The 72,089-nt window shown below is 46.8% G+C and overlaps 1 protein-coding gene and 1 long non-coding RNA gene across 2 annotated transcripts; both read left to right on the plus strand.

Moving 5' to 3' along the window:
• The first annotated feature begins 21,250 nt into the window (after positions 1–21,250).
• Positions 21,251–21,628, plus strand: LOC133320593 (DNA-binding protein HEXBP-like). Its single transcript, XM_061529243.1, has one exon. It carries the CDS (start codon positions 21,251–21,253, stop codon positions 21,626–21,628), a length of 378 nt encoding a protein of 125 aa, XP_061385227.1.
• A 28,805-nt stretch (positions 21,629–50,433) lies between these two features.
• LOC133320609 (uncharacterized) lies at positions 50,434–53,898 on the plus strand. The gene is made up of 3 exons (XR_009753856.1): positions 50,434–50,519; positions 50,604–53,056; positions 53,215–53,898. It is a non-coding gene; the product is annotated as an uncharacterized LOC133320609 (long non-coding RNA).
• Positions 53,899–72,089: the final 18,191 nt, after the last annotated feature.

Below are 72,089 nucleotides of genomic sequence, written 5' to 3' on the forward strand. Positions count from 1 at the left end.
GTGACTTGAAACTACGTTTCACGTTTTGTTTTTAAATTTTAACTTGTTTTAAAAGGAACGTGCATCATCGAGCAAAAAGTAAGTATATGTAATAATGTCGGTTAGGTTAGGTTAGGTTGGGGTCGGCGTCGGGACGTGACGACCCCATCGCCCACCGGCTTTTCCGGTGCAGTCAGTCACGGGGAGGGGGACCTTGACCTCGTTTTGAGGTCCCGGTCCGGGCTGGGGGAACAGCCCATAGAATGAAAGGCTTGTGAATGTGTGATGGATGAATGGTGATGGATGGGCTTATACGGCCCCTAATCTTTGGTTCTGGTGCCCGGCCTTGGGATGCATGGCGAGCAGGCGGCTCGTCCCAAGGGCACCAGGTCTGGCCCTACCTCAAAGGGTCAAAAAACAAAATGGAGAGTCGCAATTTGCAAAAAAGTCCCCGGGTGGGTCCCGGCATTGATGCCGGGGAATCCCACACTCCCACTTCGGTGGGAGGTCGGCCTACGTATACGGGGTGGCCACAAGTTGTGAGAGGAGAGACGAAGAAAACCAACGACCCTGGCAATGTTGTGAAGGACACCGATCTGCAAAGCGATTCGGATTTGGCGAGAGGGACGGGCTCGGTGCACCTTACCGCATCGAGACCGGACCTACAACTAGGCGAGGACTCCGCTCCTAATCAGGTCGAGCGCGAGTTGAGGCTCGCGGCCGCGTCACGCATTCCGCGCGTACTGCTCACGCGGCTTCCGACGGGACTGGACGGAAGAGACAGTGACGATGACCTCTCCGACTCCTCGGCCTACAGCGCTATGTCGCTAGAGTCCGGGGGTCAATAACCGGAATTGACAAACCTCGAAAGAGGAAACCCGACGATGACGGGGTGCCCGCCCTAAGCAAGAGGGCCGCACCCACTCCCAAAAATGGACGCAGCCGACTGCCAATACCCGGCCAGTACATTGGCTTAGCAAAGGCCCAGGCCGACTACAAGAAGGCGAAAGAGGAGGCCTTACGACTCCAGACCGAGAAGGACGTGGCCGAGATCGTGAGGCGGGCTCAGGAGAGGTGTCAATCAAAGAGCGCAAGCCCCGTCCCTGCTCCTATAAGAAAAGAGGACGCGTCAGACCAGACCTCCGCTGCTCTGACAGATGGTGTCGAGGCCTCTTTGGAGGCCATAGTCTTGGTCGCCACGAGGTCGAGAAACCTCAAAGGGACCTTCACGCGATGCCTAAAAGAGGCGGTAGCCAACATAAGGGTGGCCGTCTCGGAGATGAGAGGGCGCAACATGTCCGATGAGATGGAGAGGCTGGAGGCACAAAATGCGCGACTCCTCGCACAGGTGGCGGAACTGCGCCGAGACATGGAGGAGTTGCGCCGACAGGCCTATCGTCCTGGCGAGAAGGACATGCCCCAGCTCATAAAGGTGGTGTCGCGGAGGAGTCTGGAGGATTTCGGCACAACGCTGAATGCCAGACTGGCGGGGATCGAGGACCGCCTTCTGCCAGAGCCTCGACAACGCCCACCAATTGCGGCGGAGAGAATCGGTGCATCCGTTGCCGAGGCACCGAAGAAGAAGGGCTTGAAGCCCGCCCTCCCAGAGGCAACAGCTCGCCCGACATACGCGGATGTGGTGGCGGACACACCGAGCTCCGCTACCGCCACAACGAGACCGGAGACGAAAATCGAAGCGGCCATCAATGGCTGCTCAAGTGGCGGCGCAGCAGAAAGAAGGGGCCACAAGAAGTGCCTCTCCCGCTGGGGCCCCCACACTGTAGCCGGGCCACGAAAGGCGGATAAGAAGAAGAAGAAAGGGGTGGCCACTCCAGCCAAAGCCACCCCGAAACAGAAGAAGAAGAGGAAAAAGGTGAAGCTCCGCTCACCTACCACCGCGGCGATCACGCTCACTTTGGCAACGGACGCCGCGAAGAGAGGTGTGACATATGTCGGCCTCTTGACGCAAGTTAAGGCGGCGATCGACCTGGGGGAACTCGGCATCCCCAGGCTCGGTTTCCGCCTAGCTGAAACCGGAGCGCGCGTCCTCACCATCGACGGTGAGGGAGCGCAAGAAAAGGCAGATACCTTCGCCGAAAGGCTCAGGACTGTCCTGCCTGCGGAGGTAGTAAAAGTCGCCCGCCCGGTTCGGAGTGCGGAGATCCGCATTGCCGGGCTGGACGAATCCGTAGCGACCGCCGACGTCATCCAAGCGGTCGCAAAGGAAGGAGGGTGCTCGGTCGGGAACATTCGAGCGGGTAAACTGGTGGTCGGGCCACGGGGCGACGCGTCCGTATGGATGCGCGTCCCGGTTGCAGCTGCCAAGAAGCTCACCAGCTCCGGGCGGCTGATGGTCGGCTGGGTGTCGGCGAGGGTGGTGCTGCTGGCCGCGAGGCCTAAGCGGTGCTTCCGTTGCCTTGACACCGGCCACGTGGCGGCGAAGTGCCAGCACCCGGAGGACCGTAGTCGGACATGTTTCCGGTGCGGGACTTCGGGTCACAAGGCAGCCGAGTGTGAGGCAGCGCTAAACTGCTTCCTGTGCGAGGCTGCCGGCAAATCGGAGAGGGCACACTTGATGGGGGCAAGCGGCTGCGTCGCAAGGCCGTCTCTTCCCGGCACGACAGCAGCAACGACGCGAAGGGCGCCAAGGAAGGCCCGGCCTAAAAAGCCCAAGGCCAATGGCGGAGGAAGAGCGGTTCCCGCCCCGCCTGCCATGGAATTGGATGCCTAGCCCGTGGGCGGCGATCGGGGGATCGCCGCTCACATCAAGAGGGCCCGAGAAGCAAGCTCCCCAATGTCCGGGGAGCTCTCGGAGAGGCAAGCGGCGGCATGTCACCAAGCCGCCGCACTGGGCAGAGCCAAGCCCGGACGAAGCCGGGAGAGGCAAGCGCTGCGGGGTCGTGGTAGTTAAACAGTTCCCACGTCCCCTGCGATAGCGCAGATAGAGGACATCGGGGGGTTTTAGTGGGTAAGAATCCCATATGCCCCGGTCGCGTCCCCCACGCGGCCGGAAGTCTTACGAAGATTTCCCCCCGTCAACAAAAAAAAAAAAAGGTTAGGTTGGGGGCTCTCACCTCTGGAGGAACTCGAGGAGTCTCTGTGGCCGCTCAAAGCCAAGAAAACCGCCCCTGGGCCGGACGGCGTCCCCGGACGTGTCCTGGCCCTGGCCCTGGGCGAGGTGGCCGAGTGGTTCGTGGAGATCCTCAACGAGTGTTTGAGATCGGGTCGCTTTCCATCGTGTTGGAAAGAAGGGCGGCTCGTTCTCCTCCAGAAAGAAGGTGGCCCTGCAGACTCGCCGTCTGCATACCGTCCCATAGTGCTGCTAGACGACGCGGGGAAGCTCTTCGAGCGTATCCTAGCTACCCGTGTCGTCGCACACTTAAGCAGCAACGGACCCGACCTGGCCGAGTTCCAGTATGGTTTTCGGGGTGGCCGGTCTACGATCGATGCCATCTCGAAGCTGAGGGAACTCGCCGATGATGCCGTTTCGGGGGGTGGGGTGATGTTGGCGGTGTCCCTGGACATCTCCAACGCATTCAACACCCTTCCGTTCGGTGTCATTGAAGAGGCCCTCAGTTACCATGGTCTACCACTTTACATCCGGCAGACCATCGGGTCCTATCTCCGCGAACGAGAGATCTCGTTCGTGGGGAGAGACGGTAGGGTCCATCGCCATGAGGTGTGCTGCGGGGTTCCGCAGGGGTCGGTCCTCGGGCCGCTCCTGTGGAACTTGGGGTACGACTTCGTACTTCGCGGCGCCCTCCAGACCGGGCTGAGCGTCGTCTGCTATGCGGACGACACGCTCGTCGGGGCCCAAGGCGTGGACCTGGCAGAGGCGACGTTGTGAGCTGAAGCGGGAGCCGCCTCGATAGTACGGCGCATCGAGATGCTCGGGCTGAGGGTGGGTCTCGACAAAACCGAGGCCCTCCTGTTCCACGGCCCTCGAGCACGACCACCGCCGGGCGCCAGCATCAACATCTGCGGCGTCCGCGTCGAGCTCAGTCCCCGGATGAAATATCTGGGGCTGACTCTGGACGGTAGGTGGATCTTCCGGGAGCACTTTCGCGGTCTCGTCCCGAAATTACTCGGGACGGCGAACGCTCTCGGAAGACTTCTGCCTAATCTCGGTGGTCCGAGCGCGACATGCCGGCGCTTGTACACCGGCGTGTTGCGTTCGATTGCGCTGTACGGAGCACCAGTGTGGGCCGGTGCCCTCACGAGGCCGAACGTGGCTGCGTTGCACAGAGTGCAGCGCGTCATGGCTGTGAGGGTGGTGCGTGGATACCGCACTGTCTCCCACGAGGCGGCTTGCGTGCTCGCTGGGACGCCTCCCTGGGACTTGGTCGCCCAAGTTCTGGCGGAGGTGCACCAGTGGCGCGCACGAGCTCGATCCCAGGGTGTGAATCCGCCCTGGGATCCGGTGGATGGTTGGCGACGCTCCGCACACGAGGAGCTACTCCGTCGATGGAGGCGGCGACTCTCCGAGCCAGTGGCCGGGTTGCGCACCGTGGAGGCGATTCGACCGCTCCTTAAGGAGTGGGTGGATCGCCGACACGGTTCCTTGACCTTCCGACTGGTGCAGATCCTCTCGGGGCACGGTAGCTTCGGGCGGTATCTGTGCCACATAGTCGGAAGAGAGCCGACGGCGGCGTGTCACCATTGCAGTTGCGTGGATGATACGCCCGACCATACATTAGCGGAGTGCCCTTCGTGGGAAGCGGAGCGTCGCCAACTAATCACCGAAGTTGGCGCGAACCTTTCGCTGCCGGCCGTAGTCAAGGCTATGGTCGGTAGTGAGAGGGCCTGGGCGGCGGTGGTCTCTTTCTGTGAGGTTGTCATCTCGCGGAAGGAGACTGCCGAAAGGGGAGGGAAGATGATCCCTCCTCGGCGCCGATGCGCCGACGTAGGCTGGGTCGTAGGCAGCGGGCTTATGCCCGCCGAATGCCTTCCCAGTGAGAGGAGCCTGCGGGTGTCGGAGGGGTAATCCGATGCCCGATGATTCAGGCAAATGGAGAGCTGCAGGCCTTACGTTCTGGCAGGCAGTTCTTGGAGAAGGAAGGGGGGTGTGGGTGGGGCCCACCTCTCCTACCGAATGCGGAGTCCCCTTTTTAGGGGCTCGTGCGTAGTGAACGGATGAATGGCAGGCCGTCCCCGTTACACTAGCTTACGCACTGCGCCGAGAACGTCGAGGTGGTTTTAGTGGGTAAAAATCCCACATACCCCGACCGGGTTTCCCCTCGGTCGGAAGTCTTTTAGAAGATTTCCCCTCGTGACCAAAAAAAAAAAGGTTGGGAGCTCTCACAGACTTTGAGAACTTCCTCGGGGTCCTCGCCATGGTGGCCGCCAGAGCGGCGCAACGCCGGGTATTGGTGGTGGGTGACTTCAACGCCAAATCAGTGGCTTGGGGTAGCCCATCCACGGATGTGCGGAGCCGCGAGGTGGAGTCGTGGTCGGTGGCGTCAGGTCTGTCCCTCCTGCATAGAGGGACCACCGATATGTGCGGTTCGATGTCTCCGCCCAGGGCTCCCAGAGGAACCGTGCGGGGGGCCAGTCACCCTTCCCGCGGTGGGCGCTCACCCGCCTGGATCAAGGAGCCGCCAAGGAGGCGGCCTTCGTCCAGGACTGGCTCACGCCACGAGTCAACGTCCAGGATGTGGACGCCGCAGCAGCCCAACTAAGGGTCTCCTTGACCGAGGTGTGCAATTCCAGCATGCCTCGGTCCCAGCGTCCGCCTCCTCGCCGCGCCGTATATTGGTGGTCGGAGGAGTTGGCAGCTCTCCGGACCGCCTGTGTGGCGGCCAGGCGAGAGTACACAAGGAGCCGGCGGCGGCGTCCTCGTGATCTCGCCAACGAGGATCGTCTCTACGCATCATACGTAGAGGCGAAGACCGTCTTCAAGGCTAGTCTCGCCGCCGCTCCAGACCGCGCGAGGTCGAAAATGTTGGAGGATCTCGACAACGATCCTTTTGGTAGACCGTACAAGGCGGCACGGAACAAGCTGTGCCCGTACGGTCCCCCAGTTGCCGAGATCCTCGAGCCGACGCTGCTGGCTGGGGTGGTGCAGTCCCTGTTTCCCCGAGGGGACAACTTCACCCCTCCGGCAATGAGTCCTCCGCAGGGTGCGGCTCCGACTCAGAAGTTAAAAGAGGCAGTCGCCTGCCTCCGTAGTAAGAAGACGGCCCCAGGGCCGGATGGCATCCCCGCGAAGGTGGTGGCCATCGTCGCTTCGGGACCACGGTTTCGGGACCTTTTCGGAGCGTGTTTGGCGTCCGAGAGATTCCCGAAGCCATGGAAGGAGGGCCAATTGTGCTTTCTGCGGAAGGAAGGGCGGCCGGTGGACTCCCCCTCAGCATACCGACCCATCGTATTACTCGATGAGGTCGGTAAAATGTTCGAGAGGATACTCGCCGCCCGGCTCAAGACGCACCTGCGCACAACTCCGTCCCCCACTCCACCATCCTAGAGGCGCTCCGCTACCACGGAGTGCCTCCATATTTGAGGGGCCTCTTAGCGGACTATTTACAGGACCGTTCGGTCCTCGTCGCAGATAGGACGGGCCGACTGCGACGGTACGACGTCAAGTCCGGTGTCCCACAGGGTTCTGTCCTAGGACCGCTCCTGTGGAACATCGGATTTGACTGGCTCCTGCGGGGAAACCTTCCCCGAGGCACGTCTGTCATCTGCTTTGCAGATGACACTCTCCTGACTGCTCGGGGAAGAAATTTCGAAATGGCGGCAAGCCTGGCTTCCGCGGGAGGATCCTTGGTCGCTGACAGGATCTCCCGCTTGGGGCTGACGGTGGCGTTACCCAAAACCGAGGCCGTCTTCTTCCACGGGCCTCGGCAACGCCAGCCGCCGGACGCTCACATTTATGTGGCGGGTGTCCGCATCGGGGTGCAGGCCCAGATGAAATATCTGGGCCTGATACTCGACAGCAGGTGGCGCTTCGGCCCTTATTTTAGCGGGCTGTCGAAGCGCCTGCTGAAGACCGCGGGAGCCCTTTCCTGGCTCCTCCCAAACATCGGGGGACCCGGGAATCGCATCATCAATCGCATCGGGCATCTTGAAGAGTATGGCCCTTTACGGTGCCCCAATTTGGGCAGACTCCCTCCATAGGAGGGAGAACGCAGCCGCCCTCCGAAGGTCCCAAAGGGCCATTGCGCAGCGGGTCGCGATGGCTTACCGCACGGTTAGCCTCGCGGCGGCGTGCGCTCTGGCGGGCACTCCTCCTTGGGAGCTCGAAGCGTGGGTGCTTGCCAAAGTCTACGAATGGACGGCGGAACAACGGGCGCTAGGCCAGCGCCCCGGCGGGTCAGAGCGGGAGGCCGTTCGTGAGGAGGCGAGGGACGCGGTCGACCAACATTGGACGGAGGATCTCGCCACCGCAACATTCGGCCGAAGGACGCTGGACGCGATCGGGCCCGTCCTTAAGAATTGGCTCGAACGGTCACACGGCTCCCTCTCCTTCCGTCTGGTCTAGGTGCTGTCCGGGCATGGCTGCTTCGGATCGTACTTGCACCGGATCGGGAGGGAGGAGTCCCCGTCGTGCCACCAGTGCGGGGCTGCGGTGGACACGGCAGAGCACACCCTAGAGGTGTGTCCGTCGTGGGCCGAGCCCCGCCTGTCTGGTGGCAGCTGTCGGTAACGACCTCTCGCTCCCTGGTGTGATCATCGCCATGCTGGGGAGCGAGGAGGCGTGGGCTGCGGTAGCCTCCTTCTGCGAGGACGTAATGTCACAGAAGGAGGCGGCGGAACGAGAGCGTGAGGACGATCCCCTCGCGCCAGCGCTCCGCAGAAGAAGGGGCGGAAGGCGGCGCACACAGCGTCCACCTTCACCCGCCTCTGGGGGTGTGCTGCGGGCAGCTAGCGTGGGGGCGCTACTGCCTGCATCACAGCGCACACCTCTAGCGATGGCCAGATACGGCCGTGCGCTCCGGCCACAACAAAGCCCTCCCCCACCCGGGGGGCGTGAGGGGTCTGCCGCAAGGCGGGCAATCGCCGGCGAGGGGCTGGATGCAAACCGGATTCCCAGCTCCCCGTCAGTCAGGCGAGGTCGGAGCGCCACTGGGTTATTTTAGTGGGTATACCGGGAACCATTTCCCGGGGAGTCCCACATACCCCTCTCCGTCCCCCGATGGAAGGGGATGCGTAAGGCATTTTTTCCCAGTGCGCCAACAACAAAAAAAAGAAGGTTAGGTTAGGTTGGGGGGGGGGAGTTACCGGTTCCTCCACGTTGGTTCCCCTGGGCAACGTCTGGGTGCGCCGCCCCGCCCTTTACACGTGGAGAGGCACTCAGACGACTGAACACCGGTCTTTCTCTGTCCTTCCTTCTTTAAATAGTTTACTCTTCTCTTGTTTTATTTATTATATACTAGCTATGCCCGCGACTTCGTCCGCGTGAAATAGTTATTTTCGGCATAATATTTATTTTTGCAAAAAACCTACTCGGTTTTATAAATAATTTTCTGTTATTATTTTAGACAATTTAGTTTATTTATTTATTTTAAGTTTTTAAATAACATAATTATTTAAAGTACTTCTGTGTAAATAATATTTTTAGTTTTATTTTCTTGTGGCAGAAGAACATATTGGTTTTCTCCGCAACCTGATCTTGACAACGCGACATATAGTTGGCCGTGTGAAAAGCAGTCTTGGCGTAAATCAATTCCTACGTGTTTAAATGTTTGCCCCTGTGATTTATTAATTGTAACGGCGAAAGATAGCTTTACGGGAAATTGAATTCTTTTAAAATTAAAAGGTAAATCATTTGGTATCATTGGGATGCGAGGTATAAGCACTGTTTGACCAACTGCTGGACCAGTCAAAACTATAGCAACGATCACGTTATTGCGAAGAAATTTGATTTGAAGTCGGGTCCCGTTACATAAATTTGGTGGTTTAAGATTTCTGAGTAAAATTATTGGGGCACCTATTTTTAACTTGAGGGAATATGGGGAAGACCACTGGGGTTCAAAGAATTAAGAAACTCCTGTGGGTAATGGACCGCATCTTCCTGATCCATTACATTATCAATAGATGTGTAGGTAACTATGTCTCCTGGAAGTTTACTTAAAATTAAATCATTAATTTCGTCTACGCTACTGTTTCTCGCCGCCAATATTGCCCTTTGACACATCCATTGATGATCTTTATTTTCTATTTCGCTGATGTCGGGGTAAACTTTCGAAATTAAGTCCTCAATGTTACTCACTCTTTCTCCTAAATCACGATCAATTTCAATTCTATTTTCAAAATGAGGTACTTTCCCGTCTCCTATTAAAAGTAACTTTGAAGGAAAAATTATATTACCTCCACCCAAATGTGCTCTCATATTTGTAGTTAATTTTAGGATGTTTACAAACTTCCATAATGGGGAACTTTTAAGGCAAGACTTTACAATGTCTGCTCTAGTTCCTCTTACTATTACTGGTAAAGTTTGTCGAAAGTCCCCAGCAAACATGACAGTAATCCCACCCATGATTTTATCACAGCTTCTAATATCTCTAAGAGTCCTATCTAGAGCCTCTACATGAGCTCTATGGATCATGGTACATTCGTCCCAGATCATTAAACTGACATCTTGTAAAACTTTTCCCAAAGGGCCATTTTTACGTATAGAGCACACGCTATCTTTTTGTAAAGAAACAGTTAGGGGCAGTTTAAAAGTGGAATGAGCTGTGCGTCCACCTGCTAATAAAGTTGCAGCGATACCTGACGAAGCTACTGCCAAAGCTAGCATTCCCTGAGACCTTACTTTTGCTAATATAAGATTAGTAATAAAGGTCTTGCCGGTTCCACCGGGAGCATCCAAAAAAATACTTTTCCTTCACTAAGACGAACACTTTGCATAACACAATAATACGCGGTCACCTGGTCATTAACTAATTTTGGTTCATTTTGAGTAATATAATCATTCAATTCATTTAGATCATATGGTTTTCGCAATGCTACTTCTAACGGATCCAGATGATTAAGTGAATTAATCCTTTTTGATACAGGAAGCCCAAAATCAGTTAGTGATTTATCGCAAATCTCATGAATTTTATCTTCAATCATGATTAGTCCATCATTGTATATATCATCATTATATGCTAATGTCATATCTTGATTCTCATTACGCATTCTGTTTAGTATATCTTCACATAAAGCATTACGAAATTTATTCCATAATGCTAAAGGGTCAGATGGTTGGCAAAATATAAGGATGATGGTAAATAATTCTCTTAATTTTGTGGCTGGCTCGGACATTACAGCATCTGACATTGTATTCTGCCAATGTTCATCTCCCTCCAGTAAACCTAATTCCTTGCAAGCGCCTTGATAAGTTTGGCAAATAACACCATTCACGGTCCTTAGATGTTCAAATGACATTGGACCGCGAACATGTTGCAGTAACATTCTTAAATAAAAACATTCAGTTTGAGTCGGATGAATGTTGTAGACACGGCCTAAAGTTGTGTCTTTTTTTACACCGGGATATCCTTCAACATCTTGCCCACGTTTTCTTCTAGAAAATGAATTTCTTTCCCATACGTAATACTGGGGTACTTCGTGATGAAAAGGGTTTTTGCAAAATCGTCCCTCTTGCAAAGGTCAAAGAACGCTGTAAGTGTCGTTGATGAAGGATTATTAACACGATCTTGAAGGTTTGCATTATTATCAAAATAAACTCTTTGTCCATTTTCCAAATGAACTGCTAAATGAACTACTGCCGGAAAACGTTCATGAATAGGAAATTGGAAAATTCTCCAGATCGCTTCCGAAGAACTTATATAGCGACCATTTAGATATGTTTCTACTTCATTGTTATTACTTTGAAGCGAAAATGTGGCTTGGTCAGAGCCTTTATGAATATACTTACAGATGTACTTAATAGCTTTGACCGATTGACAAAACTCTACGTTAATGTGTGCATTGAAAATTCGTGATAGAACTGGATTATAGGGAACAACCCACCTATTATCCACGCTCATTTCTGTACCCTTGACACGAATTATTGCTGTGTTTCCACCATTATCTGGAGACCTGCGCCTGTAGGTTGGGTAACCATCATCCCCGGTTTGTGTTTCAGAAATAAAATTCCTAGGGTACTTTTTAGAACAAATGTTTTCTTTCATACATGGTGACGCAGGGTTATGAAATCCGCAAGGACCATGTATCATATTTTTTATGACAATATTATGAAGAATTGGATCTTGTCGTTTGTCAGGTATTTCAGCCGATATTATTGCATCTATAGAATCTGGTTGTACTTTGATAGCCAGCCACAATAAAATGTGGGCGTGTGGTAAACCTCTTTTTTGCCATTCTACGCTGTAAACAAAGGCTCTTGAAGGCCCAAAAATATTTTTCTTCGTCAGAAGGAGTATCATATTTTTGAGTTTTAAATGAAATACTCTAGAAACCAAATCATGTCTGTCGTAAGAATGCTGATCGGGTAATAACTCAATTTTTATTTCCGGCCATTCGGAGTAACATGTAAATGTAATGAAGAGATCTGGTTTTCCAAATTTCCTGACAAATGTCATGGCATCTTGACTTTTTTCGTTCATGTATCTGGGGGATCCTGTAAATGACGACGGCAGTATAACATGCTGGCCAACATTAGAAGCGTCTATATTCGCATCATTAACCACGGCATCTCTTAAATTAATGTACTCTTCTGCTCTCAATTTTTTTTGATTTCTTTTTATGAAGTCTAGCCTCTCAGAAATCATTTTAGCCGCCATATCAACACAATACTGGTTGAATAATCCCTTGAAATAATGTATGCTGTTAAAGTCATTTATTCTCAACATGAGTCTAAATGCATAGAATTGCATACATGATACAGTTTTAGATCTAGCAGCAGTATTCTGCTGTGGAATATTTATACAGTATCCGTCATTACCAAAAGGAAACAGTAAAGGATACTGAAGTGGGTCATAAGATCTATGAAGTTCAGAAACTCGTTGAAGTCCACCATCTCTCGCCGTCAACACAATATCTCGGGGACCTTTGTCTTCATCTATCAAAAGAACAGCTACTTCATCTACTATTGGCGCATTATATCGACCTCGATGCTCATTAGGAGGTTTCACATCAGCATGAATAATAAGTTTGAAGTCATTCGGTGGTCTATTTTCCAGATTGTATTTGAAACTTTGAATATACGTATTATGATCGTGAAGATATGTTTGGAGAGCGTCGATAAGATCGATTTGCAAGCTTGGATTTAAATTTGAGCGTAAGGATACCTGATCTGCATGTGAAACAAAATATATTTGCAAAAATTCGGGCTGTGCCCTTCAGCTGGAAGTAAGTTACCGATTAAGTGATAAACTTGCCCTTGGACTTTAAAAGTGGGCATAAAGTTTCCCTCACGAATCTCTTTGGCACCAAATGAAGTCATCTGAAATAGTGTATTATATTGCCTTGAGTGATTTAAGAAATGCTTTGATGATGGATGTGAGCCTGATATCAGTTCTTTTAAAACTGTAGTTGGTTCCGGAATTATTGGTATATTTACTTTGCCACCACTACAACACAGTCCAGGAGTTTCAGTCGCCCATTTTTTTGCTTGGCATAAGTTGCATATTTTATTCATTCTGCCAATATCAATATCATTTAGCTCAGTATAGTCAAGTGTACAATCATAAGCAAACGCAGCATTTAATAAATTATGTTGCCTGCGAGTTCTATTTCTTGCTGATCGTGCATTTTGCTGTGCTAATCGATGGGATCTTTCAGTGCTCGATTCCCGATCGCGGTTAGCCAAAGTGCGGGAATTCTGTGAGGCTAAACGTTGAAAACGTTCAGCGCTTGATTCCCGTTGTCGGTTTGCCAAAGTTCGAGAACTCTGTGAGGCTAAACGTTGAGAACGTTCAGCGCTTGATTCCCGTTGTCGGTTTGCCAAAGTTCGAGAACTCTGTGAAGCTAAACGTTGAGAACGTTCAGCGCTTGATTCCCGTTGTCGGTTTGCCAAAGTTCGAGAACTCTGTGAGGCTAAACGTTGAGAACGTTCAGCGCTTGATTCCCGTTGTCGGTTTGCCAAAGTTCGAGAACTCTGTGAAGCTAAACGTTGAGAACGTTCAGCGCTTGATTCCCGTTGTCGGTTTGCCGAAGTTCGGAAATTTTGTGAGGCTAGACGCTGCGACCGTTCAATAATCGATTCATTAGCACGGTTTTGTTCACTGATTTCTCGTTGAGTAGCCAACCTATGCATATTTTCATCCTCTGTTTCATTGCTGCGCAAAACTCGCAGCCGCTTTGCAGTAGCAGTCTGCCGAGAAAGCTGAGATCTTTTTCTAGGCATTATAATGACGAAAAAAGAACCTAAGATATGAAAAATTAAACAAACCGTAACTCGTAATCAAGAAAAAAATAAACGTATGGTAAATAATTAGGAACCTAATTATTTTTACCTGTATTTGGTACTTACGTAAATCGGATAAAATATATGTCAAAAGAATAACCGTTAAACGATAAATGTATGCTTAAACTAAAACCTAACCTAATAAGAATATTTATGTGGATAACACCTATTTTCAAGTATTATATACAACAAAACAAAAAGTTATAATATTGCTAAAATATTAGAAACAATACTATCCTTATAACAAAAAATATTTACTATAAAGAAAACTATGACACCTACTTACTACATCAAAATTAAAAAAAATTTTGATAATTGTGAAATTATTAGAAGCAAAATATTATCCTTAAAACAAAATGAAATAGTATTTAAAAAGTATTATTACACGACGATATTATTCCGCAAAAACAAATAACGCTGCATACAACCGTTCAGAAGGGAGCCGACCGCGCGTCTGAGCCGCGCGGCATGGTACCTCGTAGAGCTACACCCCCCCGCTCCCTCCGCGTCGCTCGCAAGCAACGACGCCTCTCCTATGTTTTGCACTTCATGCGGCGCGCGGGTGAACTTTATATCGGTGTTATTTTAAAATTGTAATATCTTCTAAGATATTCATTGAAATTAAGTGATGTCAAAGACAATTTTGTTCACAGTTAAATAATCTTAATCAACAACACATTTATTTGGATAAAGATTTGTATTATTACGTTGATACAATAATGCATTAATTTCGACCAAATTTTATTACTATAAAAACGGTTCTAGTGTGTTAATCTTAAAAGATAGATATATACTGTCGTGGACATTTTTTTAGATCATTTCAAGAGGAATAATTCTTTGATACATATATTTTTGGTATCTTGAATCGTTTTCGCAACGCATGCAACGAAAGCCCTCAAGAATGAATAATTTACCCCGTTTTTTTCCACATTTTCCATTATTTCTTCGCTCCTAATAGTGGCAGCGTGATGTTATATAGCCTAAAGCCTTCGTCGATAAATGGTCTATCCAACACAAAAAAAAAATTCAATTCTAACCTGTAGTTCCTGAGATTAGCGCGTTCAAACAAACAAACAAACAAACAAACTCTTCAGCTTTAATAATAGTATAGATATATATGTTGAATGATACAAGTATCAACATTAATACCAATTTCTATCTTCCGCTACTTCATATACTATTGTTATGTTTAATATTATATTTGTGTAATTTCTATCCGCCGAGCACGATGATGGTGTCAGCGGGAGCGGTTGAGGGACGTGTAGATGGGTCGTTATCTCTGCGCTCGCTCGCTATTCCGTCAACAAGTTATTATATGTAAATGAAACTCTTTGGTTCGTCATTTAAATTTACCGCGCATTCTCCATATATTATCTGTGGTGACGGCAAAGGCAGGTTTTTTGCTGGATTGTCTAATATGGAGATTGCACTTAATTAATTACTTACTAATAAGTTAACTAATAAGAAACTATAAATAAATAAGATTGTTTGAAGCAATAGCATTTAATGTTGTTTCTCTTTACAGGTTAGTATTTACATTGTATTTCTTTAAAATATGTTAGTTTATTAAAAAGTGTATGGTAGATGATTTGTGACACGTTTTCTGTAAAATAAATTACTCTTTACAGAGCAACAACTTGGCAATTGTTTCACTTATTACATATATATATATAGTCTCTTTGTCTATTATTTATTTTATTTGTTAGTGTAATATTTATTTATAATATGTCAATATATACGTTTTATACCTGTTTATTTAATTATATATATATATATATTGAATATAATAATTATATTAATACAAGTTATCTGTCTGTCCGTTGTTGCACTATCTGTTTGAATATAATGTTATTTTTATATATATTTACTTTATTTTGCTTATGTGTGTATTGATGTATGAATAAATATACAGTAGATAATATCGGTATTAGTACTTGTCTGTCTGTTCGTAAATCTGTATGCTATTGTTATGTTACAATTTAATATTTTATAATTATCAATCCGCCGAGCACGATGATGGTCTCAGCGGGAGCGGGTTGAGGGACGAGTGGATGGGTCGTTATCTTGTTTTCGCTTTGCTATACTGTCAACAAGTTTTTATATATATGAAAAGTCTGTCTGTCTATTGTTTTATTTTAATATTTATTTTAAATGTATATGTTTTGTTATACTTATTTATTTAATAATATACGTATTTGGTAATATAATTATTAATATTATTACAAATGTCTGTGTGTCCGTTGTTATGTGCTCTCTGTTTTGATATAATATTATTTTAATATATAAATACACGTTTACTATACTTTTGTTTTATTTAATTATATGCGTGTTTAATAGTATATATAAATATCAGTATTTAATAATATGGTATTATTTGTAAATATATATAAGTATTTATTTTATTTTTATAAATTTTGAAATAATATTTAAATATATATTGTAATTAATAAACAATGTTTCTGTTGAATTAGGACGCCGACGGGGTCTTAAGCGAGGGGATAATCCGAGGGGCCAGGTAGCCAGGTAGCCAGGTAGCAGCTGCCGGACACGATGATGGCGACAGCGGGGAAAGGGTAGGAGGACGAGTCGATCTTGCCAGCAACTCCGGGTTCCTACGATAAAGGTGCGGCTCCTCTGACTGTCGATTTAATAAAATCTAAATAAAGAGAAAACTTTTGTTCCTCTATTTATTTATATTAAAACCTAACTTTTATTAAAGGCCTTGGTTGTTTTTCGTTATCTGAATTTATAACAATTTTTATTTTTAATTTACAAAGGTTTAATATTTATCGAATTTATATTTTAAATAATTTTTAGTTGATACCGGTCACTGACGACGCACCCTTACCCATACGTCACAGCGGTCAAGGCGCTCTCCCACCGACTGGCTGTTTGCTGAATACAGAAATTTTTAAGGATCCTGTTACTTATTTTACTATTAAATTTTTTTTATTACTATGTAAAGTGTTTTTATTATCTAATATAAGGGATTTGTTAATTAAATATGTTTTACTAAGAATTTCTACTGATAAATATGTTTTAAATTAGTTCTTAAATTATTGCAATGGCAGTCGATGCGACAAGACCCTCGACTTGTTTACAAGTTTCGTCTTCTGAGTAAGTGAGCGACGACTTGTGTCCCGATTTTTATGAAAACCTAAATATCTACCCTGTTTATAGTTATTTTTCGACGGGGTTTTCACCTACAGATAGCCAAATAAATTCCCTATATGTTACAAATTTTTTCGAGGGACCTCACCGCTTTACTTTTAAAGTTGTAGGCCTCCGAAGTCAAACGATGTTTTTCCAAAATGGAAAAAGTCGGATATCTAAGTAAATTTTGTCGAAAATGTAATTTTTCTTTTCTCAAATTTATTCTTGAGGAGTCACCGACCCTGCAATGCCCAAACTATTTTGCTAAGTATTCTAGTTTATCTAGAATCTTGGTCTGTCACTATATGGTCAAATTCAGTTTTTAATTTTTATTGCCGAAAATACTTATCAGAAAAATTTGGAATTTTAGCCTAACCTAGGGGACACTTTTAGCTATCAAAATAAATTTTTAAAACTATATGTCGCCGCTTTGGATTTTGCGCCGCACGCGGTTTTGTCCGGAATGTGATGTTAAAGTTACCTTTTTTGTTTTTCCGGCTTAAATACTAAATAAATACACTGTTTAAAATTTTGAAAAAATTACTAAATCTACACTAATGTCTCTACTATTAATTTAAATTGTTTTTAGAGTTTTTCACATACTTAAAGTCACTTATTTCTCGTTTGAAGATTTTACACTTTGTTTGTCACTGAAAGTTTTCTTATTTATTTATTTATTTATTTTTTTTTTTTTTTTTTATTATTAATAGTCCTTTTTTTTTTTTAAATTTTCCACAAGCGTGTTGCTGACACTTCCGCGCAACTTTTGGTATATAACTTGTCAAATTTGGAGCACTTTACATCACTTTAAGTTTCACTTTTAAGTTTTTTTTTTTTTTTTTTTTTTACGACTTAGAATTGTCGGAGCGGGTGCGGAGCGGTCTTGCACGACTTGGGACGCGTGCGTGCGCTTCGGAGGGTGAAACGCGACTGGGTTAGGTTAGGTTAGGTTAGGTTAGGTTAGGTTAGGTTAGGTTAGGTTAGGTTGCCCACCCCTCGGCGTCGGGACGTGACGACCCCATCGCCCACCGGCTTTTCCGGTGCAGTCAGTCACGGGGAGGGGGACCTTGACCTCGTTTTGGGGTCTCGGTCCGGGCTGGGGGAACAGCCCGTAGAATGAAAGGCTTGTGAATGTGTGATGGATGAATGCTGATGGATGGGCTTATACGGCCCCTAATCTTTGGTTCTGGTGCCCGGCCTTGGGATGCATGGCGAGCAGGCGGCTCGTCCCAGGGCACCAGGTCTGGCCCTACCTCAAAGGTCAAACAAAATGGAAAATCGTGTTGAGAAAAATAGTCCCCGGTGGGTCCCGGTATTATTGCCGGGGAATCCCACACTCCCGCTTCGGCGGGGGGTCGGCCCATGTATACGGGGGGTGCCACCAATACGATCGGAGGAGAGAAGAGAGGAGAAGTAACGACCATGGCAATATGACAACGGATTCCGACTTGCAAAACGTTTCGGCTTTGGGCATTAGGCCGGGCTCGGCGCACCTTACCGTGTCGAGACCGGACCCTGTAAGCGATGTCGAAGAGACCAACGCTCGCAATCAGTTTGAGCGCGAGTTGGGCCTCGGAGCCGCGTTGCGCATTCCGCGCGTTCTGCTCACACGGCTACCAACCGGACTGGACAGAAGTGATAGAGATAGTGACGACGATCTCTCTGACTCCTCGGCCTTCAGCGCTATGTCGCTGGAGTCCGGAAGGTCATCAATGACCGGAGCAGACAGGCCTCGCAAGAGGAAACAGAAAGTGACGGGATGCACGCCTTGAGCAGAGGGGCGGCACCCACTTCTAAAAAGGGACGTAGGCGGCCACCAATGCCTGGCCAGTATGTCGGCCTCGCGACGGCCCAAGCTGTCTACAACAAGGCGAAGGAGGAGGCCCTTCGGCTTCAGGCCGAGAAGGATGTGGCCGAAATAGTTAAGAGAGCGAAAGAGAGAAGCGCGTCAAGGAGCGCAAGCCCTGTACCGAACGCTGCTACAATTGAGAATGTGTCAGCGCAAACCAATGCCGCTCTGACTAAAAGTGTCGAGGCCTCGTTGGCGAACATTCTGATGGTCGCCACGAGGTCAGGAAATTTGAAGGGCACCTTCACAAAATGCCTCAAAGAGGCGGTCGTCAATATAAGGACGGCCGTCTCGGAGTTGAGGGAGCGCTCCTCTTCGGAGGAGATCAAGCGGTTGGAGGCGCAAAATACGCAACTCCTCGCACAGGTGGCGGACCTGCGCCGAGAGATGGAGGAGTTGCGCCGACAGGCCTACCGCCCGGCCGAAAAAGAAATTCGCCAGCTGATGGACGAGGTTTCGAGAAAAAACCTCCAGACCCTCGGCACAATGCTGGACGCCAGGCTGGCCGGCATTGAGGACCGCCTTCTGCCGGAGCCTCGAAGACGGTCTGCTCTGGCCGTAGAAGTAACAGGTGCCATAGAGGCACCGAAGCGGAAGGGCCCAGAGCCCCAAAAGGTGACGGCTGCCCCCACATATGCAGACATCGCTGCGGTTACAACAACCGCTGCAGCCGTGAAAGCGGCCCGCCCTGCGCCGGCCAGGAGGCGACATCAAACAAAGCAGCCATCATTGGCTGCTCAAGAGGCGGCGCAGAGAAATGAAGGGGCCACATCCAGTCCCTCTACCGCCGAAGGCCCGCACATTACAGACGGTCACGAAAGGCGAGCAAGAAGAAGGGGGTGGCTATCCAGCTAAAGCCACCCCAAAGAAGAAGAAAAAGAAGAAAGGAAGGTGAAGCTTCGTTCCCGACCACCGCGGCAGTCACGCTCACCTTAGCAGCGGACGCCGCGGAGAAAGGGGTGACATATGTCGGCTTGCTGACGCAGGCTAAGGCGGCGATCGACTTGGGGGAACTCGGCATCCCCAGGCTCGGTTTCCGCTTAGCCGAAACTGGTGCGCGCGTCCTCACCATCGACGGTGAGGGAGCGCAGGAAAAGGCGGACGCCTTTGCTGAGCGGCTGAGGTCCGTCCTGCCCTCAGACGTCGTGAAAGTCGCCCGTCCGGTTCGGAGTGCGGAGATCCGCATCGCCGGGCTGGACGAGTCCGTAGCGACCGCCGACGTCATCCAAGCGGTCGCAAAGGAAGGAGGGTGCTCGGTTGGGACATTCGGGCGGGTAAACTGGTGGTCGGGCCACGGGCGACGCGTCCGTATGGATGCGCGTCCCGGTCGCAGCCGCCAAGAAGCTCAGCAGCTCCGGCGGCTGATGGTCGGCTGGGTGTCGGCGAGGGTGGTGCTGCTGGCAGCGAGGCCTAAGCGCTGCTTCCGCTGCCTTGACACCGGCCACGTGGCGGTGAAGTGCCAGCACCCGGAGGACCGTAGCCGGAGATGTTTCCGGTGCGGGACTTCGGGTCACAAGGCGGCCGAGTGCGAGGCAGCGCCAAACTGCCTCTTGTGCGAGGCTGCTGGCAAAGCAGAGAGGGCACACGTGCTGGGGGCAAGCGGCTGCGTCGCAAGGCCGTCTCTCCCCGGCACGAAAGCAACAAAGACGCGAAGGGCACCAAGGAAGGCCCGGCCTAAAAAGCCCAAGGCCAATGGCGGAGGAGGAGCGGTTCTCGCCCCGCCTGCCATGGAATTGGACGCCTAGCCCGTGGGCGGCGATCGGGGGATCGCCGCTCACATCAAGAGGGCCCGAGAAGCAAGCTCCCCAATGTCCGGGGAGCTCTCGGAGAGGCAAGCGGCGGCACGTCACCAAGCCGCCGCACTGGGCAGAGCCAAGCCCGGACGAAGCCGGGAGAGGCAAGCGCTGCGGGGTCGTGGTAGTTAAACAGTTCCCACGTCCTCCGCGATAGCGCAGACAGAGGACATCGGGGGTTTTAGTGGGTAAGAATCCCACATGCCCCGGTCGCGTCCCCCACGCGGCCGGAAGTCTTACGAAGATTTCCCCCCGTCAACAAAAAAAAAAAAAGGTTGCCCACCCCTGGCGGCGGAGAATCGATTCGTCGCCAGTTGAGGGATCGAAGTCGAAGAGGAAGAGCTCAAAGCCCCAAAAGGCAACAGCTCGCCCGACCTACGCAGATGTGGCGGCGGACATACCGAGCTCCGCTGCCGTCACAACGACACCGCCTGCGCTAGCCGACAAGAGGCGAAAATCGAAGCGGCCATCTATGGCCGCTCAAGAGGCGGCGCAGAGGAAAGAAGGGGCTACTGAAAGTGCCTCTTTCGCCGAGGGCCTTCACACTACAGTTGGGCCACAAAAGGCGGCGGACAAGAAGAAGGAGGGGATGGCTACTCCAGCTAAAGCCACCCCGAAGAAGAAGAAGAAAAAGAGGAAGAGGAAGGTGAAGCTCCGTTCACCGACCACCGCGGCAGTCACGCTCACCTTAGCAGCGGACGCCGCGGAGAAGGGGGTGACATACGTCGGCTTGCTGACGCAGGCTAAGGCGGCAATCGACCTGGGGGAACTCGGCATCCCCAGGCTCGGTTTCCGATTAGCCGAAACTGGTGCGCGCGTCCTCACCATCGACGGTGAGGGAGCGCAGGAAAAGGCGGACGCCTTCGCTGAGCGGCTGAGGTCCGTCCTGCCCTCAGACGTAGTGAAAGTCGCCCGCCCGGTTCGGAGTGCGGAGATCCGCATCGCCGGGCTGGACGAATCCGTAGCGACCGCCGACGTCATCCAAGCGGTCGCAAAGGAAGGAGGTGCTCGGTCGGGGACATTCGGGCGGGTAAACTGGTGGTCGGGCCACGGGGCGATGCGTCCCTATGGATGCGCGTCCCGGTCGCAGCCGCCAAGAAGCTCACCAGCTCCGGGCGGCTGATGGTCGGCTGGGTGTCGGCGAGGGTGGTGCTGCTGGCCGCGAGGCCTAGGCGCTGCTTCCGCTGTTTTGACACCGGCCACGTGGCGGCGAAGTGCCAGCACCCGGAGGACCGTAGCCGGAGATGTTTCCGGTGCGGGACTTCGGGTCACAAGGCGGCTGAGTGCGAGGCAGCGCCAAACTGCTTCGTGTGCGAGGCTGCCGGCAAAACAGAGAGGGCACACGTGCTGGGGGCAAGCGGCTGCGTTGCAAGGCCGTCTCTCCCCGGCACGACAGCCGAATCGAGAAGGGCGCCAAGGAAGGCCCGGACTAAAAAGCCCAAGGCCAATGGCGGAGGAGGGGCGGTTCCCGCCCCGCCTGCCATGGAATTGGACGCCTAGCCCGTGGGTGGCGATCGGGGGATCGCCGCTCACATCAAGAGGGCCCGAGAAGCAAGCTCCCCAATGTCCGGGGAGCTCTCGGAGTGGCAAGCGGCGGCATGTCACCAAGCCGCCGCACTGGGCAGAGCCAAGCCCGGACGAAGCCGGGAGAGGCAAGCGCTGCGGGGTCGTGGTAGTTAAACAGTTCCCACGTCCCCCGCGATAGCGCAGGAAGAGGACATCGGGGGGTTTTAGTGGGTAAGAATCCCCCATGCCCCGGTCGCGTCCCCCACGCGGCCGGAAGTCTTACGAAGATTTCCCCCCGTCAACAAAAAAAAAAAAAAAAAAAGGTTAGGTTAGGTTCGGCGTATAGGGGCATAGGACAAACTATATGAGGCAGGGTACGGACGTCGTGATACAACTGTTTCTTTGTGTTTTGGATTGTGTTGAGGTGTGTTTTTGGTTGTTTGAGGTGTGATAAGATGAGTGATAGGGAGGATGATGGTGGGGGGTTTGCCCGGGGGGGAAAGCCGGGCATTTTAATGGATGAGTGTTTTGGAGTTGACGACCCAATGTCGTCGCGCCCAGAATCGGAGTTGGGTGCCAAGCGCCTCTTTTCGGAGGTGTCTGGCTCCGACACCGAAACGGGGGGTGGCGTAGTTCGAGGGTTGGATATGGTGGGAAAGCGGGGCCGCGGTGGCGGCCTTGCTAGAGCCCGGAAATACCTGCGCCAGCGGGAAGAGGAGGAGTCGGAGTCCGCCTTCGACTCCTGCCTTGAAAAGAGTTTGAGAAAGGAGAGGGTCGGGGGAAAGAAGGCAAAGGGGAAGGAAAAGGAGGTCCCTTTAGATTTGGGATCGATGGGGGCAGAGGCGATGATGATCGAGGCGGAGAAGAGCCTCGATCTTATCAAGGGTCTGGTAGGGAAGAGTACCAACCTGAAAGGGGGGTACTCTTCCAAAATCATGAAGGCCTCCGCCTTCGTAAGGGATGTCCTCGACGTGCTGGTGGCGCGCACTGAGGCAGAAGAGACCCGCCGTCTCAGAGCTGACATTGGTCGGCTCCAGAGGGAGAATGCGAGCCTCAAAGAAGAAGTGCGCGCACACCGGCAACAGTTCGAGGAGATGCGCCGGGAAAGGGTGGCGGCGGTACAGGCGGCTACTGACGGCCAAAGCAGTCGGGACAAGTTCCAGGAGATGGAGGCCAACATCGCCAGGTTGGTGGGCAACCTGGTGGATGGACGGCTGGCTGCATTGGAGTCCCGGCTCAAGCGGGAAGAGGTCATCCGTCCTCCCCTGACGGGTGACAACTCGGCCGTCGCCGTGGCCGCCAGAGTGGCGATCCGCCGTGCGGCGGTGCAAAGGGAGGCCGGTAAGACGGCCTCGTCACTGGCGCCTTCGGCGCCGGTGATCTCAGAGGCGGATTTCCCTTCCCTCCCTGCGCCTTCCAAAGGGAAGGCCAATAGGGCAAAGGGAGGGAAGGAGGTTGTCTGGACCTCATTCGGTCCATCCACATCAAGTGGTAGGGCCGACCCGGTTGCTGAGGGAAATGGGGCCAAGGCGGGATGGACGGAGGTGGTTCGCCGCAAGGCCCCTAAGAAGAAGGAAGTGGTGCCGGTGCCAAAGACATCGGCGCCACAGCAAAAGAAGAAGGCGGGCCCTAAGGAGGGCCCTAAAAAAGTGACGCTCCCGCGCTCACAGGCCGTAATGCTAAAGTTACGGCCTGAAGCAGCGGCCAAGGGAGCGTCGTATCTTTCAGTCCTCCTGAGGGCCGAAAAGGAGGTAGACACCAAGGAGCTGGGCATAGGGCCCCTGAGGATCCGTTCAACGGCAACAGGGGCCCGCATCATTGAGGTGCCCGGCTCCACCAGTGCGGACAAAGCCGACGCTTTGGCCGCAAAGCTGAGGTCCGCACTGGCGGAGGAGGTGGTGGTGTCGAGGCCCGTGAAGTTCACGGACGTGAGGGTCACGGGCCTCAACGATGCGACGACGGCGGACCGGCTGATAGCCGCAGTCGCGCGAGAGGGGGGCTGCACCGAGGCCCAGGTCAGGGTGCGCAGTGTGCGACCTGGGCTTCGCGGCACAGGCTCTGCCCTGCTGGAGGTGCCGGCTATGGCGGCCAAAAAGCTGCTGCAGCTGGGCGGTATCTCGGTAGGGTGGAGCCAGGTGCGGCTTTCCTACATGGAGGCACGACCCAAGCACTGCTTCAAGTGCTTGGGAATGGGGCACGTCGCAGCCGCGTGCCCCAGTCCTAAAGACCGCAGCGGTTTGTGCTACCGTTGCGGCGAGGAGGGCCACAAGTCCGCCCAGTGCTCCGCGTCACCGCGCTGCGCTGTGTGCGCGGACGCGAGCAAGCCGGCGGACCATGTGATGGGGGGTCATTCGTGCCGCCCCCCGTCCACCCGTGGGAAACTTCCGGCCCAGCCACAAAGGGCGGGGGTTTCGAGGCAGGCGTCGGGAGCTGAGATGTCCGAATAATGGCCGGACATCTCAGTTTCCTGCAGGCCAACGGGAACCACGCCGCCGGGGCTCAGGACCTCTTCCTGCAGTCCATGGTGGAGTGGGCCGTTGACGTGGCGGTCATAGCGGAGCCGTACTATGTCCCTGCCCAACCTCATTGGGCGGGAGACACGGGCGGCTCCGTGGCGATCGTCACGCGGCCGGGCGCCGTGCCCCCCCTCGCAGTCAAGGCGAGGGGCCACGGGTATGTGGCGGCGGTTCGGGGGGAGATTGCCATAGTCGGGGTATATTTCTCTCCGAACCGTGACCTGCCGGCCTTTGAGAGATTTCTCGACTCTCTCGGGCCGGTGGTAGGGCAGTTAGCGCCTCTCCAGGTGGTTGTGATGGGGGACCTCAACGCCAAGTCCACGGCGTGGGGAAACCCCCTCACAACACCCAGAGGAAGGGAGCTAGAGGAATGGGCGCTAACTGCCGGACTGTCCCTACTGAACACGGGGACAGTTCAGACGTGCGTGCGACGGTCGGGAGGTTCAGTGGTGGACGTCTCGTTCGCCACTCCGACCATCGCACGCAGAGTGGAGGGGTGGAGGGTTGAGGCAGGAGTGGAGACGCTTTCGGACCACCGCTACATACGGTTCGAAGTGTCTGCCACTCCTGCCGGTCGCCGGAGTCCAGCGTCGAGTTCCTCGTCGTCCCGGGAGAGAAGTCGGTTTCCGCGTTGGGCCCTATCAAGGCTCAACCGGGAACTGGCTGAGGAAGCGGCCGTTGTCGGCCGCTGGAGTCTCCCGGGGAGTGCGGAGTTGGGGGTGGACGAGGGGGCTAGTCGCTTTGGGGACGTACTCCATAACGTCTGCAGAGCGGCGATGCCCCCGTTGGACGTCCACCCCCACGGGGTGCGGTATACTGGTGGTCGGACCACATTTCCGACCTCCGGGTCGCCTGCAATGGGGCCAGGAGGGCATACACCCGCAGCAGGCGACGCCGACCCCAGGACGAGGAGCGTGATGGCCGGCTGTACAGGGTCTACGTGGCGAAAAAGTTGATCCTGCAGCAGGCCATCTGCCGAGCCAAGGAGGCAGCCTGGCTGGAGCTGGTGGAGGGGCTCGATCGAGACCCCTGGGGCCGACCGTACAAGCGGGCGCGGAACAAAATCTGCGCCCAGTCGGCCCCCATCACGGAGGTGCTCCAGCCGGCTGTTCTGAGAGGGATCGTCGGGGAACTCTTCCCCGACGCCCCGGCGGGATTCACTCCCCCCAGAATGGCTCGGCAGACGCTGGAAGTGGGCGACCGCGTTCCGCCCACCGTCACGGAGTCTGAAATGGAGGCGATTTTGGCTCGCCTCCAGAGTAAGAAGAGCGCACCGGGTCCGGACGGGGTGCACGGGAGGGTTCTGGCTCTCTCCCTGGTGCACCTCGGAGAAGCCCTCAGGGAGCTGTTCGACCTCTGTCTGAGGTCCGAGCAGTTCCCGAGGGCCTGGAAGGAAGGCCGGCTATGCCTACTTCCGAAAGGCAGCCGGCCTCCGGACTCGGCTTCTGCGGTGCGACCGGTGGTTGTGCTGAACGAGGCGGGGAAGGCTTTTGAGAAGATTATAGCCACCCGTCTCGTTCGGCACCTGGAGGAAGGCTCGGGACCGGGACTTTCAGAGTCCCAGTTCGGGTTCCGAGTCCACCGGTCGACCGTTGATGCCCTCAAACGCCTGAGGGCAGTGACGGAAGAGGCGGAACGCAGAGGAGAGGTAGTGTTGGCGGTGTCGCTGGACATCGCCAACGCCTTCAACAGCCTCCCACACAGCGTGATACAGGCGGCACTCGTATACTTCGGAGTGCCCCTGTATCTGAGGAGGCTGTTAAGCAGCTACCTCTCCCAGAGGAGGGTGGCAGTCGAGAACCGGAGGGGGTCCATAGAGTGGTGGACAGTCGACAACGGCGTTCCACAGGGTTCGGTATTGGGACCTGTCCTATGGAACGTCGGGTATGACTGGGTCCTGCGGAGCCGCCTCCTCCCCGGGATGGGTGTCATATGCTACGCTGATGACACCCTCGTCTTATCCCGGGGACGGAGCTACAAGGAGGCGGCGCGGCTGGCCGAGGTCGGAACTGAGCTCGTGGTCAGCCGCATAGAGAGGTTGGGGCTTCGGGTCAGAATCGACAAGACCGAAGCCCTCCTCTTCCGCGGGACTGGGCGGAAAGGACCCCCGCCGGGTGCCACCCTCCTCATAGGAGGAGGGAGGGTCAGGGTGAGCCCTACCATGAAATATCTGGGGCTCACCCTTGACGGAGGGTGGACCTTCGTGCCCCATTTCAGAGAGTTGGGGCTGAAGGTCAGGAGGACGGCAGGTGCGCTGGGGAAATTCCTCCCGAACCTCGGAGGTCCCAGCGCAGCTTGCAGGCGGCTATACTCTGGGGTCTGTCGGAGTATAGCCACGTACGGTGCTCCCGTTTGGGCTGATCGCCCGATGAGCCGCGGGGTCAAGGCCCTTCTGCGCTCGGCGCAAAGGGCGCCCGCGGTGAGGGTGGTTAGGGGGTACCGTACGGTCTCCTGGGCCGCAGCGACGGCTCTTGCCGGCGATCCGCCTTGGGATCTTGTGGCGTCGGTTCTCGCCGAGGTGTTCTCCTACGTCTCGGGTAGGAGGGCTCTCGGAGAGAACCCTTCGACAGAGGAGATCCGGGCGGTTCGCCGGCAGGGGGAGTCTCGCCTTATGCGGGAGTGGGGGGAGGACCTGGCGGGCCAGCCGTACGGTAAACGTACAACGGCTGCGCTCCGGCCGGTCCTAGAGCGTTGGATGAGGCGGAAACGCAAGCCCCTCACTTTCCGTCTGACGCAGGTTTTCACCGGGCACGGCTGCTTCGGTGACTACTTGTGTCGGGTGGCCAGGAGAGAGCCGGAAGGAGGCTGCCATGAGTGCGGCGCTGCGGTGGACTCAGCCCAGCACACCCTCGAGGTGTGCCCGAGATGGGCTGCGCAGCGCCAAGACCTTGTGGCGGCACTCGGCGGAGTGGACTTGTCGCTTTCGAGTGTCGCGGAGAAGATGCTCGAGAGTGACAGGTCCTGGATGGCGGTGTCCTCCTTCTGTGAGACGGTCATGTCCACGAAGGAGGCATCTGAGCGGGAACGGGAGGTTGCGGCTGATGCACCCTCCCTCCGCAGACGACGGGGGGGGGCGCGCCGGAGGCGATATTCGCAACGCCTCCAATAGCGCCCCTCCACTACGGGTTGGGGTCGGGCTGGTAACCCGGCTCCTGTGAAAGCCCGGCGTCGTCGGGGCGATCCTAATTGCCGGGATCGCCTCCTTTCTCCGAGGGAGTAAGTCCGGTCTTTGCCAGGACCGGCCAGTCGCTGGTGTGCCTTGTCGCTGACAGATCCGGGGTGCACCAACATAGCGGCCGATGGCTTTCGCAGTGGTTTTAGTGAGTAGGGACCTGCCCAGGTCGAGTCTCACACATCCTCTCCGGCCCCACCAAGGCCGGTGAGACGGCTCGTAAAAAGAGTTTCCCTGCGTCATCAAAAAAAAAAAAAAAAAAAAAGGTTAGGTTCGGCGTAACCGACCGGAGACGAAAATCGAAGCGGCCATCAATGGCTGCTCAAGAGGCGGCGCAGCAGAAAGAAGGGGCCACAAGAAGTGCCTCTCCCGCTGGGGGCCCGCACACTGTAGCCGGACCACGAAAGGCGGATAAGAAGAAGAAGAAAGGGGTGGCCACTCCAGCCAAAGCCACCCCGAAACAGAAGAAGAAGAGGAAAAAGGTGAAGCTCCGCTCACCTACCACCGCGGCGATCACGCTCACTTTGGCAGCAGACGCCGCGAAGAGAGGTGTGACATATGTCAGCCTCTTGACGCAAGCTAAGGCGGCGATCGACCTGGGGGAACTCGGCATCCCCAGGCTCGGTTTCCGCCTAGCTGAAACCGGAGCGCGCGTCCTCACCATCGATGGTGAGGGAGCGCAAGAAAAGGCAGATGCCTTCGCCGAAAGGCTCAGGACTGTCCTGCCTGCGGAGGTAGTAAAAGTCGCCCGCCCGGTTCGGAGTGCGGAGATCCGCATCGCCGGGCTGGACGAATCCGTAGCGACCGCCGACGTCATCCAAGCGGTCGCAAAGGAAGGAGGGTGCTCGGTCGGGGATATTCAGGCGGGTAAACTGGTGGTCGGGCCACGGGGAGACGCGTCCGTATGGATGCGCGTCCCGGTCGCAGCCGCCAAAAAGCTCACCAGCTCCGGGCGGCTGATGGTCGGCTGGGTGTCGGCGAGGGTGGTGCTGCTGGCCGCGAGGCCTAAGCGCTGCTTCCGTTGCCTTGACACCGGCCACGTGGCGGCGAAGTGCCGGCACCCGGAGGACCGTAGCCGGACATGTTTCCGGTGCGGGACTTCGGGTCACAAGGCGGCCGAGTGCGAAGCAGCGCCAAACTGCTTCCTGTGCGAGGCTGCCGGCAAATCAGAGAGGGCACACGTGCTGGGGGCAAGCGGCTGCGTCGCAAGGCCGTCTCCCCCCGGCACGACAGTAGCAGCGACGCGAAGGGCGCCAAGGAAGGCCCGGCCTAAAAAGCCCAAGGCCAATGGCGGAGGAGGAGCGGTTTCCGCCCCGCCTGCCATGGAATTGGATGCCTAGCCCGTGGACGGCGATCGGGGGATCGCCGCTCACATCAAGAAGGCCCGAGAAGCAAGCTCCCCAATGTCCGGGAGCTCTCGGAGAGGCAAGCGGCGGCACGTTACCAAGCCGCCGCACTGGGCGGAGCCAAGCTCGGACGAAGCCGGGAGAGGCAAGCGCTGCGGGGTCGTGGTAGTTAAACAGTTCCCACGTCCCCCGCGATAGCGCAGAAAGAGGACATCGGGGGGTTTTAGTGGGTAAGAATCCCACATGCCCCGGTCGCGTCCCCCACGCGGCCGGAAGTCTTACGAAGATTTCCCCCCGTCAACAAAAAAAAAAAAAAAAAAAAAAAAAAGGTTAGGTTCGGCGTCGGGACGTGACGACCCCATCGCCCACCGGCTTTTCCGGTGCAGTCAGTCACGGGGAGGGGGATCTTGACCTCGTTTTGGGGTCTTGGTCCGGGCTGGGGGAACAGCCCATAGAATGAAAGGCTTGTGAATGTGTGATGGATGAATGGTGATGGATGGGCTTATACGGCCCCTAATCTTTGGTTCTGGTGCCCGGCCTTGGGATGCATGGCGAGCAGGCGGCTCGTCCCAAGGGCACCAGGTCTGGCCCTACCTCAAAGGGTCAAAAACAAAATGGAAAGTCGTATTGTCAAAAATAGTCCCCGGGTGGGTCCCGGCATTAATGCTGGGGAATCCCACACTCCCGCTTCGGCGGGGGATCGGCCCGCGTATACGGGGGGTGCCAACAGTGCGATGGGAGGAGAGGTTACGGAAACCTACGAACTTGGCAATGTTTTAACGGATTCTGATCTGCATAACGATTCGGCTTTGACGAGTAGGCCGGGCTCGGCGCACCTTACCGCGTCGAGACCGGACTTACAAACTGATGAGGAGGACCTCGCTAGCGTTCAACTCGAACGCGAGGTGAGGCTTGGGGCTGCGACACGCATACCACGCGTACTGCTCACGCGGCTACCAACCGGATTTGACAGGGAGAGAGACAGCGATGATGACCTCTCCGACTCCTCGGTCTACAGTGTTATGTCACTGGAGTCCGGGGAGTCCAACACCGGAACGGAGAAACCTCGCAAGAGGAAACCAGATGACGACGGGGTGCCCGCCCTCAGCAAGGGGGCGGCACCCACTCCTAAGAAGGGACGCAGCCGGCCGCCAATGCCCGGCCAGTACATCGGCCTAGCAAAGGCCCAGGCCGAATACAAGAAGGCGAAAGAGGAGGCCTTACGACTCCAGGCTGAGAAGGACGTGGCTGAGATCGTGAGACGGGCTCAGGAGAGGCGCCAATCAAAGAGCGCAAGCCCCGTCCCTGCTCCTATAAGAAAAGAGGACGCGTCAGACCAGACCTCCGCTGGTCTGACAGATGGTGTAGAAGCCTCGTTGGAGGCCATAGTCTTGGTCGCCACGAGGTCGAAAAACCTCAAGGGGACCTTCACGCGATGCCTAAAAGAGGCGGTAGCCAACATAAGGGTGGCCGTCTCGGAGATGAGAGGGCGCACCATGTCGGAAGAGATGGCGAGGCTGGAGGCCCAAAATGCGCGACTCCTCGCACAGGTGGCGGAACTGCGCCGAGAGATGGAGGAGTTGCGCCGACAGGCCTATCGCCCGGGCGAGAAAGACATGCGCCAGCTCGTAGAGGAGGTGTCGCGGAGTAGTCTTGAGTCTTTCGGAACTGTTCTGAATGCACGACTGGCCGGGCTCGAGGACCGCCTTCTGCCGGTGCCTCGACTGCGCCCACCCCTGGCGGCGGAGAGGATCGATTCGTCGCCAGTTGAGGGATCGAAGTCGAAGAGGAAGAGCTCAAAGCCCCAAAAGGCAACAGCTCGCCCGACCTACGCAGATGTGGCGGCGGACATACCGAGCTCCGCTGCCGTCACAACGACACCGCCTGCGCTAGCCGACAAGAGGCGAAAATCGAAGCGGCCATCTATGGCCGCTCAAGAGGCGGCGCAGAGGAAAGAAGGGGCTACTGAAAGTGCCTCTTTCGCCGAGGGCCTTCACACTACAGTTGGGCCACAAAAGGCGGCGGACAAGAAGAAGGAGGGGGTGGCTACTCCAGCTAAAGCCACCCCGAAGAAGAAGAAGAAAAGAGGAAGAGGAAGGTGAAGCTCCGTTCACCGACCACCGCGGCAGTCACGCTCACCTTAGCAGCGGACGCCGCGGAGAAGGGGGTGACATACGTCGGCTTGCTGACGCAGGCTAAGGCGGCAATCGACCTGGGGGAACTCGGCATCCCCAGGCTCGGTTTCCGATTAGCCGAAACTGGTGCGCGCGTCCTCACCATCGACGGTGAGGGAGCGCAGGAAAAGGCGGACGCCTTCGCTGAGCGGCTGAGGTCCGTCCTGCCCTCAGACGTAGTGAAAGTCGCCCGCCCGGTTCGGAGTGCGGAGATCCGCATCGCCGGGCTGGACGAATCCGTAGCGACCGCCGACGTCATCCAAGCGGTCGCAAAGGAAGGAGGGTGCTCGGTCGGGGACATTCGGGCGGGTAAACTGGTGGTCGGGCCACGGGGCGATGCGTCCCTATGGATGCGCGTCCCGGTCGCAGCCGCCAAGAAGCTCACCAGCTCCGGGCGGCTGATGGTCGGCTGGGTGTCGGCGAGGGTGGTGCTGCTGGCCGCGAGGCCTAGGCGCTGCTTCCGCTGTTTTGACACCGGCCACGTGGCGGCGAAGTGCCAGCACCCGGAGGACCGTAGCCGGAGATGTTTCCGGTGCGGGACTTCGGGTCACAAGGCGGCTGAGTGCGAGGCAGCGCCAAACTGCTTCGTGTGCGAGGCTGCCGGCAAAACAGAGAGGGCACACGTGCTGGGGGCAAGCGGCTGCGTTGCAAGGCCGTCTCTCCCCGGCACGACAGCCGAATCGAGAAGGGCGCCAAGGAAGGCCCGGACTAAAAAGCCCAAGGCCAATGGCGGAGGAGGGGCGGTTCCCGCCCCGCCTGCCATGGAATTGGACGCCTAGCCCGTGGGTGGCGATCGGGGGATCGCCGCTCACATCAAGAGGGCCCGAGAAGCAAGCTCCCCAATGTCCGGGGAGCTCTCGGAGTGGCAAGCGGCGGCATGTCACCAAGCCGCCGCACTGGGCAGAGCCAAGCCCGGACGAAGCCGGGAGAGGCAAGCGCTGCGGGGTCGTGGTAGTTAAACAGTTCCCACGTCCCCCGCGATAGCGCAGGAAGAGGACATCGGGGGGTTTTAGTGGGTAAGAATCCCACATGCCCCGGTCGCGTCCCCCACGCGGCCGGAAGTCTTACGAAGATTTCCCCCCGTCAACAAAAAAAAAAGGTTAGGTTAGGTTAGGTTGGGTTTCGGCGTCGGGACGTGACGACCCCATCGCCCACCGGCTTTTCCGGTGCAGTCAGTCACGGGGAGGGGGACCTTGACCTCGTTTTGGGGTCTCGGTCCGGGCTGGGGGAACAGCCCGTAGAATGAAAGGCTTGTGAATGTGTGATGGATGAATGCTGATGGATGGGCTTATACGGCCCCTAATCTTTGGTTCTGGTGCCCGGCCTTGGGATGCATGGCGAGCAGGCGGCTCGTCCCAAGGGCACCAGGTCTGGCCCTACCTCAAAGGGTCAAAACAAAAAATGGAAAATCGTGTTGAGAAAAATAGTCCCCGGGTGGGTCCCGGTATTATTGCCGGGGAATCCCACACTCCCGCTTCGGCGGGGGGTCGGCCCATGTATACGGGGGGTGCCACCAATACGATCGGAGGAGAAGAAGAGAGGAGAAGTAACGACCATGGCAATATGACAACGGATTCCGACTTGCAAAACGTTTCGGCTTTGGGCATTAGGCCGGGCTCGGCGCACCTTACCGTGTCGAGACCGGACCCTGTAAGCGATGTCGAAGAGACCAACGCTCGCAATCAGTTTGAGCGCGAGTTGGGCCTCGGAGCCGCGTCGCGCATTCCGCGCGTTCTGCTCACACGGCTACCAACCGGACTGGACAGAAGTGATAGAGATAGTGACGACGATCTCTCTGACTCCTCGGCCTTCAGCGCTATGTCGCTGGAGTCCGGAAGGTCATCAATGACCGGAGCAGACAGGCCTCGCAAGAGGAAAACAGAAAGTGACGGGATGCACGCCTTGAGCAGAGGGGCGGCACCCACTTCTAAAAAGGGACGTAGGCGGCCACCAATGCCTGGCCAGTATGTCGGCCTCGCGACGGCCCAAGCTGTCTACAACAAGGCGAAGGAGGAGGCCCTTCGGCTTCAGGCCGAGAAGGATGTGGCCGAAATAGTTAAGAGAGCGAAAGAGAGAAGCGCGTCAAGGAGCGCAAGCCCTGTACCGAACGCTGCTACAATTGAGAATGTGTCAGCGCAAACCAATGCCGCTCTGACTAAAAGTGTCGAGGCCTCGTTGGCGAACATTCTGATGGTCGCCACGAGGTCAGGAAATTTGAAGGGCACCTTCACAAAATGCCTCAAAGAGGCGGTCGTCAATATAAGGACGGCCGTCTCGGAGTTGAGGGAGCGCTCCTCTTCGGAGGAGATCAAGCGGTTGGAGGCGCAAAATACGCAACTCCTCGCACAGGTGGCGGACCTGCGCCGAGAGATGGAGGAGTTGCGCCGACAGGCCTACCGCCCGGCCGAAAAAGAAATTCGCCAGCTGATGGACGAGGTTTCGAGAAAAAACCTCCAGACCCTCGGCACAATGCTGGACGCCAGGCTGGCCGGCATTGAGGACCGCCTTCTGCCGGAGCCTCGAAGACGGCCTGCTCTGGCCGTAGAAGTAACAGGTGCCATAGAGGCACCGAAGCGGAAGGGCCCAGAGCCCCAAAAGGTGACGGCTGCCCCCACATATGCAGACATCGCTGCGGTTACAACAACCGCTGCAGCCGTGAAAGCGGCCCGCCCTGCGCCGGCCAGGAGGCGACATCAAACAAAGCAGCCATCATTGGCTGCTCAAGAGGCGGCGCAGAGAAATGAAGGGGCCACATCCAGTCCCTCTACCGCCGAAGGCCCGCACATTACAGACGGGTCACGAAAGGCGAGCAAGAAGAAGGGGGTGGCTACTCCAGCTAAAGCCACCCCAAAGAAGAAGAAAAAGAAGAAGAGGAAGGTGAAGCTTCGTTCACCGACCACCGCGGCAGTCACGCTCACCTTAGCAGCGGACGCCGCGGAGAAAGGGGTGACATATGTCGGCTTGCTGACGCAGGCTAAGGCGGCGATCGACTTGGGGGAACTCGGCATCCCCAGGCTCGGTTTCCGCTTAGCCGAAACTGGTGCGCGCGTCCTCACCATCGACGGTGAGGGAGCGCAGGAAAAGGCGGACGCCTTCGCTGAGCGGCTGAGGTCCGTCCTGCCCTCAGACGTCGTGAAAGTCGCCCGTCCGGTTCGGAGTGCGGAGATCCGCATCACCGGGCTGGACGAATCCGTAGCGACCGCCGACGTCATCCAAGCGGTCGCAAAGGAAGGAGGGTGCTCGGTTGGGGACATTCGGGCGGGTAAACTGGTGGTCGGGCCACGGGGCGACGCGTCCGTATGGATGCGCGTCCCGGTCGCAGCCGCCAAGAAGCTCAGCAGCTCCGGGCGGCTGATGGTCGGCTGGGTGTCGGCGAGGGTGGTGCTGCTGGCCGCGAGGCCTAAGCGCTGCTTCCGCTGCCTTGACACCGGCCACGTGGCGGTGAAGTGCCAGCACCCGGAGGACCGTAGCCGGAGATGTTTCCGGTGCGGGACTTCGGGTCACAAGGCGGCCGAGTGCGAGGCAGCGCCAAACTGCCTCTTGTGCGAGGCTGCTGGCAAAGCAGAGAGGGCACACGTGCTGGGGGCAAGCGGCTGCATCGCAAGGCCGTCTCTCCCCGGCACGAAAGCAACAAAGACGCGAAGGGCACCAAGGATGGCCCGGCCTAAAAAGCCCAAGGCCAATGGCGGAGGAGGAGCGGTTCTCGCCCCGCCTGCCATGGAATTGGACGCCTAGCCCGTGGGCGGCGATCGGGGGATCGCCGCTCACATCAAGAGGGCCCGAGAAGCAAGCTCCCCAATGTCCGGGGAGCTCTCGGAGAGGCAAGCGGCGGCACGTCACCAAGCCGCCGCACTGGGCAGAGCCAAGCCCGGACGAAGCCGGGAGAGGCAAGCGCTGCGGGGTCGTGGTAGTTAAACGGTTCCCACGTCCTCCGCGATAGCGCAGAAAGAGGACATCGGGGGTTTTAGTGGGTAAGAATCCCACATGCCCCGGTCGCGTCCCCCACGCAGCCGGAAGTCTTACGAAGATTTCCCCCCGTCAACAAAAAAAAAAAAAAAGGTTAGGTTGGGTTCTCGGCGTCGGGACGTGACGACCCCATCGCCCACCGGCTTTTCCGGTGCAGTCAGTCACGGGGAGGGGGACCTTGACCTCGTTTTGGGGTCTCGGTCCGGGCTGGGGGAACAGCCCATAGAATGAAAGGCTTGTGAATGTGTGATGGATGAATGGTGATGGATGGGCTTATACGGCCCCTAATCTTTGGTTCTGGTGCCCGGCCTTGGGATGCATGGCGAGCAGGCGGCTCGTCCCAAGGGCACCAGGTTTGGCCCTACCTCAAAGGGCCAAAAACAAATGGAGAGTCGCAATTTGCAAAAAAGTCCCCGGGTGGGTCCCGGCATTGATGCCGGGGAATCCCACACTCCCACATCGGTGGGAGGTCGGCCTACGTATACGGGGTGGCCACAAGTTGTGAGAGGAGAGACGAAGAAAACCAACGACCCTGGCAATGTTTTGAAGGACACCGATCTGCAAAGCGATTCGGATCTGACGAGAGGGACGGGCTCGGTGCACCTTACCGCATCGAGACCAGACCTACAACTAGGCGAGGACTCCGCTCGTAATCAGGTCGAGTGCGAGTTGAGGCTCGTGGCCGCGTCGCGCATTCCGCGCGTACTGCTCACGCGGCTTCCAGCGGGACTGGACGGAAGAGACAGTGACGATGACCTCTCCGACTCTTCGGCCTACAGCGCTATGTCGCTAGAGTCCGGGGGGTCAATAACCGGAATTGACAAACCTCGAAAGAGGAAACCCGATGATGACGGGGTGCCCGCCCTTAGCAAGAGGGCCGCACCCACTCCCAAAAAGGGACGCAGCCGGCCGCCAATGCCCGGCCAGTACATTGGCCTAGCAAAGGCCCAGGCCGAATACAAGAAGGCGAAAGAGGAGGCCTTACGACTCCAGGCCGAGAAGGACGTGGCCGAGATCGTGAGACGGGCTCAGGAGAGGCGCCAATCAAAGAGCGCAAGCCCCGTCCCTGCTCCTATAAGAAAAGAGGACGCGTCAGACCAGACCTCCGCTGCTCTGACAGATGGTGTAGAGGCCTCGTTGGAGGCCATAGTCTTGGTCGCCACGAGGTCAAAAAACCTCAAGGGGACCTTCACGCGATGCCTAAAAGAGGCGGTAGCCAACATAAGGGTGGCCGTCTCGGAGATGAGAGGGCGCAACATGTCCGATGAGATGGAGAGGCTGGAGGCACAAAATGCGCGACTCCTCGCACAGGTGGCGGAACTGCGCCGAGAGATGGAGGAGTTGCGCCGACAGGCCTATCGTCCTGGCGAGAAGGACATGCGCCAGCTCATAGAGGAGGTGTCGCGGAGGAATCTGGAGGCTTTCAGCACAACGCTGAATGCCAGACTGGCGGGGATCGAGGACCGCCTTCTGCCAGAGCCTCGACAACGCCCACCAATTGCGGCGGAGAAAATCGGTGCATCGGTTGCCGAGGCACCGAAGAAGAAGGGCTTGAAGCCCGCCCTCCCAGAGGCAACAGCTCGCCCGACTTACGCGGATGTGGCGGCGGACACACCGAGCTCCGCTACCGCCACAACGAGACCGCTTGCGCCAACCGACCGGAGACGAAAATCGAAGCGGCCATCAATGGCTGCTCAAGAGGCGGCGCAGCAGAAAGAAGGGGCCACAAGAAGTGCCTCTCCCGCTGGGGGCCCGCACACTGTAGCCGGGCCACGAAAGGCGGATAAGAAGAAGAAGAAAGGGGTGGCTACTCCAGCCAAAGCCACCCCGAAACACAAGAAGAAGAGGAAAAAGGTGAAGCTCCGCTCACCTACCACCGCGGCGATCACGCTCACTTTGACAGCGGACGCCGCGAAGAGAGGTGTGACATATGTCAGCCTCTTGACGCAAGCTAAGGCGGCGATCGACCTGGGGGAACTCGGCATCCCCAGGCTCGGTTTCCGATTAGCCGAAACTGGTGCGCGCGTCCTCACCATCGACGGTGAGGGAGCGCAGGAAAAGGCGGACGCCTTCGCTGAGCGGCTGAGGTCCGTCCTGCCCTCAGACGTCGTGAAAGTCGCCCGTCCGGTTCGGAGTGCGGAGATCCGCATCGCCGGGCTGGACGAATCCGTAGCGACCGCCGACGTCATCCAAGCGGTCGCAAAGGAAGGAGGGTGCTCGGTCGGGGATATTCGGGCGGGTAAACTGGTGGTCGGGCCACGGGAAGACGCGTCCGTATGGATGCGCGTCCCGGTCGCAGCCGCCAAAAAGCTCACCAGCTCCGGGCGGCTGATGGTCGGCTGGGTGTCGGCGAGGGTGGTGCTGCTGGCCGCGAGGCCTAAGCGCTGCTTCCGTTGCCTTGACACCGGCCACGTGGCGGCGAAGTGCCGGCACCCGGAGGACCGTAGCCGGACATGTTTCCGGTGCGGGACTTCGGGTCACAAGGCGGCCGAGTGCGAAGCAGCGCCAAACTGCTTCCTGTGCGAGGCTGCCGGCAAATCAGAGAGGGCACACGTGCTGGGGGCAAGCGGCTGCGTCGCAAGGCCGTCTCCCCCCGGCACGACAGCAGCAACGACGCGAAGGACGCCAAGGAAGGCCCAGCCTAAAAAGCCCAAGGCCAATGGCGGAGGAGGAGCGGTTTCCGCCCCGCCTGCCATGGAATTGGATGCCTAGCCCGTGGACGGCGATTGGGGGATCGCCGCTCACATCAAGAGGGCCCGAGAAGCAAGCTCCCCAATGTCCGGGGAGCTCTCGGAGATGCAAGTCGCGGCACGTCACCAAGCCGCCGCACTGGGCAGAGCAAAGCTCGGACGAAGCCGGGAGAGGCAAGCGCTGCGGGGTCGTGGTAGTTAAACAGTTCCCACGTCCCCCGCGATAGCGCAGAAAGAGGACATCGGGGGTTTTAGTGGGTAAGAATCCCACATGCCCCGGTCGCGTCCCCCACGCGGCCCGAAGTCTTACGAAGATTTCCCCCCGTCAACAAAAAAAAAAAAAGGTTTCCCCTCGCTTTCGGCGTCGGGACAAGACGACCCCATCGCCCACCGGCTTTTCCGGTGCATTCAGTCACGGGGAGGGGGACTTTGACCTCGATTTGGGGTCTCGGTCCGGGCTGGGGGAACAGCCCATAGAATGAAAGGCTTGTGAATGTGTGATGGATGAATGGTGATGGATGGGCTTATACGGCCCCTAATCTTTGATTCTGGTGCCCGGCCTTGGGATGCATGGCGAGCAGGCGGCTCGTCCCAAGGGCACCAGGTCTGGCCCTACCTCAAAGGGTCAAAAACAGAATGGAAAGTCGTATTGTCAAAAATAGTCCCCGGGTGGGTCCCGGCATTAATGCTGGGGAATCCCACACTCCCGCTTCGGCGGGGGATCGGCCCGCGTATACGGGGGGTGCCAACAGTGCGATGGGAGGAGAGGTAACGGAAACCTACGAACTTGGCAATGTTTTAACGGATTCTGATCTGCATAACGATTCGGCTTTGACGAGTAGGCCGGGCTCGGCGCACCTTACCGCGTCGAGACCGGACTTACAAACTTATGAGGAGGACCTCGCTAGCGTTCAACTCGAACGCGAGGTGAGGCTTGGGGCTGCGACACGCATACCACGCGTACCACCCCAAAGGCCCTTCTCAGGGTCAATCTCGGGACGCTTCCGCGTCCGAAGCTAGCCGCGCATCTTCCGCGGCTAACATTCGTTGTATGGACCTCGGGACGGATTACTCCGACACCGAGTCCATCAAGAGCGTGTCGGACTGTGGTTCGATCCGCCGTGAGTCGAGGAAGCGATTCCTACGGCAGAAATCCGGGGGTTCCCCTGACACAATCGGGAGGCCGGCAAAACGGGCTGTCGTGCAGATTCATTATTCATAACTGGATCTCATGCTGAGGTCCCAAGACTTTGGCACTGAATTACCTATGTTAGTAGGACGAGGTAAACCTCTATATCTGGGATTTGTTCTTTCGATTTATCATCATAGTTACCTTTATAACTGAGACAGCGAGTAAATTTTATATGCATAAACCTCTGTAACTGATATAACATTGTTTGTTTACTCATTCTTATTCTACCCACAAATTCCACACGTAATTCCAAGTACGTAAGTACGTAAGTACACATTTTGATGAAACTAGTATTATTCGGATATACTACGCGGATTTTATTATTTAAAAACTACATAATCCCGACGATTCGGTTACTTTGCAGCAACCGTGATCACGCGTCGTCTGCCCGTGATCACGGTTGCTGCTAAGTAACCGAAACGTCGGGATTATGTAGTCTACCCGATAAAACTTTTACCTTAAAAGGTGAGTCTTGTCATGGCGGGAAACTTAGTAAAGAGCGCATTACAATACTTCTAGGTGCTAACATGTCAGGAACTGAAAAGTTTCCTATCCTATTAATCGGAAAATATAAGTCTCCACGATGTTTCAAAGGAGTTAAAACTTTGCCTGTGAATTACCAAAATAATAAAAAGGCATGGATGACATGCACTATTTTTTCTGATTGGTTGAAGAATTTAAACCAAGAAATGAAAGCCCAGAAGCGAAAAATTTTAATGTTTGTGGACAATTGTAGGTACTGCTCACAATAATATGCCCGAGCTAAGCCAAATTAAACTCGTGTATCTGCCTCCGAATAAGACAAGTAAATTGCAGCCAATGGATCAAGGCATCATCAACAATTTCAAAATTTATTACAGAAAAGAAGTTCTTCGACATGTTATTCAATCTATAGAAGACAATCAGTGCCCACAAATCGATGTTCTTCAGGCGATGAGGTTTGCGAGGAAAGCTTGGTTTTCTGTGACCAAAACTACTATAGCAAACTGCTTTAAAAAATCTGGATTTAAATCTGAAGTAACTGTAGCTCAAAGCTTACAAGAGGAGGACGAAAATTTAGAAACTGATCCTGAAGATTGGAATTTAGCCATCAGCAACAACCAACAACAGCAACAACCAACATTCGAAGATTTTATAAACGTCGATGACGGTTTAATAGTTTCAGGAGAAACAAACAGTCACTTTCTGCGGGTGCATTGCCACTTGGTGAACCTCGTGTGGATTGGTCTCGTCCCAAATACGGCAATTTTGCTTGTTGACATAGCCATTCATCCAAAAATGCGCCTCGTCGCTGAAGATGATTTTTTTGCCAAAATCGGCGTCAACTTCCAACTGCTCTAATGCCCAGTCAGCGAACACACGGCGCTGTCTATGGTCATTAACCTTGAGCTCTTGGGTCAGCTGGATCTTGTACGGGTCCAGGCTCAAGTCACAACGCAAAATTCGCCAAGTTGTCGTCTGCGAAAGGCCGAGTTCCTGTGCGCGACGCGGAATTGACTGCCGCGGGTTTTCGAGGACACTGTCGCGCACAGCGGCGATATTCTCGGCAGATCTCGCGTTACGTTGACGCACGGGAACCGGCTGATTGTTAACTGACCCGGTTGACTCGAATTTGTCCACCAATCGACGGATAGTCGACTCGGCAGGACGATCATCGCGACCGTAAAACGGGCGAAGTGCGCGGAACGTTGCTCGAACTGAAGACCCATTTTCATAAAACAATTTTATGATTTGCACGTGCTGCTCGACACTGTAACCTGCCATGGTGGTTTGGGAGGACGGAATGAATATAACACACTGCATTTGACAGCTGTCACTCAAACAACATGGCCGCAATCAGCTGTCAAAGTTCAAGCGTCCCTATTGGAAAACCCCATAAAATGACAGATTTTTATAATTGATACATTCTGTTTCCATATTCGTACATACTACTACTATATTACGTGTAAAAACGTGCTTGAATATTTTTGTTGATTACATTTGTATGATTACTTTTAAGTACATAATATTTTTTTTATTAAAACTCATTTACATACATAACACGTTATTTTATTTAATGATCGCACCTGTATAACTGAAATAACCTGTATTCTCACCTCTATTAATGGAACCCTCTGTAAATGAGGCAGATATTTATTTATACCTGTATATCTGAGACACTGGGTAAGTGGAATACCTCTATAAGTGAAACGACATTGCAGGTCCCTTGATGTCTCACTTAACCAGGTTTCACTGTATATCGGCCGTCAAATTCAAAGTGGCCGTGACCGGGGCTAGGATGCTGGAGGTGTCCGGGTGGGGCTGCAAGGAGAAGGCCAACTCGTCTTGAGCAAGCGTCTTGATTAATGCTCTAACCTTATCCAGAAGAAGAGAAAGAGAAGAGGCCTGTGCTCAGCAGTGGGCTCTGATAGGTTGATGATGATGATGATGATGATGATGGACATACACAAAACTGTGTTTAGTGTAGAAAACGGACATTATGAATTTTTAAGAATGCCGATGGGTTTGAAAAATGTCGATGGGTTTATTTAGATGACGTCATCATATTTAGAACATCTTTACAGAAACATATAGTTAATTTAGAAAAGGTTCTGAAACGTTTCCGTGAATCTAACTTTAAGATCCAGATGGATAAATCGGAGTTTTTAAAATTAAGAGACAGAGTTCTTAGGACACACAGTATGTAAGGATGGAGTAAAACATAATCCAAATATATTTAATGTTAAAAATAACTATCCATTGCCTACAACTAATACTGAAATAAAACGCTTTCTTGGCCTCTTAGGATATTATAGAAAACTTATACCCGATTTTGCACGGATAACAAAACCTTTAACGCAGTGTTTAAAAAAGGGTTCTAAAATAGTTTGCGATCAAAATTATATTAATTGTTTTGAACACTGTAAGACTTTACTGACTAATGACCCGATTTTACAGTACCCTGACTTCAATAAAGAATTTTTACTGACGACTGATGCATCTAACGTTGCAATTGGAGCCGTATTGTCTCAAGGACTCATTGGTTCCGACAAACCTATTACCTCTAGAACCCTACACTCAAATGAACTAAATTACAGTACAATAGAAAAAGAACTCTTAGCGATTATATGGGCTTGTAACTACTTCAGACCATATCTTTTTGGTAGAAAGTTTAAAATTATAACGGATCATAAGCCATTACAATGGGTTATGAATCTTAAAGAACCAAGTTCGAGACTTACAAGATGGCGACTAAAATTATCTGAATACGATTTCTCGGTAATTTACAAGCAAGGAAAAATCAATACAAATGCCAATGCCTTATCCCGTTCAGTTATCCACAACAAAAAATAAGTTTAATAGCGGTAAATGCCTCTGAAAATGGATCCGGAACCTTAACAGCCTCAGAGATTGAGGATAATTCTAACACGTTAACGGTTCATACAGATATTGAAAATCCCACATTAGAAGTCCCAATTTCAGATGAACCCTTGAATAAATTCAAAAAACAATTAGTGTTAAGTATTGTAAGCCACGTTAAAGGAAAAACAATCGTTACAAAGCCTTTCGAAACCCACACACGTACAACTGTTCAATTATCAGAAAATAACCTTGAGCAAGATGTCATTAACGCTATTAAAGAAAATGTTCATCCTAGAGTTAAAACAAGGTTACTCATAAATTGCGACGTCCACAACGAATCCTAGCGGTTAGAGTAGTTCGGGCGTATCGAACGCTAACTTATGACGGTGTCTGCGTCCTTGCTGGTGTACCACCGTGGGACCTGGAAGCTGAGGTTCTTGCGGCGATATATAGAAGACGTTCCTTAACGCGAGATAGTTATGTCTGTGATCCGTCGCTGCAAACCATTGCTCAGTTTAGGCGAGCAGCGCATGTAGAGGTTCTGGATGAATGGGAGATACGGTTGTTAGAACCACGCGTGAGCCGGGAACTAATCTCAGCTATACGCCCGGTGCTGAAAGTGGGTTGACCGTAAATTTGGCTCTCTCACCTACCGTCTGACACAATTGCTGAAAGGGCACGGTTGCTTCGGTCGGTATTTGTGTCAAGTGGTAAAAAAAGAGCTTACAACCATGTGCCATCACTGTAGAGTCGAAGAAGTCACAGTACAACATACACGACAGGTATGTCCTGCCTGGAATGAGTTTCGAGCGGGTCTTGTACAAATCGTTGGGCCCGACCTCTCTTTACCAGCTCCCATTGCTTCTATAGTTGACAATGAAGAGAGTTGGCAAGCCGTGTTGGTATTCGACGAAAGGATAATGCTTGCAAAGGAGGCGGCAGAGAGGGAGAGGAAGCAAAACCGTAACTCTCGCCCTATCCGTCGTAGTCGAGTGGGTCGACGACGTAGAGCCTACATGGCAGCGTCAGTAGCCTCGTAGAGTCTTACGTCGTCGGAGAGGACTAATGCGTGACGGACGGGGGTTTCTGCCACCAGTACTTTAATCTAAGGTCCTCGGATGTTGTGCGCCTCTATTGGGTTCCGGAGGTGACAATATTTAGAGTAAAGTATCTCTTCTACAGTAGTGGGTCCAGGTACGGCCAGCTGCTGACGAGGCTACGGTGCGTTTTTCGATCCCGCAGCCTCGTTCATTTCGCGGAGCGCAGGAACTCACCGGGGTTTAGTGGGTCGGGCTGCCTCCTTCTGAGGTGGTTCTTAACCATCCCCACACAATCAACACCCTGCCCCCGCAGGGCTGGATATGTATTGAGCACATTCCTCGGTATACAAGAAAAAAAGGGTAACTCATAAATTCATACGATTATCCCCATAGAACAAAAAACTTTTAAAAATTCAGCCATGAACATAGTACTTGTTAAAAAAGAGCTGGAGAATCAAAAGGAATACTTAAAGCAAAAAGAAATAATTAACAAACATCATGTCGGTAAAACCAATCACCGAGGTATTAATGAGTGCTATCTAGCTCTATCTCATAAGTATTACTGGCCAAAAATGAGAGAACATATAACTAAGTTTATTAGTGAATGTAATGTTTGTGGTCAGGCCAAATATGACCGTAATCCTATAAGACAACAATTCTGTATTGTCCCTCCACCATGTAAGCCTTTCGAAACTGTTCATTTGGACTTATTAGCCATACAGAGCGAAAAGTTTTTGACAATCGTCGATGCATTTTCGAAATACGCGCAAAGATGGAACAGCAATAAGTATAGCTTTACTTAAATTCTGTACTCATCACGGTATACCTTATGTTTTAGTGACAGACAACGGTCCTGAATTCACAAATCAAGTATTTGCTGAATTTGTAAGACTCCATAAAATTCAACATAATAAAATAGGACCCCACACTCCTAATGAAGATGGAATTATTGAAAGATTTCATTCAACACTCTTAGAACATAGTTCAATACACAGTTTTACAAAATTTAGACCGATTGACATTATTACTGGACACTTTGACCCGCGAGACCCACTGGACATAGACCTGACAGCCGATTTATTCCAACAGTATACCATACAACATAGAGATAAAATTAACAAGGCTTATAATTTAATTCATGAACATAATTTAGTGCATAGGAAAGTTTTGACAAAGGCTCATAATGGATCTAGAGACTGAAAAGCTGTATTCACCAGAGCAACAAATATTCGTAAAAAATCCATTGGCTTCTCGTCAAAAGATAGCACCACGTTACACGCAAGATACAGTTGCGGTTGATCTCCCTATACATATATAAACTCGAAAGAAACGCGGGCCAATTGCCAAATCTAGACTAAAGAGAGTCCCTAAAAGACCCTCTTATTCTTCCAAGTACTCCTGCATCCAGCTCTAACACAGGAGATAAAACTTGAAAATCTGGATGATGGTCCCGGTATATTACCTTTCAAACTAGGTCCCTGTAACATAGTATCTCACTATCACTCTTTCTTAAAACACATCACTATTCAAGAGTTACAAGAAAAGTAAAGGCAGTTCATATCCAATTAGATAGTAAAATCCTTCATCTTAATAATATAACTCTTCTATTACGCTTCTACTCTATGCAAGCACACTCATTGGTGGCCTTACATATCAAAGATTTAAGATATCACTGTAGACATAAAAAGCCTGAGGAGGAACAGTCCAGTGAAAATGAAAATCCACAGCAAAGCATCTACGTCATCCCTGAAACTCAAGGAGGTGGATCAGATCATCTCCCAGCGCAATTTACGACCAAGGTCTTCAATAGTCGCTGTTCCACGGGGGGAGGTGTTACGCAATCATAACATTGGAATAAGTTGATAAGTACAAAAATAGTGTTAAGAACCAAATGTTGACTCTGAGCCATCAGTGGGAATGGGAAAGTGAAGACCATACCGCACGCCTTGCACCATCAGTGGGAATGGGAAATGGGTTCCAACACATTTTCAGTCTGGAATCAATTTTTGACTTAGAGACACCTCTTTACAAGTAGTTAGATATATGTAAGTCTTAATTTGTTAATTGAATATAGTTTTATAAGTAAAACTGATTTTTCTTGCATCCTTCGCTGCCACCAAACGTAATTGATTCACTGATGATTCATTAATATTGATCGGGTAAACAAACCATTTGCAAATGTTCACAGACATCCCGACGTAATTCTTATTTCACACCTAACAAAAACTCTTGTCACTTGCCCACCTTTATTGTTATGATAATAATTAATATTAGTTATTTATAATAAGAATTAAAATGACATCCAACAGAACCATTTACCTTCAGATCATAAACAAATTACAATTTACAACAAACAAAGGGTTTATTATTTTAAAATGTTATGCAAATGACGTTTAGAGAATACAGAGTATAAGCGTATAGTTTACAACTTTTGCTATGATAATACAATAATAAATTTATATATATAAGTTTAAAAAAAATATTGTGCTTAGTTTAAATATTAAGATTCTATATTTAAATTGTACTTAAAAACATATTTTAGTTTCATAGTAATTACCTATTCCGTATTCGCATTTGCTGTCATTTCGCATTTTGACATTCATCATAATAAATTGCACTTTTTTGTTGAAGCCTTATTATAAATATATAGTAATATAAGTACATTAACAGAGGCCCCGACCTCTCTCGTTGCAGTCCTTAACCTCGCTTAAAAATATGGGGTTTTCCAATAGGGACGCTTGAACTTTGACAGCTGATTGCGGCCATGTTGTTTGAGTGACAGCTGTCAAATGCAGTGTGTTATATTCATTCCGTCCTCCCAAACCACCATGGCAGGTTACAGTGTCGAGCAGCACGTGCAAATCATAAAATTGTTTTATGAAAATGGGTCTTCAGTTCGAGCAACGTTCCGCGCACTTCGCCCGTTTTACGGTCGCGATGATCGTCCTGCCGAGTCGACTATCCGTCGATTGGTGGACAAATTCGAGTCAACCGGGTCAGTTAACAATCAGCCGGTTCCCGTGCGTCAACGTAACGCGAGATCTGCCGAGAATATCGCCGCTGTGCGCGACAGTGTCCTCGAAAACCCGCGGCAGTCAATTCCGCGTCGCGCACAGAAACTCGGCCTTTCGCAGACGACAACTTGGCGAATTTTGCGTTGTGACTTGAGCCTGCACCCGTACAAGATCCAGCTGACCCAAGAGCTCAAGGTTAATGACCATAGACAGCGCCGTGTGTTCGCTGACTGGGCATTAGAGCAGTTGGAAGTTGACGCCGATTTTGGCAAAAAAATCATCTTCAGCGACGAGGCGCATTTTTGGATGAATGGCTATGTCAACAAGCAAAATTGCCGTATTTGGGACGAGACCAATCCACACGAGGTTCACCAAGTGGCAATGCACCCGCAGAAAGTGACTGTTTGGTGCGGATTTTGGGCCGGAGGCGTGATTGGTCCGTATTTTTTCGAAAACGATAATGGTGTGGCCGTCACCGTCAATGGTGAGCGATACCGGTCGATGATAACCAACTTCTTTTGGCCTGAAATCGAGAATATGGATCTGGACAACATGTGGTTTCAACAGGACGGCGCTACGTGCCACACAGCACACGCTACGATGGAAGTTCTGCACGAGCAATTTCTGGACATGGTCATCTCGCGCGGAGGCGACGTGAACTGGCCACCGAGATCGTGCGATTTGACCCCGCTGGACTTTTTCTTGTGGGGTTTTCTTAAGTCGCAGGTCTATGCCAACAAGCCGCAAACCACCGATGCCCTCAAAGTCAACATACGCCACGCCATCGATCAAATACAGCCCGATTTGTGCGCCAGAGTCATCGAAAATTGGACCTTTCGTGTGCGCGCCACCAACCGAAGCCGTGGCGGTCATTTGAATGATGTCATATTCCATACATAATGGGGTCGATAGACCTTCCAAATAAAAAAAAAATTTCGCAAATATCTTTCCTACATGTATTTTTTTTTGCATTTCAAAGATCAAGCGCCCTTAATGGAAAACCCTATATTTTACCGAACAATTAAATCAAACATTTTTTTTTTAACATTCATAACAAATATGCCAAGTAAAAAGAACTAAAACAGCTAGAAGAGACGTCCCCACCTCTACTAATATAATAAAATTAACATATCCTCTACAATATGGATGAGAGGTTGTTTGATTGTGTAAATTAATTATTCCAATCTCATTATCCGAGACTTTAACTAACAAAAGTTCCTACCGTAAAGGCATGCACAGTTTTCGCCTTACTTTAGATACATATTTAATCTCATAGTAATGACTAGTTAAAAACAATTTATTCCTTTATTGTAGCTTTAGTATGTGAAAATGTAGATTTAAAATCAGAATGAATTGAATTCTTTCAAGAACTCATTTTTATGTAATATAATATAATTCTGCTTTGATGGTTAAACTGAGGTTCAAAACTAGTGTAAATTAAATGTATTTTTTTTTTTTAAATAATAAGAACTTTTATTAACAATGCATCATAAAAAACTATGACTTGCATTAATTTTGATATTTTTTTTAAATATTAATGTTTCTTGAACCTAAGTACAAAAGAACCAAGAGTTCTTCAAAACATTACCTTACAATTGAAGGTGTTTTACAACCATAGATATGGACAAATTCGAAATAGAATTTATACTGTGCTTACTATCTTCTGAAGGGATTTTCATGAAAACCATAGATAGACTTCTTTTGGCACATTTAACCGTTTCACTTATGGATGGTATGTTGAGTAACACTTGGTTATAATATGAACTCAAAACAAGAAACCACAGGACTTCACCTTCTCTACTGTAACGGGCGGATAATAAATTATGTACATATTGGTATATAATCAAATGTTTATTCACTGCTCACACTTAGTTTTCACACTTTTTATCACAAACACTATTAGAGATTTCTCTTGAGCTGCCACACTGAGATTGCCTTCTAGAACCCTTGTAGGGTATTTATATCTTCAATTATAATGAAATATAATGTAAAGGATGTTATGTCACTGATGGTTGCTGATTAGTTAGACTTAGTGATGGGATAAATCCAGTGATTGGACAAACTTGATGATCAGCTGAATTCAGTTATTAGCTAACTCTGTGACTGGTGGGAATTCGTGATTGGGTAAACTCAGTGGTGGTCTAAATTTAATGATTGGCTGAACTCAGTGATTGGCTAAATCTATGATTGGATAATTGCAGACAGTTTTGGCTGCTTACTGTCATGGCACCACTTTCATCTGGCTCGGGCGTCGGCTGGACTCGGCTTATGACATGGCGTTACAGTCGGCCATCCTGTAATAATTGCTCCAGAAATGGTTATTAGCTTTCCAGAAGATCAGTACCTAAGGTCTTCCGACTCCAAATGCTCATTGGAACTGCTGGCATTGTCAGATACAGGAGCTATGCTATGATAAGTTCGCAAAGTATCGCCAGAGGCTAGACCCGTAAAGTTTTTGTAATCTCTTAGACCCTTAATGCTTTTAATTCTGTATCTGTCATTACCAATACACTTGATTATAATATAAGGTCCAGAGTATACGTTATCTAGTTTATAACTGTTAGAATATGAACGCAACCAAATTTGTCTATGTATACTTATGCTGGCAACCCTGCGGCTTGCCCCTATATCATGTTCTGCATTGCTCTATGTCGTCCCTTCTTTCTAGTGTGTGTGAATAAAACTCATCGCATTTTACAATACCATTATTTTCCATTTTACCAACCACTAAAATATTAACATTAACCTTAGCAGAACGACTATATAGAACGAGTATAGTCATATTATAGTGCGTTCGACTTGTCCGTTAGCACGTGGGAACGCAATTGCATCAAGAGTATGTTTGAATTGCTTTTCGGAAGCATGCTTTTTGAAATACCTGCTTGTAAATGCTTTGCCGTGATCCGTAACTATCCTATCTGAGTACCTTAATAATAAGAATATTCTTTTGAGCATTCTAATTGTTTCTATTAAATTAATAGTTCTAGTAGGTTCTACTATAACAAATTTAGAAAATGCGTCGGATACTACTAATATATAGACATCATCTTTCTTAGTCCTACAAAATGGACCAAATTGATCAACATGCATCATCCTAAATGGTTCCGTCGGTTAAGGTATAGGATATAATAATCCTTCCTTCCTGCCATATATTCCCTTCCCATAAGCATAGTGTAAACGAGAAGTTACATACTTTTTGATAAAACGGGTTATTTTAGGAAACCAAAACTCAGATTTTATTAGATTAGTACAACGTTTTAATACTATGTGACGTATGACATCATGGTGCATTTCAACAATTTTCCACTTGGCAAAGTCCGGGAACTACTAGCCCTTTGCCATTTACTGTATGACCGTATAACCTATTATCTAACAACTCACTATATAACAACGTAAATTAGAGTCAAAATTTGAGACATAGTACTGGGTTCGTCTCACCGTGTTGAAGGAGGTTATCACTTCTAAAAACTCCTCAACAACCTGTGTAGTGGTCGCCGTAGAAACCCGAGATAGTAGCGGTCTCTCGGTAAGTGCGGGTAATGGCACTGACTCGCGCAGATCGCGCCGCATGTCTTCGGTCTCACAGCTCGTCTCCAGCGTTGAAGCACGCAGCGTCATTGGCCCGCGCTCCAAGGATGTCGGTCGTTGCTCCAGTGCCGTCAGACGGTTCAAGATTGTTTCCAACTGCTGGCTTATAACATTTGACTGAGGAGGACTTTCAGCCCTACGCCGTTCTTGTTCTCGACTCAGTTTTACCGTCATATTTATTCTTTTTAAAGTGGGTATATTTTTGAAAAAAAAAAAAATGTTCTTCATGTGTCATAGAAAAACACCAAATATTGTTATATGTGGTTTATTTTAAATTGTATAACGTATAACGATACTCAATACTGTTGCCACGAAGAGGACTTGTAGAATAGATCATATTTACTTTAATTGTTGTATTAGAATCGACATTGTAAATTAATAGCTTTAAATGTCGTTTCCTTATGTAATATACACTTCTTTCGATCACGCTCAGGAGCCGTATTTGGGAGTTTTATTCTAATAACGCTTTTACTAGAAGTGGTAGGCTATAACCTGATGAGTCGATTACAAGAAAACACCTTGATACTTTAAAATGATTTTATACTTTCAAGCACAACCGTCTCGATCGGTATCCAACAGCGAGTGACCGATCGAGTTCCGTTTTAAAAAACATACCATATTAAAAAAACATACCATACTCAAAAACAAAATAAAATAATACCCTACGTAAAAAAAAACTATCACTTTACAAAAATAAATCGGTAAAACATTTCCTTTAAATCGATATAAGTTAAGTTGTCATAATTTAATACTATTAGAAGTTATTATAAATATTAACGTCATTTAACAAACAAAATGTGATATTCCATATCAAGGATTAATATGTCGGTAACACTTACTTACAGGTTAGTGTTGTAAACTTTTTATTGTGAACCTAGTATAGATTGTAACATTGGTAGAACACCTAACAATAAGATCTTTTCTTACAGAGAAACCATTAATCTTTTAATTGATTGTGTCATCCAAATCACAATATTATATCTTATAAAACGACATTTACTGTCTGAAAATGGAAAAAGCTACAACTTACGTTTAAATACAATCCAACGGCCGACGGAAAGTCTAACTACATTGCCATAACCTCAATAGCCACGACAGATGACAAGGTGTACCTAATCCCTGAAGAGTATCAAGCAGCTTCACTTCATAAACAAATACAAACTTTAAAATCGTTTGTTACAGTGAGAAACACATAAAAAAAAGATATCAAACAAGAAGTGTATGGATAAAAGTAACTGAGAGTATTTTACAAACATACTTTGACGAAGCTGAAAATATGATCTTTCAGGACTAATGTCTTGAAGAAATAACCCAGGAACAACTGGCTATTAGTTATAGAAAGAGCACTGGAAATCCTGTAGTAAAAATTTTAGAAAAATTTATTGATGTTCAGCAGAAAACAGAAAAATAAAATATAAGAAAATTAACAGAGAAATTTGTGATTGAACAGTTTGATAGAAAAAATTTAAATGCATGTCAGTGGATGTAGGTTTTTGAAAAAGAATGTGCAAGGTTTGATTTAGGAACAATTGAAGAAAAGATTGAAATTCTTAGATTTTTTCAAGAAAAATCATGCACTTATTGGTAAACATCCATGATGATTAAATTTACCTTACAGTCAGAATAGTCAGCATGGAAAAGAAACTTCTTAAAAACATTTGGTAATAAAGGATGGACTACAAGCAACTATGCTTTATCTTTCAAATATCAAGCAGGAGGCTCTCTGTTAGAATATGCAATAAAAAAGGAAAAACTCTTACTTGAAACAAGAAAAACAATGGACCAGGGCACTCTTATAGATATTATTGCTGCCGGCTTACCAGACTTCATTACAGATAGAATTGACAAAGAGAATATTACATACACACAAGACTTATTTAATGATCTGGGAAAGTTGGAACATTTTGTTACAAAGAAAAGATCCATAAAATTCAAAAAAAAATAATACCAAGCCAATAAAGGAAAAATGTAAAATTTGTGAGAAGTAGAACAAAGGAGTGTTGTATCATTCAGAAGGTAACTGTTGGTTCAAGACAAAAATAAATAGTCAAAAAAAGAAAAAACAAATAAGTCTTATAAATAATTCAGAATTGGAATGTGAACTACAAAGTGAAGTACAAAAAAACAACTAGTGCCGCCATTAATTAAAGTAAAATTAACATTAAACAGAAACATTTAAATATTTGGTATATATGACTCGGGTTCAAATGTCTCATTGATAAATTCAAAACTTCTAAGGATAAAAAATAAAGAACTGAGTTATAATAACACTACCAACTTAAAAACAATTAATGGCGTTAAAAAGGCAAAAGGCATAATAACACTTGATGTTACAATATACAATGTTTAGAAAAAAAATGTTTTCGTTATAGACAGTGTAAATTTTGATTATTACTGATAATTTTATTATAAAATAAAGGAATTTTGGTGAAAATAAACTACACTTGTTGTACCACAGAATCATAGACAATTTATATTAGTTGAGCTGTCACAGACTATATATTTACATCTAGTAAAGTATTATATATGTATGTACATGGACTTAGTATGGAAAGGCAAAATTTAATAATTAGTTCAACACTCCTGCCAAATTTGAGCCTTTCATGTACTAAATTAATTACAAACGAAACAAAGTAAACTTACTTAATTATATTAAAGATTACACAACATATCTATGGATAACATGCCAATTTGGTCTCTCATAGATTGGAATTTATCTAAAATAAAATCAGCAAGTTGATTGCATGTTGAAACATATTTTAGATCAATAACTTTAGCATAAAACTTTTCTTTTATAAAATGATATTTAGTGTCTATATGTTTACACCTCTTATGAAAATTTCCATTTTTAATAACGCTTATTGCATTTTGACTGTCTATATTTATCACTACTATTTGTTGCTGAAATTCACCAAAATGACAATAATTGTTTAATCCAAATGGCTTCTTTGGTGGCAGCACAGGCGGCCATAAATTCCGCTTCCGTAGTCGATAGAGCGACAATGTGTTGCCTTTGACTGCACCATGTTACAGCAGCTCCACATTTGATAAAAATGTATCCAGTTGTTGATCTTCTAGTTGTGATGTCATTAGCATAATCAGCATTACTGTAGCCTACTAATTCAGAAGGTTTTCAGAAACTCTGGCCATAATTGATAGTGTCTTTGAGATACTTTAGAATCTTCTTGACAGCTGTCCAGTGAGTTTCATTGTAGCAATTCAAAAATCTACTTACTAAGCTAACAGCAAACATTATGTATGGTCTGCTTACTATGGCGACATTCATCAAAGAACCAACAGCTTCTCTATAAGTAAGATTCTTGTCAGGCTGGTGCTCGCTTTTCTCTAGTTTTGAATGAGGGTTAACTGGAACACTGTTGGGGTTAGCATTATTCATATTAAATTAATTTAGCAACTGTTTGATATACTTGGATTGATGTATGAAGATGTACTTGTGAGAAACTTGAATATCCATTCCAACAAAGTTTCCAGGTGGGCATATTGTCATATCTAATATTGCTTTCAAATCATTTGTTACAGATTGCAGAACCGACTTTGATTTACAAAATAGAAGCCCATCATCACATCACATAAATACAGAGATAATACTTTGTTCCTTTAGTATTTGCAACAGATACACATTGGTCTGCTTCACTATTTATGAAACCAAATTTTTGAAGTACAGAATAGAATTTAGTGTTCCAGCACCGTGGTGCTTGTTTAAGACCATACAGTGACTTTATCAATTTACATACTTTATTGGGTTCATGTATTAGACCTTCAGGGGGATACATATATATGTTTTCTTCTAGTTCCCCATACAGAAAAGCTGTCTTCGTGTCAAGTTGAAGAATTTCATAACCATTTTGAGCAGCTAGAGATAACAATAAATGTATGGAATCATACCTGACAGTGGGTGAGTATGTTTCCTTATAGTCAATACCTTGTGCCTGTGCATAACCCTTTGCACAAAGCCTGGACTTGAAGCGAGGACCTGTTGGTTGGTCTTTTATTCTAAAGACCCATTTACAGCCAATGATGTTTGTATTTTCAGGCATGCTCACCAATATCCATGTTCCATTTCTTTCATGGGCTTCAAGTTCTTCTTCAATTGAATTTTTCCATTTTTCAGTGTTCACACATCTAATAGCTTCCCTGTATGTTTCGGGGACTTGCTCAGGCACTAAGCATTCATCATAGCAAAGGTGTTGTTTGTTGTTGTTATCATAGGTTTATTCTTTATTTTTGTTTCTAGGTCTCAATGTTATGTTGCTTCGGGAAGGAGTAATCTTGATTTCTGGTAAGTTTTCATCTAAATTTGAATTATTTTTAACAGGATTATCTGAGCTCTCTGTGTTATAAGGTTCTTCCCTTCCTTCTTCATTGGACTCATTTGGCATTAATATTTCTTTATTACTTTTACAAGGTATATCTGATGTTTTGTTTTCTATTTCAGATTATTCCAGAGCAGTATAGTTCCTCTTCACAGTAGATTCCAGAAATACAGCATCCCTGCTTTTTATGATAGTTTTAGTATTTGGTAATATGAACCTGTACCCTTTTGTGTTATCGCAATAGCCAATAAAGATCATTTTCTGTGCTTTTGGATCCCATTTCTTGCGTTTTTCTTTCGGTAAATGGACCATGGCTTCACATCCAAACACTTTCATATTACTTATATTTGGTTTATGTCCTGTCCAAACCTCTTCAGGTGTTTTAAACGATAAAGATCTAGTTGGAGATCTATTTCTGCTGTATGTGGCAGTTTTTATAGCCTCACCCCAGAAAAACTTTGCCAAGCCATCATTCAGAATCATACACTTTGCTTTCTCTACTAGAGTCCTATTTAACCTCTCTGCAGCTCCATTTTGCTCGAGAGTATACGGAGTTGATGTTTGATGGCTTATTTCAGCAGTTTTTAGGAAATCAGAGAGTGGTTTGTTGACATATTCCAGGCCGTTGTCAGTCCGAATACATTTGAGTTTACATTCAGTTTGATTTTAAACTTCTGTTTTGAGCTCTTTGAATTTTGACAACACCTCAGTTTTCTTGTTTAAAATATACACAAATACCTTTTTGGTATAATCGTCCAAAAATGATAAGAAGTATTTACCCTCTCCTAGTGACTGTGTTTCCGTAGGGCCACATAAGTCAGAATGCATCAGTTCCAATGGCTTCGAGGAATGTGATCCTTGACTCTTGAAAGGCATTCTCGTTTGCTTGTCCTCTTTACATGTTATACAAGTTATATTGTTTACTTGTGTATCTGACAATGTGAATGCTTTAGTGAAACTCTCTTTTAATTTCTTCAGGTGCCAAAGTTCAGATGACCCATCCTTTGGTGCCATAAAAATATATCATTCTGTTTAACATCAGACATGTATGCATAATCAGTATTCATGTTAAGCCGGTACATGTTGTTATCTTTTGTTGCTGTTGCTACAATAACATTTTGTTTGTTCAGTATAGTACAGCCTTTAGAATCAAATTTAACTTGACCACCCTTTTCTGTAATTTGATGTACAGATATTAGATTCACTGCGAGTTGTAGTACATACAAGACATTTGTAAATAAAATTACATTTGACTGATTTTTTTCATTCATAAAAACAAAGAAAATTCGTTCAAGGTGAAAATGAGGAGAAAAAAACGGGAATTACTAAAAAATTTACGTATAGCCAAAGCCTTAGGCGATAATAACCTTAGTCACCAACTAGTTAGGGTGTTAAGATCAATTCTTAAATTAATTCAAGGAATATCAGCGCAAACCGCGGAATATCTCAACAATTTTGACCGGGCAAAACATGAAGTAGATTTCGATAAAAACCCCTTTGAGTACTCGAAAACCATTTTTAAGAAAGAACTCAGAAAGCTTCTCTTGACCAACGAACAAATTTACGACCATTTTAAAAGCACCTATGAAGTGCCCAAAAGTTTCAGAGTATATAGGGATCCAGACGGACAAAAACCTGAAATTCCTCGCTTCGACTTCCACGGCATTCCATCAATGATGGAGGAAATAGATTATCATATTAAAAGAAAATCGTCTAAATCTGCACCAGGACCTGATGGTATCCCATATATAGTATTAAAAAAATGTCCATCGGTTCGTAAACATCTTAGAAATATATACGATAAAATCTGGTCAAGGAAGCAAATCCCGGAATCCTTCGGGAAAGCAATTTTTGTCCCCATTCCCAAAAAGATCGAGTTACGGAACCAAAAGATACTAGACCGATAGCCTTAACAAACACCGTAGTTTAAATCTTTTTCTCGCTCCCGCAAACGAGAATGACGCGGTTCAAGCTTAACAACAGGTATTTTAGGCCGAATCACCAGAAGGGTTTTTTACCGGGGATTTCTGGATGCCTAGAACACAACACTTTGTTGTCGGAGAGCTTAAAAGATGCCAGAAAAAGCGACAAACAAATAACAGTTTGTTGGATAGACTTATAGAATGCGTTCGGGTCGATACAACACGAGCTAATGTTATTCGTGCTAAAATGGTATAACTTGCCAACAGTAACTACTGTTAATAATCACTAACTAGTGATATGATCGCGACATATTACTCAAAATTAAAGTTTCAAAAACTTTGAGAAGTAATGTAGGACTATTTCAGGGCTGTTGCTTGTGTTCAATAATATTTAATATGTTATTAACATTTTAGTAGATAAACTAATCAGCAACGAGAAAAAATGGGGGTATCGGTTCAAGTTCAATAACAAATACACAGAATCCATCTTAGCCTTCGCTGACGATCTCGCAATACTGACTGACTGACTAATAATAACAATAATAACAATAATAACAATAATAACAATAATAATAATAACAATAACAATAATAACAACAATAAAATTATGATTTCGACGGTCGGTGGATGCAATGAAACCAAAATTTAAATGACTTAATTTAATTTTAAATCTAAATTACAATTAATTGGTTCGACTATATTGTACGAAGGGTGAACAAATAGTGACACAATATTCTAAAATATTCGAAAAAGAAATATAAAACTAAAAAGTCTGTTCACACGGAACTGCTGAGTCAGACCCGTGTAGAATGAACAAGTTTACTTAGAAGCTTAGCGCGGCCTGCGATTACACCGTAATTCTTTTAATATCTAATTTAACTATCGCTATGACACCGTCACGTAACACCTCCCTCCTGAAGATCAGCGAGTATGGGCAACGTTAGTTGTGAATTGAGCTGGGGGTTGATTGAGATCGACCCTTCTGGTTGGTGTTGGGATGGTGTAAACTGCTTGCAATTCCATCTGGTTGTCTTCAGGGTTGTCTCCGGAATGTAATGTCCGCTTGTAGAAATACTTGCGATATAATAGAGCGGCGGCTAGTGTGCCTACACTCATCAGTACCACGTAGAGAGGGATAGTGGTGTGATACAGTGTATAATTTCGGTTCTGGTCTAGGGTCAGCAAAGGTTGTAAGCCGACCTTGGTGTTTATTTCATGAAGACGCTTCAAATCGATAGAGTTCAGTTTAATTTTAGATGCTGAGGCTGGAGTGACGTTGTAGCTGGGCAGGTCCATTATTCTCACCGCTTGTCCTTTTAGCCGGTTATTGACGTTTGTTAATGTAAACTGCGGTGTTTCAATATAACATGCTTGAGGAATTGTAACGAGATAGCTGCCGTGTAGTGTGCGATACGAATCTTGTCCACAGGATAAATGAGTTTTAGTCGGAGCTGGGAAACTGATGCTGTAGTGTAGATCGTCGAGTTTCTCAAAAGCTGCCTTCTTCAATGATACGGTGATAGGGTTGCACGACGAACCACGTTGCTGAGTTAAGATGAGATGCTGGATACAATCATTGGATTCCTGGCTTTGAAGATGGCGATTATCCTCACAAAGATACCACTTACTGGACTTAGGGCATTCTGCCTCTATGTACATGAAATCTTTCTCATACAAGGTTAGGTAAGAGAACGGTGGAATAAGGATTTCTTGATTAAGGTTAGGTATAATAGATAGTTTATACATGTCATAAGTATAAGGCAAAACTATGGGGATTTTATAAACTATAACTATTTTATTTCCTACGTAATAAGAACCTATCTTAACTATATCAAAGTAATCCCTAATATCTAAATCTAACACCTTCTGCCTGCCATATAGGTTTCTAACATTACTTATCATTGAATTCATAGTTTCTAAATTCAAGACCGCATGATGCACGGTGGACAGTTTAATAAAACCTAGTACGTTTTGAAGTTTATATAGCTCATGGGTAACGGAATCTACATTATCAGTTATAATTAAAAGTATCTGAGCTAAATGTGCATACTTAATTAAGTCGTTATCACTCGTAATAATGCTTTCACTTATTTCATTATTAAGGGCTTGCAAATGACTCTGATTTTCTATTATATTACTTATAATTTTTGAATACTGTGAGGACCATTCTTTAGAGAGACTGACATGACTATTGAATTCAGTGACTAATTTGTTTTCACTGGCCTGAAGGGATTTTATAGCTTCATCATAATGCTGAGCGTCCGTATAATCGAGATTTCCCGTTATACTTTTGATCACTGACCCGAGTCCATCTATGAGGCCTCTCTTTGCACGATCTGTCTCAAAAGACTTTAATTGGTTTAAAACATTATAAAGCTTATTTTCCAAGTAATTCATGTGAGGTTGATATAATGAGTTGGTTCTATTATGTAATTGAGGGCTAAAACTATCTAGCTGGTTTTTCACAGATTCGATTGTACTGCGTATCTCATGAAGGTCTATGTGTTGTATGAAAGAATGATAGTGAGATATAATCTTAGCTAAACCTAGTTTGAATGGTAAAATTCCGGGTCCATTTCCCAAACTCTCAAGTTTTATCTCTTGCGTTAGGGCTGGTATGAGGAAGAGATGAAGTACCAGGAGTTTCCTGCAACAATTGTGCACTTTTAGGTACTCTTTTTAATCTTGACTTGGAAATAAGGCCTTGTTTTCGTTTAGTGTAAATGTGAATTGGGAGATTAGCTGTCACCTCGTCACGTGTGTAACGCGGAGCCAACTTTTGACGCGAGGCAACTGGGTTTTTAATGAAAACGGGTTGGTCAGGTGAATAGGTAACTTCAGGCTCGCGATCCTTATTATGTCCTGCCATTATATTAGTCCGTTCGTTAATACCTATCTCGTGAACCGTGTTATATACTATAGTCATTTTAGCTTTATGATCTATCATGTATTGTTGTAACAAGTGTGCGGAAATGTCTATATTAAAAGGATCACGAGGATCGAAATGTCCTGTAACAAGATCTAGAGGTTTACACTTAGTAAAACTATGAATACTACTGTTATAAGCTAAAATCGCGTAAGGCATAATATTAATTACTGAATCTGATTTTTGGCTCAATTTAAGAATACGTAAATGTTCTAGTATAGTAGAATGGAATCTTTCCACAATTCCATTTTCATTCGGTGTATGTGGAGCAACCCTATGATGGTGAATTTTATGAAATTTAACAAATTCTGCCATAAGCTGATTAGTAAATTCAGTTCCATTATCTGTAACAATAGTAATCGGTACGCCATGGTTAGTGCAGAAGTTAAGTAAACCCTGTAAGACGCTAACTGCAGTTCCATCTCTCAAATGATAAGCCTGACCAAATTTTGAAAATGCATCTACAATAGTTAAGAATTTTTCACTCTGTATAGTCAAGAGATCTAAATGTACTAATTCAAATGGCCTTGTGGCAGGTGTTAAAACTTGAAATTGCTGCCTGATAGGGTTGCGGTCATATTTTGCTTGACCACATATAGTGCATTCGTTTACAAATTTTGATATATGCTCTTTCATCTTAGGCCAAAAATATCTGTGAGAGAGAGAAAGGTAGCATTCATTGATGCCTCGATGATTAGTTTTCCCATTGTGGTATTTATGAATGATGTCTTGTTGCTGGAGATACTCTCTTACATTTTCTACTTCCCTTTTTACTACAAATAATCGCATAGCAGAATTTTTGAAGTTATTTTGAATAATAGGTATTATTTGGTACATAGCCAAAGCTGGATTTATGAGTAAGCCAGTGTTAATTTTTGGAAGGACATGCTCTTTTATTGCATTTACAACATCTTCTTCTAAATTTGATTGTGAAACCTGTAAGTTAATTCTAGTATAAGCATCGAAAGGTTTTGTTACACTTGGTCTACCCTTGATATCTCCAACTATATTGAAAACTATTTGTTTTGTGAACTTATTTAATGGGTAATCGGATATAGGTATTTCGAGTATGGGATTTTTAGCACTAGTATGAGCCGTAGCAGGTGATGAATTTTCATCAACATCTGGGGCTGTTAAAGTTCTAGAGTCATCTGAAGTAGATGGATTTACAATAATAGATGAAAGTTCCTCATTATTAAGTTCAATACGGGAGAGGGCATCTGCATTGGTATTTTATTTTCCTTGTTTGTATGTAACTGAAAAATCGTATTCGCTAAGTTTGAGACGCCACCTGGTTAATCGAGAATTGGGTTCTTTCAAGTTCATAACCCACTGTAAAGACCTATGATCAGTAATGATTTTAAACTTCCGCCCAAATAAATATGGTCTAAAATACTTTGTAGCCCAAACTATAGCTAAAAGCTCCTTTTCAATGGTACTATAGTTAGTCTCACTGTCATTAAGTGTACGGGATGCATATGCTATGGGTTTATCTGTTCCTATATCACCCTGAGATAGAACGGCACCTATGGCTACTTCAGACGCATCTATTGTCAGTATAAAGTCTTTACTAAAATCAGGATATTGTAGGATCGGATCATTTGTTAGAAGAGTTTTACAGTGCTCGAAACAATTTTTGTAATTTTGATCTAATGTTATTTTGTTTCCCTTTTTAAGACAATTAGTTAGAGGTTTAGTCACACGTGCAAAGTTAGGTATGAATTTTCTGTAATAGCCTAGTAATCCAAGAAAACGTTTGATTTTGGTTGTAGTTTTAGGAAGGGGATAATTTTGAATAGCCTGGATTTTGTTAGGATTTGGTTTTACACTATCTCTACCTATTATATGACCTAAAAATTCAGTTTCCAATTTCAAAAACTCAGATTTATCCATTTGGATTTTGAAATTAGACTCTCTCAATTTTTTAAATACCTTCTCAAGGTTAATTACGTGCTCTTGCAATGATGTACTAAAGACTATTATGTCATCTAGGTAAACGAGGCAAACCTGATTTTGAAGATCTTTAAGGACATTGTCCATCACACGTTGGAATGTGGATGGAGAGTTTTTTAAACCCATTGGCATTCTTAAAAATTCGTAATGACCATTCTCAACATTGAATGCGGTTTTCTCAATATCCGCGGGGTCCATCTCTACTTGATAGAAACCACTAGCTAAATCCAGGGTTGTGAAGTATTGACATTTTCCAAGTTTATCTAATACATCTGTTATATTCGGAATTGGATACTTATCATCAACTGTTTTCTCGTTTACTTTTCGAAAATCAACGACGAGATGCCATTTTATTTTATTGGAAGCATCAGCCTTTTTCGGTACTATCCATATTGGAGAGCTCCAAGCCGACTCCGATGGTCGGATAATATTCTGCTCGAGCATCTTTTTGATTTGATCTCTAACTTCCTGTCTATGAACATGCGGATATCTATAGCTTTTAGTATGTCCGGGATTTCATCAGTAGTTTTTATTTTATGTTTTATTTTGTTGGTGAAGGTTAAAGATTCACCCTCAAGATAAAACACGTCCGCGTAGCTGGCACAAAGATTAATCAGGTTAGCGCGTTCTTCTGCGTTCATATGATCCGTTCGGAGACGAGATAAAACTTTTTTTATGCGGTCTTATAAAATCTCAGTATACTACTACTACTCTCACATTCAAAATTAAAAAAGCGAAGCTTCTACAGGTCGGTCCATGGAAAATACGATATCATTAGATGAAGGGTTAGTTATCTCTACCCAAGAGCGGTTATTAACTACTTTAGTTAGACATTCAGGAATTATACAATTACATATACATTGATTTTCCACTATTACATCACCATCCTGCGTATTAATAGGTAATCTAACTAGTTTAGAAGAATTGGCGGGGACAATGTCTTCATAAAGATTAACGTTTTTAGAGTCATACATGTGTGTAGGAATATGTGTACTGCGGGTTTTTAGAATTCTGTTTTTAAGATCAATATTACAATCAAACGCACTCAATAAATCTAAACCTATAAGTCCGACGAAGTAATTATGGAATTTATATATGAATAGTGTCATGTCGCCTTGCTCTTTAAATTCAGGGAAATATGGTAAAGTAATGGAATAATTATTTGTACTAGTGGCGTGCACATTAGTGACCTCAAATGGTTCATAATTAAGGGGTATATGATTAAAGTATTTTTCAACGGATTCCGGACTAATAAATGACTGGTTTGCGCCTGTGTCTATTAACAATTTAAGTGGAGGTTCTGAAATTTGAATATAACCTAATTGCCTCTGTATGCTGAAATTGAGCTCTATTTTGGCTTTTCTGGTTTTAAGACTTCCTGAAAATTTTCATCTTTACTATCCTTACAGGTGGAAATGGGTTCATCTACGTTATATACTGCAGAGGGTTCTTCGGAGGTATAATATGGCTCATAATGTTCATTATATTGATCATAATCATAGTAATACTGATCATAATCGGGATAATATTCATACTCATTATAGTTATAATTATCGTCAAATTCATTGAAATTTAACTCACGGGTTTTGAAATAATTACTAGGAGGTGGATTGCCAAATTTACGCCAATCATGCCCTGTAGGGGGTAAATTCCTAGGTATAAAGTGACTCACACCACTCATCGGACGTGGTTTAAATGGTTGTTGGGGTTGCTGAGGACTATTAGGCAATTTAAAAAGATTACTTTGCGGATTATAATTCTGAGGCAGAGCGCGCATTACTTGTTGAGTTCGAGAGGGGCCACGGGGTGGTTGCATCTGTTGTGGTTGGCTCGGACGCCATCCTTGGTTATTTGGTGATGCGAATGACCTTGATGGACCAGGCATGTTCTGGTGCCTGAAGGGCATACTAAATGGTACGAAATTGTTAGGCGGTAAATGGATTGCATTAGATTTCAAATGAGTTTGATGAAGATCTTTCCTAGGAACACCTTCATTCCTTTGTTGCAAATACAGAGTATTAAGTTCGTCTTGAACAAATTGAAGAGCCTTTTCAATAGACTCCGGTCGCATACAGCGGATCCTACAACCTAAGGGGTCTTTTAAACCTCGCAAGTATGCTTGAAGAGTAAGCTTTTTATATAAATCTCGTTTAGGTTCTATGGTAGTTGGGACAGATTCATGTAAAGAGATATATGTCATAATGGTACTATATAAATTCTGGCACCTCTCATAAAATTCCTGAGGTGTGCTATTACCCTGTGTTTGTAATGAAAGATCACTATAAAGAGCGGTCTCGTCACGGTGATCTGCAAAATTGTTCACTAACGCACTCCTGATACCTAGCCAGTTTTCTGGTATTCCATTGGAATTAATTAGCCTAGCCGCGGTTCCAGAAATTTTATTTAAGATTCCGTTTATTAAAGCCAAATTAGACAACTCGTTTCCAGGACCCGGTTGGAAATATTGCAATACTAATTGATAGCATAAATTAATGAAACGGGTTAAAACATGAGTGTTCCCGTCGAAATCGGGTAGCAACCTTAGTGATTTGTAGATATTGTCAATGTCAGCCATTTTTACGTTTAAATCTATATTTTCGTCTATTATATTAAACTTATTATTTTTATCTAACCTATTCTTTAATCTAGAGTTGCGATATTCGAGTGGATGAAAAATCTTGGTTGCTTAAAATGACACACACAATTTAAAATAATACACAATTAAAATTCAAAAAGTAAGTTTAAACAATCGAAAGAAACGAACATAAAATATAATAAAAATCACACTAATTGATTTGAAAGTCAGGTGAAAATGTAAGTTTATTCAAAACTATATTCTTTATGAAATAAATCGATTTTATTAAATAAAAATTAGAAAAAAAAAATAAAATTGATTAACTACGTCTATAAAAGAAATTAATTAATTTTTTTACTGAACCCTAATAAGGTATATTTGAGTAATTAATTAATAAAATAGTTATAGTCTTATTAAATTAAGGATATGAACTAGGAAAGTAAGGACTGAGATAGATTCAAAGTACTTACAGCATATCTGAATTTTGGTATCAATTGCGGAATCAATTTTCAGATCTCCCCCGAACCGTTCAAGCCGAATAGGTTTTGGATACTCGAAAACGGTGCTTAGCCACCCGGGTAGCTCGCGAACACGGTATCGAAGTTGGATATTATCACGAACTATCCGCGAGTATCCTACCGGCTGCGCCAATTATGATTTCGACGGTCGGTGGATGCAATGAAACCAAAATTTAAATGACTTAATTTAATTTTAAATCTAAATTACAATTAATTGGTTCGACTATATTGTATGAAGGGTGAACAAATAGTGACACAATATTCTAAAATATTCGAAAAAGAAATATAAAACTAAAAAGTCTGTTCACACGGAACTGCTGAGTCAGACCCGTGTAGAATGAACAAGTTTACTTAGAAGCTTAGCGCGGCCTGCGATTACACCGTAATTCTTTTAATATCTAATTTAACTATCACTATGACACCGTCACGTAACAATAATAACAACAATAATAACGACAATAATAACGACAATAATAACGACAATAATAACGACAATAATAACGACAATAATAATAACGACAATAATAATAACGATGATACCGATGATACCGATAATAACAATAATAACAATAATAATAATAATAACAATAACAATAATAACAATAATAACAATAATAACAACAATAACAACAATAATAATAATAACAATAATAACAATAATAACAATAACAATGACAATGACAATGACAATGACAATGACAATGACAATGACAATGACAATGACAATGACAATGACAATGACAATGACAATGACAATGACAATGACAATGACAATGACAATGACAATGACAATGACAATGACAATGACAATGACAATGACAATGACAATGACAATGACAATGACAATGACAATGACAATGACAATGACAATGACAATGACAATGACAATGACAATGACAATGACAATGACAATGACAATGACAATGACAATGACAATGACAATGACAATGACAATGACAATGACAATGACAATGACAATGACAATGACAATGACAATGACAATGACAATGACAATGACAATGACAATGACAATGACAATGACAATGACAATGACAATGACAATGACAATGACAATGACAATGACAATGACAATGACAATGACAATGACAATGACAATGACAATGACAATGACAATGACAATGACAATGACAATGACAATGACAATGACAATGACAATGACAATGACAATGACAATGACAATGACAATGACAATGACAATGACAATGACAATGACAATGACAATGACAATGACAATAAAGCCTTTTATTCGGACATTATTACAGTTTCGGTTCCTTACACTACTACACTGTTATTTTTATTACTTATAAAAAAAAACTTATCACATAATTATTTCGTGATTCTTTAGTTTTTGTAGGTCCGTGTGCCAGTTGGCAAAGGCCTCCTCTAAGCTACAAAATTTTTGATTTTCCGTGTTTGTTTTCGTTGTTTTTTTTCTTCTTTTGTTGAAAGCTTGTGGTCTTCATCCCCCACGAGGACCAGTCGGCTTGGGGGAGGTTCTGTTGTTTCTCTTGTTTGGTTTTCGTAATTTGGTTGTGTAATCCGTTTGCCGCCTGTTAATTGCTATTGGTTTTTATTAATGGGGGTGTCAATGAGAGAGTTTGATCGGGTTTTCATTATTTAAATGAAACTAATATTTTTCGGATATACTACGCGGATTTTATTATTTTAAAAAACTAAATAATCCCGACATTTCGGTTACTTTTTAGCAACCGTGATCACGGGCAGACGAGATGTGAGTGAGATCTAAGATTTTCGCGAATTTTATTCATTCAAATGAAACTAGTATTTTTCGGATGAACTACCCGTGATTTATTTTTGTAAAAAACTACATACTCCCGACGTTTCGGTTGCTTTTCAGCAACCGTGATCACGGGCAGACGAGATGTGAATGTCTGTCAGTTGCTCCTTGTTATTTATCACCTACCGCCATCGATTTCTTAATTTTCTGGCGTACCGCTCTGGATGCCGGCAGAATGCGCTCACGGTGTCTTGAGGTCCTGCAGTGTGGTTTCGGACATGGGATTTTATATTTTTAAGAACGGGGTCCCAGGTATTTGATAGATTCCAGCCATCTTCTCTATTGAAATTGGGATGTTTTTTAATTTCAATAGCCTCGCGAATTAATCTCGGTATATACTTGTCTTCCCGAGCGAGGATTTGAGGTTTATCAAAACGAATGTAGTGGCCTGGTTTGTCCATTGTGTGTTCACACACTGCTGACTTCGACGCGCGCCTGTTTTTGATGTCTGAGATGTGTTCCTTAACCCTTGTACCGATGCTCCTCTTCGTCTGTCCAATGTATGACAAGCCACAGTCACAGTCGAGTTTGTATACACCCGCTTGTTGTAAAGGAATGTTACTCTTGATTGGTCTCAAGAATTGGCTCACTTTCTTATGTGGTTTGTAAATAGTTTTAATGGAAACCTTCTTCAAAATGTTGCCTATTCTGTCAGTAACTCCCTTCACATATGGTAGTATCGCAGGTTGTCGTTCAACTGTGGGTGGCTTCAGGTGGTTCTTGCGGATGGGTTACCTAAAATCCATAAACAAGATGTTCCATTACGCCCAATAGTAAGCCAGATTGACTCACTAACTTATAAACTGGCTAAATTTCTTTCAAAGATATTATCACCACTCCGGGGCCACACAAAATCATTTGTTAAGGATTCCTACCAGTTTGTCAAAGATTTAAAACACCTAAAATTGAGTGACAATGACAGTATGGTCAGTTTCGATGTACAGTCATTATTCACTAGTATACCTGTTCTTGACTGCATTGAGATTGTAAGAGGTAAGTTAAAGGATAACAATATGCCTACAGAATATGTAGAGCTGTTAAAGCATTGCCTAATATCTGGCTACTTCATGTGGAAGGATGAATTGTCGCTGATATATTCATGGAGGACTTCGAGGTGCGAGCCCTTTGCTCTCCTCCTATAAGACCTTTTATATATTAATGGTATGTAGATGACACCTTCACAATATTAATTAAAAATAAAACATCTGCTTTTCTGAACCATCTTAATTCTATGAATAGTAAGATTCTGTTTACTATAGAATTGGAGGCAAATAATTCTTTAGCTTTCCTTGATATACTTGTCGTTAGGAATCCTGACAATACTTTGGGACACACTGTTTATAGGAAACCCACACATACGGACAGGTACCTCAATGGTAACTCACACCACCACCCTATCCAGTTAGCTACCGTTGGCAAATCTTTGTTACAGAGAGCCCAACACCTTTGTGATGCTGACCACCTAGAGGCCGAGCTGCAGCATGTAAAACATGCTCTCACCATCAACAACCTGCCCGTGCCTCGCCAGCATCGCAAGAACCACCTGAAGCCACCCACAGTTGAACGACAACCTGCGATACTACCACATGTGAAGGGAGTTACTGACAGAATAGGCAACATTTTGAAGAAGGTTTCCATTAAAACTATTTACAAACCACATAAGAAAGTGAGCCAATTCTTGAGACCAATCAAGAGTAACATTCCTTTACAACAAGCGGGTGTATACAAACTCGACTGTGACTGTGGCTTGTCATACATTGGACAGACGAAGAGGAGCATCGGTACAAGGGTTAAGGAACACATCTCAGACATCAAAAACAGGCGCGCGTCGAAGTCAGCAGTGTGTGAACACACAATGGACAAACCAGGCCACTACATTCGTTTTGATAAACCTCAAATCCTCGCTCGGGAAGACAAGTATATACCGAGATTAATTCGCGAGGATATTGAAATTAAAAAACATCCCAATTTCAATAGAGAAGATGACTGGAATCTATCAAACACCTGGGACCCCGTTCATAAAAATATAAAATCCCATGTCCGAAACCACACCGCAGGACCTTAAGACACCGTGAGCGCATTCTGCCGGCATCCAGAGCGGTACGCCAGAAAATTAAGAAATCGATGGCGGTAGATGATAAATAACAAGGACCAACTGACAGACATTCACACCTCGTTTGCCCGTGATCACGGTTGCTGCAAAGTAACCGAAACGTCGGGATTATGTAGTTTTTAAATAATAAAATCCGCGTAGTAAATCCGAATAATACTAGTTTCATTTAAATGAATACTCGCGAAAATCTTAGATCTCATTATTTAAATGAGGATGCTAAATCTCTTATATTTTTGTTAAGGTTCTGAATAGCTTTGTCATATTTGTATGCTCATTTTCATAGATTGTGCCAAATATATGTTTTCAAAGCGTACCGACCCCTGCAAACCAGGCTGACCTCTTTGATTTCAAATATATGAGGTGAGAAATGGCAGAGTAATCTAGAGTAAGATCATTAAATCTTGCCGTGAGTGGCTCAATAAAATTATTACATTTAATGGTGTCAATAATGTCTGATTGATCGCATAGTTGTCTAATTGTATTTAGAATAATATTTATATTGCTAATACGAGGCTAAATATAAGATATGTCTACAGGAATAAGAATATTTAGATATTCATTATAAAATTTAACTTGACCAAAATATATTCCAGGGTTCTGGCGAAACAGTGATATAATTTCGTTTTGGGCACTGCATATGCTCAAAATTCCATATCTGTAATATGATTTCATTATTTTAATATATTTAAGATTATTTTTTTTATTAATCATTGATACTTTTCTGGGAATAAAGATTCTAACTAATCAATTTTTATAATTAAAACTTAATCAAGATATATCCGCTAATTTTATCTCATCATAATGATGGCGGACATGGCGACGATTAATGATGACGGATAATGTATTATTACCGTGGATTTTTACGACTTTGTAAGGTCCCTTCCATAATGGGGATTAAGCCTTTCTAAGCCTTACATGGTTTTTAATGGAAACAAAATCACCAACTTTATAATTTCATGGTTTTATACTTCGGTCATAATAGGTTTTAGATAAACCTTTGGCTTTTAGTATGTTCTCGATTGCCTTCTGTCGTGAATAATTAAGTCTCTGTTGAAGGACTCTCATATAGTCAGGATAAGTAACATCTGGAGCTGAGTCAAAAATAGAGTTTGGAAGGAATGCTTTATGACCATAAAGAAGTTCGTAAGGGGTAAAGTTAGGAGTACAGTGCACACTTGTATTGTATGCTAGCATAGCCTTTTATACATATTTAGGTCAATCTGTTTGATTTTCATTTACATAGGGTTTTAAATACTCTTTGAGGGTGGAATGACTTCTGGCAAGAGCACCTTGGGTCTGGGGATGGTAAGGAGAGGATCACAATTGCTTAATTTAAAAAAATGAACAAACCTGTTTGAATGGGTCTGAGGTAAAATTTCGTCCTTGATCGGTAAAGATATATTTAAGAAGTTCAAAGATTAAATTGAAGTGAATTAAAAACTCAGAAGTAGCTTCAGCAGTCGTGCTAGAAAAAGAATAGGCTAAAGAGAATTTTGAAAGGTCATTCTGTGTTGTAATTATACATTTAAGATTTGCAAAAGTAGCGATCTATATTTATACTCGCAATGCGAATGAAATCTAATTTTGCACTGCGATCGACACTTCTAGCAGGCATTGCGAATTATCTGTAACACGCTAAGTGAATGTACTTTGTTTTGGCACTGCGATTGTAACTTTAAAGAGGCATTGCGAATGATCTTTAAGTAACGTCTGTGAATGAACTTACTCTTGGCACTGCTATTGTCACTTTTAAGTGGCATTGCGAATGATCTGTAACTCGCTTTGTGAATGTACTTACTCTCGGCACTGCGATTGCCACTTTAAAGAGGCATTGCGAATGATCTGTAAATCGCTTTGTGAATGTACTTTGTTTTGGCACTGCGATTGTCACTTTAAAGAGGCATTGCGAATGATCTGTAACACGTTAAGTGAATGTACTTTGTTTTGGCACTGCGATTGTAATTTTAAAGAGGCATTGCGAATGATCTGTAAATCGCTTTATGAATGTACTTTGTTTTGGCACTGCGATTGTCACTTTAAAGAGGCATTGCGAATGATCTGTAACTCGCTTTGTGAATGTACTTTGTTTTGGCACTGCGATTGTCAATTTAAAGAGGCATTGCGAATGATCTGTAACACGCTAAGTGAATGTTCTTTGTTTTGGCACTGCGATTATCACTTTAAAGAGGCAATGCGAATGATCTGTAACTCGCTTTGTGAATGAACTTAATGTTGGCAGTGCAATTGTCATTTAAAGAGGCACTGCGATGTATATTTATACTCTCAATGCGAATGAAATCTAATTTCGCACTGCGATCGACACTTCTAGCAGGCATTGCAAATAATCTGTAACACGCTAAGTGAATGTACTTTGTTTTGGCACTGCGATTGTCACTTTAAAGAGGCATTGCGAATGATCTGTAAATCGCTTTGTGAATGTACTTTGTTTTGGCACTGCGATTGTCACTTTAAAGAGGCATTGCGAATGATCTGTAACACGTTAAGTGAATGTACTTTGTTTTGGCACTGCGATTGTAATTTTAAAGAGGCATTGCGAATGATCTGTAAATCGCTTTATGAATGTACTTTGTTTTGGCACTGCGATTGTCACTTTAAAGAGGCATTGCGAATGATCTGTAACTCGCTTTGTGAATGTACTTTGTTTTGGCACTGCGATTGTAACTTTAAAGAGGCATTGCGAATGATCTTTAAGTAACGTCTGTGAATGAACTTACTCTTGGCACTGCTATTGTTACTTTTAAGTGGCATTGCGAATGATCTGTAACTCGCTTTGTGAATGTACTTACTCTCGGCACTGCGATTGCCACTTTAAAGAGGCATTGCGAATGATCTGTAAATCGCTTTGTGAATGTACTTTGTTTTGGCACTGCGATTGTCACTTTAAAGAGGCATTGCGAATGATCTGTAACACGTTAAGTGAATGTACTTTGTTTTGGCACTGCGATTGTAATTTTAAAGAGGCATTGCGAATGATCTGTAAATCGCTTTATGAATGTACTTTGTTTTGGCACTGCGATTGTCACTTTAAAGAGGCATTGCGAATGATCTCTAACTCGCTTTGTGAATGTACTTTGTTTTGGCACTGCGATTGTCACTTTAAAGAGGCATTGCGAATGATCTGTAACACGCTAAGTGAATGTTCTTTGTTTTGGCACTGCGATTATCACTTTAAAGAGGCAATGCGAATGATCTGTAACTCGCTTTGTGAATGAACTTAATGTTGGCAGTGCAATTGTCATTTAAAGAGGCACTGCGATGTATATTTATACTCTCAATGCGAATGAAATCTAATTTCGCACTGCGATCGACACTTCTAGCAGGCATTGCAAATAATCTGTAACACGCTAAGTGAATGTACTTTGTTTTGGCACTGCGATTGTCACTTTAAAGAGGCATTGCGAATGATCTCTAAATCGCTTTGTGACTGTACTTTGTTTTGGCACTGCGATTGCCACTTTAAAGAGGCATTGCTATCTATATTTATACTCTCAATGCGAATGAAATCTAATTTCGCACTGCGAACGACATTTCTAGCAGGCATTGCAAATTATCTCTAACACGCTAAGTGAATGTACTTTGTTTTGGCACTGCGATTATCACTTTAAAGAGGCATTGCAAATAATCTGTAACACGCTAAGTGAATGTACTTTGTTTTGGCACTGCGATTGTCACTTTAAAGAGGCATTGCGAATGATCTCTAAATCGCTTTGTGACTGTACTTTGTTTTGGCACTGCGATTGCCACTTTAAAGAGGCAATGTGAATGATCTGTAACTCGCTTTGTGAATGTACTTACTCTCGGCACTGCGATTGCCACTTTAAAGAGGCATTGCGAATGATCTGTAAATCGCTTTGTGAATGTACTTTGTTTTGGCACTGCGATTGTCACTTTAAAGAGGCATTGCGAATTATCTGTAACACGCTAAGTGAATGTACTTTGTTTTGGCACTGCGATTGTCACTTTAAAGAGGCATTGCGAATGATCTGTAACTCGCTTTGTGAATGTACTTACTCTCGGCACTGCGATTGCCACTTTAAAGAGGCATTGCGAATGATCTGTAAATCGCTTTGTGAATGTACTTTGTTTTGGCACTGCGATTGTCACTTTAAAGAGGCATTGCGAATGATTTGTAACACGTTAAGTGAATGTACTTTGTTTTGGCACTGCGATTGTCACTTTAAAGAGGCATTGCGATCTATATTTATACTATCAATGTACATGAAATCTCATTTCG

Source organism: Danaus plexippus, unplaced genomic scaffold (assembly GCF_018135715.1).
Source record: "Danaus plexippus unplaced genomic scaffold, MEX_DaPlex mxdp_38, whole genome shotgun sequence".
NCBI classification, from domain to species: domain Eukaryota; kingdom Metazoa; phylum Arthropoda; class Insecta; order Lepidoptera; family Nymphalidae; genus Danaus; species Danaus plexippus.

What these genes read in the sequence shown, in the direction of transcription:
- LOC133320593 (XM_061529243.1), top strand. Translation starts at nt 21,251, where the DNA reads ATGGTCGGCTGGGTGTCGGCGAGGGTGGTGCTGCTGGCCGCGAGGCCT.